General features: G+C 40.1%; 2 long non-coding RNA genes across 4 annotated transcripts in view; both read left to right on the forward strand.

Annotated features, from left to right (window-relative positions):
- Nucleotides 1-33214: 33214 nt before the first annotated feature.
- LOC112654566 (uncharacterized) lies at nt 33215-45239 on the forward strand. Of its 3 annotated transcripts, none has more exons than XR_004805268.2 (5): nt 33215-33688; nt 34662-34783; nt 36800-36849; nt 37252-37379; nt 44950-45239. It is a non-coding gene; the product is annotated as an uncharacterized LOC112654566 (long non-coding RNA). The 3 variants fall into 3 exon arrangements; XR_004805270.1 differs by having other exon boundaries at nt 37323-37379; XR_003133112.2 differs by lacking the exon at nt 37252-37379.
- A 24708-nt stretch (nt 45240-69947) lies between these two features.
- LOC112654565 (uncharacterized) overlaps nt 69948-72089 on the forward strand; it is a 5910-nt gene continuing 3768 nt past the window's right edge. The window contains exon 1 of the long non-coding RNA XR_003133111.2: nt 69948-70060. This is a non-coding gene — a long non-coding RNA (uncharacterized LOC112654565). The remainder of the gene's footprint in view (nt 70061-72089) is intronic.

Below are 72089 nucleotides of genomic sequence, written 5' to 3' on the forward strand. Positions count from 1 at the left end.
GCCTCTTAAAATTGGTCAGACTTAGCTGATAATTTTTTGTTCTCTTTATTGGTAATTTGGGTGTTTTTGTTTTTGTTTTGTTTTGTTTTGTTTCCTGTATCCCAGACTCTTCTGTTGCTGTGGAATTTAATCTATTAGATAAGAGTAAATGACTTAAACATTAATCATATTTGCAAAAAAGCACAGAAAGATGTAAAGGCTGTACGCAACAGAGAATTATACCCCAGGGTAGAAATTGACTAGGCGAATTAGGATAGAACTCTATGAAAGTTTAGATATTTTCCTTGAATTCCCAACTGGAGATTGCTACTCTTTGTGTTGCTGTTCATTAGTCACTTAAGCCTTAGTCATGTCGATTCGATTAAGACGACCGCACTCTTGGGGCATGGAAGAAAATGATGAGTGCGCATATACTTGTTAGGAAAAGGAGCACTGGGCTGGATGGTAGCTGAAATATCTGGGCTCCAGTCCCAGCGCCTCCCTGTGGGACCTTGGACAAGCATCTTCACCTCTCTGGTCTCTCACCTAAGGTGCACAGGAGAATTTGAACTAGGACAGAAGTCCAAATTGTGCTCCACTACTGGGGGGAGGGGTGGTGGTGGTGAAAGCAAAGCCTACCTCGGAGTGCCCACACTCTCTTTTCTATTCCCTGGAAGGTTCACCACCCCTGGTTCCACCCCACCACACTCCCACCCAGATCTGCACATGGATCATTTCTTCCTGTCACTTTAGCTCTCTGCTATGATGTATTCCCTTAAAAGTCCATTCCAGAGAGTTCTCTCTAATGCTTCGTGTCTCAGTTATTCCTCATCCCTTACCCTGCTTTAATTTTCTTCTTGGGATGTTTCACGACTTACAAATACATACATTTTCATGCATTTCCTTTTTTTGTTAGCTGCCTCCTTCCCTAGGATATAAGCATTATGAGAGCAGGGATCTTGTCCATTTTATGTGTGCTTGAAACAGTAGTAAGGATTGAATAAATATTTAGTAAAGAACGAATGGGTGAATGAGTTCCCACTTGGCACAGGAAGCCATATGCTGGAAGGGAGGAGCAATTGGCACTGCCAGTTTTGCCACAATCCCCACCACTCCCACTGCGTGCCGGTGCTGAGCCCAGTTTGTTATTAGGGCTGTTTTTCTTATATCCCACTTTTCCCATTGATGTTCCTGTTTGTTCCATGTAAGGTATTTCCATTTATGACATGAGGCTCCTGAGCTAAGATGTGTTGGGCCAAAAAAAAAAAAAAAAATCTACTGCTAAAAATATTCGAAAACTCCTAGACAAGAGGACCTTTCAAATCCCTTCCAGCACTAACAGCCAGTGAATTCATCCTTCACAGCCATTCAGATCTGTAAGCATGAAATACAAGACATGTATATTCAACTTTCCTTCATCGCCTCCTTTAAACGCTTCTTTTTTTCTTTTTTGAGGCAATCCCCGGAGGAGCACACCACGTGAGCCCATTAGGAGAACAGTTCACTCCCACCTGCCACCGCCAGCCAGCCAACGATCTCAGCTTCCCCACTCTACTCCTGATCCTGTCGAGTCATCCCATCCCTGAGTGGCAGGATGGGCAAGGACAGCTGGGGGGCTCCACATGCATTTGGAGGAAGGGAACATGTGAGGTGGGTTGCTCCATTCTTCTACTCCTTTTACGGAAAGAGACAGCTGCAATCTTGTGTAAGAAGTAAACATAAGCCAACAGGGCCCAGGGCCACTGGGCAGCCAGCAGTGAGATGTATTTTTCCCCACTGAGGGCACCATCCCAGTACCCAAGCTCAGTCCCCGCCCCAGGCACAGACCAAAGCAAGGACTTTGCACACCCAGTTCACTTGGCCAAGCCCTGTCCAAGATGTGCCACTCAATACCGAATGAAATGAATGTGATTCACGTTCCCCGGCTGGGTCAGCAGTCCATCACTGCTCATCTCACACAGTGGGGTCCTGTCCCGGCCACCTCTGTGTGCACTGCTCAAAAATGCAGTGTTTATCTTGGAGAGGCAGCATCTTTAGGTTCAGGAGTCTGCATCTGTGCAGAACTGGCTCACGGAGAAGTAGATCTCCCCGTATAGGAAAGTCAGGGTGTGTTTAGAGGTGCTCTCCGATTCAGCTGTGGCTGGCTCATTCCCTTTGTGCCCCCTTCCCTTTTGTTTGCTTATACAAGAAAACAGTATATTCATTTCTTCCTTTTTCCCACCACCATCCCTCTTAATGGCCAGGCCCATCTGTCCATCTGTCTGAAACCATTCTTGGTTGCACAGTTTTGAATCCAGGTGACAATCAAAATGAAGAAATGATTCTCCCTCCATATTTTCTCTGAAGGGATGAAAATGATTAAAACAACAACAACAACAACAACACCCTTTGTTTGTGTGTTTGCTGCATGTTCTCCGGTTGACATACCACAGTCAGTAAACTGCCAGGAATAAAGCCTGAAAGCAGATGCTGTGCTGCTGTGACCTAAAGGTGCACTGTTTCCTAAATATGCTGGGACTGAAGACATTCTTTATTTTTAAAAAGGGGTGTGGGGTGTGGGATGACACTCTGGATTTTTGCATAGTTCTATTTTCAACCTTTTCTTCTCAATTTAAAACTAAGATTCTTTGTCTTCATGTGTGTCCTTTAAGACAACTTGGTTGGCAAGTAAAATGCACTGAGAAATGAAAAAACAACAACAACCATCACAACAACTCCTCTGTGCCCTGACCGTCATGAATTCAGGCACTCAGGATAGCTACACACCTATGAGTTTGAATCAAAGACGTTCACAGATGCAGTAAGGATAAAGAAGGAATTTGCCTACAGGAATCTTTTATCCTGTGGGGCTTCGTGTCACCCGGTGGTGTTGCTGGTTTTTTTACAAAGCCATTGCCCTTCTAAGAAGTATTGATTTAGTCTGGTTACACATGTCAAGTGAGAGGACATGATCAATGAGTCACTTCTTCAAAACATTTATCTCGGCCATGGAATCTGCCAATTTTTATAATCTCCAAGATGCAGATCCAGGAGTGGGGGAAGAAGTGAATATTTGAAAGGTTTCCCTCATCTTTTTTTTTTTCTTCCTCTCATGTCCATAAATGAAAACCCAGGTTAAAGGATATCATTTCCTAGGTCTCTTTCTCTACCTCTCCACATTATCATCACTTTTTGTTGTTGCTGCTGTGTGTGACCTGAAGGAGCATGAGATGACTTTCCTCAAATATCTGGGTTTTAAATTTAGTTCCTATCTCCTAAGCAAAGCCAATAATGACTCACTGCCCTGTGGTCTGTGGAAATGTTATCAGCAAAGGCATCCACCTCAGAAGAAAACCATCTGAGACGAACTCCTGTGGGCCTATGTTTCCAACCATCTCCTGGACTCTGGGAGCATTTCCTGAGCCAGAGATCTCTTTAGGTGCATCTGGATGGCTCAGTTAAGCATCTGCCTTTGGCTCAGGCCATGATCTTGGCATCCTGGGATCGAGCCCCACGACAGGCTTCCCTGCTCAGCGGGGAGTCTGCTTCTTCCTCTGCCCCTCCCCATCCCATGCTCTCTCTCTCTCTCTCTCTCTCTCTCTCCCTCCCTCTTAAATAAATAAAATCTTGGGGGGGAAAATGTCTCTTTAGAATCACTTACTGTGAGACTACTTTGTGACATTTAGGAAGGGCTGAAGTCTTTAACACCAGATAGATTGGGAGGCAAAGCGCTTTGAATCAATAATTTCCATGATCTCTGAAATTCAGTAAACGGTGTTTCTTAAATTAATGGAAGTCCATATATGACAGGCTCAACAGGGCATCAACTCAAGGGGAATTTATGGATAAAGTTCCAAAGGTACTCACTACAAGACAGCTTCACTTAGGGGATCCCCCAGTTGGTTTCTGCCATAGAATTTTTCTGAGGCCGGGGTGTCTGCAAAGACATTGCTTCTAAGAATCTTTGAATTACAAGGAAAGCCAGCTGGCCATTTGCTAAGTTGACCCTCGGAACCAGAAACTGTGCTTATCTGTGGCATCTCTAGTACTCACAAGTATGCCAGCGAGGAAATAGGCACAACGTTTATTTTTCAGGTCGGGAACCTGAGCCATTAGAATGGAAGGTAGCACGCCCTAGACCACACAATTTGTTAAGTATTGTTTTTTTTTTTTTCTTTTTTCATAAAAATGGCATAGATGATTTAAGAGAACCACCTTTCCAAAGAAGCCATATAGACGCAGAGTGCCAATTTCTTCCATAGTTTAATGCATTCCTGGTATTGGGGGATTTTGGAGAGCTAAATGAATTCCTTGCTATGTCCTATGCCACTATTTATGTGTTCTTATGAGGGTCATTCATTTTATATACTGAATGCTTACTTGAAAGGCTCATTGCCTTATTCCATGTGCTAATTTGTAGGGAGAAGTTTATGTATTTGGGGAATTTAATTCATTCTGTGTTTTATCCAGGAAATGAGAGCCAGATGTCTTTGGACATTTGTTATTTGCTTTAAATAAAAGCTTGGGGTAAAACAAGAGAGATATATTGATCGGCCATTGCATCTTCCTTGGAAGAAAGTGAACGTTTTCATATCCTACATCTCACCATACCTTAAACCGTTAGGACAGACTCTAATAAAAAGAAAACATTTGAAATTTCCTGTTATTTGTGGATGGCAGGGTTGGGAAGGTGCATTCGATCAGATTCACAGAGCTCTCAATTAATCTAAACTCCAAGCAAAGGGCCTCTGGAGTGTCAGGGACCTTGAGCAGAAGCACTTTCTAGGAGAGTTCATGGCCAGGTTCACAGAGAGGTCACGGTCCTCCTGCACTCTCGAGGCCGGATCCTCGGATTGCATTTCAGGCAGCGACACTCCACTAGTAAGAGGAGCTCACTGAGCCCTGTCCACGTGTGTCTGCTGGCTCGCCCGCCTGTCTGGCATCTCTGCCTCTCCTCTTGCACACTCCCCTGCTCGACCTTCCAAAGCGAATGAGCTGTCCTTCCAAATATCACCCTAACTCATGCAACAGCTGGAGGCAAGAAAGAGCAAAATAGACTGAGCTCATGAAAAGGGTATAAGCAGTGAGTTTTCTTTCTTTCTCTCTCTCGTTTTTCATCATGAAAGATGTTTGGAAAATCCATCTTAAAAACTATTCTTTTTAAAAATTTCATTCATAAGGATTGTTGAAGAATTTCTCAGAGAGTCTCAGTTTAGCAGGCCTTTTGGAAAGGATGCATAGCTAGTTTGCTGTTTCTCCTTTTCCCTGTCCCTGAGCTTGGGGGAGGATTAGAGAGATCTGGCAAAAAAAAGAAGGCTACTACCTACTACCCCGCTTTTCCTTAGCAAGTCCAAGGAGCTGCACCACCATGCTCTGTGAATTTCTCTGGAAGCATGGACAGCTACCATATTTGTGAGAACTGGCCCATGCTCTGAAGAAAGAGGCCTGCTCCCTTTATTTGCCCTTGCATCCGGCTTCACTCTGATCTGGAGTCAAAGAAATGATCTGTTGTACACTTAGGGAAGCACCTCAAGATCTCTTTGGCTCTGTTACAGTTAGGGACATTCCTCACCTTCTTCACATAGTTTTATTATGGCTTAGGGGACTTGGAATGAACTCAGATAAATGACTGAGACATGGTGACTTCATGCAGAACAACTTATTGCACAGTAATATCAATTTCTACCCCCCCCCCTTTTTTTTTTTTTGGTAGTTCAATCAGGGGAATCCCAAATGCCTAGTGTATGTAAGATGGTGTCAACAAGGTACATGACAAACTCTGGTCCTGACAGAGAGTTGTTTAATGAATTTAAGTCAACTTGGGGAGAAGTGGCTAATATGTGGTCCTCTGTCCCACATGGAGTAAAGACCACAAAACTGGGAAGGACAGGTAACACACTGGGTGACAGGATCAGGGTTCAATAATATCTTAGGAGCCTGGCATGGGGGCCAAACCCAATATGTTAACATTGGACAATATATACTAATTATGAAATTCTGCATTTAAATTTTAAAAAATGTAATATCAGCCTTGGGGTAGGATCAGCAAAGTTTAATACTGGTTAAAAATATTTTGGAGGGGTGCATTGGTGGTGCAGTTGGTTAAGCATCCAACTCTTGGTTTCTGCTTAGGTTGTGATCTCAAGGTCATGAGAGAGAGCCCCACGTTGGCCTCTGCACTCGGAGCGAGTCTGCTTGAGATTCTCTCTCTCTCTACCTCTGCTCCTCTCACTCATGCTCTCCCTGTCTCTCTCTCTCTCTCTAAGCCGAATAAATAAATTAAAAAAAATATTTTGGAGGGATGCCTGGGTGGCTCAGTGGTTGAACGTCTTTCTTTGGCTTAGGTTGTGATGCTGGGGTCCCGGGACTGAGTCCTGCATTGGCTCCCAGTGGGGAGCCTGTTTCTCCTTCTGCTATGTCTCTGCCTCTGTGTGTCTGTCATGAATAAATAAATAAAGTCTTTTAAAAATGTTCTGGAGATTTTTATTGTACATGCCTAATTATGATATGACCTTCAAAATATCCCAAATAATCTTAATCCGAATTAATAAAAATAACATCTATCATTTATTGAGTACCTAATATGTCTAAGATAATAAAGTTATAATGATAGGATAACTGTTCCTTTTTGGTCCAGAGGAGAAAATGGAGAAGGTTAAGTAACAAGCACTAGGCCAAAACAGCAGAGCCAAGACTTCAATTATGATTGAATGCTAGTAATGAAAACAAATCTCCAATAAACAAGACATTGGTTATTGAAATCACATATAAAGAATGTTATTCATCTTAAGGAACAGAATTAAATAAAAACTAGAGGGTGTCCAGAGGAAGATGACCATTATACTAAAAAAAAGTCTGGAAGCCATGCAATAAAAAAAAGCAATGGTAAATATTTAACATGGAAAATTAAAGATTTGGAGGGATTTGGGAGATATTTTTGGATACTGGAGACCTAGGATCAACTGGAAGCTACAGGCAAACAGATTTTAACCGCCCCCCCCTGCCCCAAATTTCCAGTCATGAAAGTTTCATTACAAACAAGGGAAGAGAAAGCTCCAAAATGAATTGAGCTCATTCATTCACTGGAGATACTCAAACATATCTACTCAGCCATCTACTAAGATTGTTTCTGAGTGAAATTCTGCCTTTGGAGACATTTGGCCTACTTGAGGGATTCTTAATTTGAGACCCACAGGTGAGCATCATGAAGTCTTTGAATGCCTGGAAATCACATGCAAAATTGTATGTACACACACACACACACACACACACACACACACACCCCTATGCATATATATTTTCCCCTCCTGGGATGTGGTACTTATATTTCTTGAGATCCTCAAAGCAATTTTATAAAACCTGTGAACCAGTAAATGGAATCCCTTCCAATTCTACAATTCTCTAATTCTGTTTTGTAAAACTAGTCTTCACCATCATAGAGGTGCACCCAGCAGAATTGTGTGATTGATTTAATGTTCGAGACAAAAGAGAATGAACAATTGAGGAAAAGTACAGCATTTTGAACCTAGTAACTGAGAAGCTGTTGATACCACTGACAGATAAAGAAAATGAAGGAGAAGCAAGCAGTCCATTATCAGTAGAAGATAATTAAGTAGAAATAAATGGACAAGCTGAAGCCTGTCTAAGATTCCAGTACTGAGTGTTCTGAGTATGTAATCCAAATATTCTTTTACATCATGGCAGAAAAATGCTGAAATCTAGAGATGTATAAATAGAGAAAAAGCCACTTGAAATTTAGAACCATGAAATGTTGTAACTCTAACTGGTCTACAGATCACTTACTTCAACCCCCTAATGTTACAATTGAAGAAACCACATCTCAGAAAAAAAGCTAAGAGATATTGCTCTCTACTCTGGTACTTTGGTTGCCAACCCAAGTCTCTGCCTACAAGTTTAAGGGAAAAAAGTCCAGATTTCTAAAACATTCACATTTGGAAGAAAGATACCACTTAAATTTTCCAGGGAGGGGGAAAAAAAGCTAGTCTTAAGTATATATAATACACAAAGATCCACTTTGTTATGGTATAAGGCCAGACCATAACAGTGCCCCTTAAGAGTTTTAAGTATGAATTCCACTCTTCAGCATGTTCTGGGGTGTTTTCACAGTATTTTTGACCTTGGTCTTCATAGTCTGATTTACCTCAGGAGAATTACACAGATTCTTCAACTATAAAGAACAAAGGAGTGCATGACTGTGTTATTTAGTATTGGTGAATTAGCCCCACAAATCTTTGGGTTTCCTTTTACATGTTGTCTTGCCAAGTTCTAAGATCAGAGTGAGACTAGCCCTAGAAGTGCTCATGCATAAGATGATCTTTCATACCATCTCTGTCCATTGGATGGAAAGATTCTTTCTAAGCCACATGAGGTTCTCCCAAGTCCAGTTCTGAGTCAGCAGGTCTTTAATAGATGTACAAACTTTTCCATGGCTTCTTTTTTTTTTTTTCCCCCTCTGACAAGGTCAAGGTAGGGTTGAAGCAAGAAAAATTTGGAACTAGCCCCATTTGGGACTTATTTCCTGAGAAAACAAACTGTTTTTCATAATCCGAAAGTTTATGGAATTTTGACATGCAAGTTATATGTGTGTGTGTGTGTGTGTGTGTGTGTGTGTGTGTTCATTTTTTGAGGAACTCACATTAAATAAAATTTTGCTTGGGGAGTTGCTAGAATGACTCAGGTGTCAGCTGCTATAACTTCAACTTTAAATATTAAACCCAAACACAGGCTCCATGTTCCAATTCATACTGAAGCTTTATAATATATGGCCTTGGAGTATAGGGATAATGATCTCTTGGGAGAGGCAAGATCCAATTAAAATTCAGTTTGCTGTCTTTAGGAAAGACATAAGCTGTTATATATCCTTTGAGAGGGTCTTAGGAAATACACACCTGAGCTTTAAATGGCTACTCATTTGACTGTGAAGTTGAATTTCAATTCATCTGGGAGTCAGAGCCTAAGAAAGAATTCAAATAACAACACTCTGATATTTCCTGGTGTGTTACCAGGGAGAAAAGAGCTCCTAGAAAATGAATGCCTTACACATTTGCAGATATTACCAACCACTTATAAAAACAAGACTATTGTTATGCGTAAAAGTCATTCCTTTTAGGGGAAACCTAAGAGTGAATTGAAATGTGGCTGACATTTCTACCACAAGACAAAATGCTTTTTTTTTTTTTTTAAATATCATGTTTAAGTTCTCTTAGTTAAACAAAGAAAAAGGAAAGAAAAAAATCTATAACCCAGTATTCATAAGCAATTTCAGACACTTCGCCCATAAAATAACTCACTGGAAGACATTATTACACTTCTAAACACAAAAGCTATTAGCAGGCTTTTCTAATTCTCTCTCAGTTCAGTAAGGGGATTATTGACTATATATATATATTTTTAAGACAAAAATACATTGTAGATTGAACAGAAAATATACAAATGATTTCGATTTCATTCATTAGTTGACTGCTAAGACGAAACACTCCAACAATGGACAAGAGCTTCCCCACCCCCACTTCACTCCTTGGTTCTTTTGCTTCTTTCCTTTTTTCAAGGGTCTAATATATTTTTTTAAATACAAAAAAGAAAAGCCACGATATTGCCTCAGAGCTACCCCATCTCACTGCCCCACTTCAAATTCTGTTTGACTGTAACTGTTTCTATTTGAAACCACAGATTGATGAAGTAAGATTGATGGATTATCATATATCTATATTAAGTACTAAATGGCATTGTACCAGAGGTGTTTTAGTTATACAGCCTATTTATTTCTTCAACAAATTGGCTGAATAGCAGTATTAGTTAAAGCAATGCAAGTTGATGTAATAAATAAGCCCCTAAATTTCAGGGCCAAATTTTAATATCATCAAGGTTTAATTTTCATTGGCAGAAACAATGCCTTGGGAGTGATTCGTATGACTCAGGGAGTCAGAATCCCTCATCCTGTGTCTCCACCATCTTCTGGAGCCTCAGAGCCTTCTCTACTTACCCAAGATAAGGAAAAAGAAGCTTGAGAGACTCCCCTTTATAAACCACCTTCTGTTCACATGCTATTGGAGTGAACGAATCACATAGCCACACCTAATGCAAGATGATTGAGAAACGAATTTCACAATGGGCCAGCCACTTTCCTGTGACAACTTCACACTCTGGAAGAGGCTAGCCACAGTACCTTGGATAAGATTCTGTGCTGGGCATTGTGGAACGTTTTGAACTAAATGAAACTGGCCTCTTGGCTTCCAGTAGCCTGCACTTGAGCAAATTTTTCCAAGTGTCCTATTTCCTTATCATTAATAATAGTTAATATGTAGCAGAAGCTTGATGTCAAGCTCATTACGGATCCAGAGGGTATGTACGTGGTATTTCAGGACCCTAACCCTGCTGTATAAATGTCCATACCCATGTTCCTACCTTCTACATTCTTCTGATCAAAGATTGCACAAAGCAGAACCCACACCAGACAATGAAATAATGTGTATTATACTAAACAGAACCCCAGCACTGATTGCTGGGGTAGTAGCTGGTCATAAATGAGGGCCTGATTCCAGCTCATAAGAAGCTGGATTCCAAAACACAATCACCTATTAAAAAAAAGATTTTGTAAAATATACAGTGCCAATTTGACAGCTTTTCCTCTCCCCAAAAACGAAGAAAAGATTTCTCTAATTCTTGTTTCCTATTGTAATTCTCCCATGTTTTAGGGGCAGGGTTTAAAAAAAAAAAAAAAAGAAGAAGAAGAATTCCACATATAGAACACTCCTTGACTTGGAGCAGAAAAGAAGTGTATTCTAGCAAAGGATATAGTTCACATGCATAAATAACTTGTATACATACAAGGTAAAGTTGGGGATAAATCACCTCTAAAATGTGTAGATGACATTCTATCAGGGGGGAAAGATTACGAGCAGTTTTGCAAAGGCAGTGAACTTTCAGCTAGGGCTTTTAGCAACATGTAAAATTAATTGAATTGACCAAGTGTAGACAAAATAGGAAATTGCCATTTGGAAGCATATGATCTACTCAGTTAGTCAACCAACAAATACGTTGAGTGCCTCTCTGTAAGGTGGGGTATAAAGTACAGAGGGAAGAGGGGGGCTGTAAAATATGCAAGACCGCTTCTACCCTCATTGAGGTCTGAGCTAAGAGCAAGAACGGAAGAGAAAGGACAACTGGCATGTATGGAGCACCCACGTGTGCCTGGCAATGTGCTAAGTGCATCAGCTGTATTATCTCATTTGGCATTAATGCACACAGAGCACTTAGCCAGGTGCCTGGCACAGAGAGATTGTGCAATAGTGATAGTTGTGCTTTAAATGCCAATTTTATGTGGGGGTTATTATTATCTCTGCTTTCAAAATAAGGAACGTAAGGCATCGTGAGCCTAGGGGATCTATTCAAAGCCCCTTAGCTGGAGAAATCAGACACACACAGATGGAAAGCTCAATAATAATGAGAATATTCTTGAAAAAGGGTGGCCTGAGCACCCACCCTGCCACCTCTTCTCCTACCCCCTCATTCTAATTCAAATCAACTTCCAACTTAAGCGGAGCATCTTTGGGGTAGGGTGCTAGATGGAGCGTAGAGGATGCATACCAGACCTCCCACCTCTGGGGGTCCAGCTGCAGAAAGCTGGTGGTGAGCTGATTTCCATGCACCAGTAATGATGAACTAGGGGAAAGAGTCAGAGTGCCAAGCTTCCTGGAGAGAGTATAGTCTGGGAGGGGGGATCTGTGAACCCTTAAGGGGCAGTGCTCCATCTTGGGGGATGATCTTGGGACCCCCTGCTGGTATCGTTGGCTTTGAAGGAGTTTGGACAGACCTAGACAGACAGGCTCTGGTGCTCTCTGCCTTTGAGGCTGGCCAGCCACCTTGCAACTTTGTGGGGAAATGGTTTCCTTTCGGCGATTTGCCAGTTAGGGACCCACACTGCTGGATCTCCCTCCATTCCTGTGACTCAGGGTTCCGCAATGCTAATCCAGGCAATCAGAACCAGAGGTCAACATTGAAAATAATGAACACCCCAAGGGGACTCAGGAGTCAGATGGAGGAATAATGATCCACATACCAAGAAGGATATTCTTCTGCTAAAATAGAACAGCCAGAGGAGACAACCACTTTAAAAAAGAGTAAAAAGCTCACTTACAGAGATGAAAAAGAGCATTAAAACAACTTTCTATATGGGGCACCTGGGTGGCTCAGTGGTTGAGCATCCGCCTTGGCTCAGGTCATGATCCTGGGATCATGGGATCCAGTCCTGCATCAGGCTCCCTGCAGAGAGCCTGCTTCTCCCTCTGCCTATGTCTCTGCCTCTCCCTCTCTGTGTCTCTCATGAATAAATAAATAAAATCTTAAAAAAAAACTTTCCATAGTTTTTATATTTTACAAATGTAATTCAGTTAAGGCAAGGGTGATCCCAGATAAGGAAGTCTCAATAACAGCTGAAACTGGATCTGCCAAATGCCAAATGAGTAGTTTTGTTTCTCACAATTAGCTATCATTAGACTCCCTCCCGGGATGCCCGTTAAAGACACAGATTTTCAACTTAGCCCCAAGTTTGAAACCCCAGATGCCTGTTAAAGACACAGATTTTCAACTTAGCCCCAAGTTTGAAAACCCAGAAGTAGAACCAAAGAAGTGGCATTTCTGTTTGAAGTGGGCAGTGGTTTTGCTTGATGGGCACTGGTTACAGGGAACTGTTGAGCAGGGAGGCAGATGTTAAATGAGGTATTTCACTGAGTCTGCAGGGGCTGTGAAGGGTGGGTCGCATGAAGAAATGATGGCTGACAAATAGGAAATGAAAATTGATGAATGTTTTGTTTGCATGACATCAACTTTTCATGGGGGGTAGTCACACACACGTCACAATTGTAGATCTAAAATCAAGTCTAAAACTGCCATATGTTTAAATCTAGCCTTAAGTAACGTAAAACAGATCAGATAAATAAGAAGTTGAAGTCCTGCACTTTTGCAAAATTTAAAAAACCTGGGTTCATCTAGTTCACATTTTCCTCACTCTGTGTGTGGGTGGGTGTGTTTAATAACATAAATATCCAAGTTAAATTCTGCAGTCTTACTTTTTTAACCATTGACAATGACAGTGGTTCATTTGTCTCCCAATGTTCCATTTCAAGAGAGATGGATCACCGTTTTGGCAAGGTCTGAAGGAACAACAATGGGAGTAAATGGAGTGTTTGGAAGACAAATGTGTGGTGGTGTGTCCAATTTGATAGAATCACCCTTGCATATTTTTCTCCTACATTTCCTGAACTACTCCTGCTAAGGGAGACCACTAAGAAGCCAAATACTCCTTGGCTTTGTTTCCTTTTGAAAGGCTGCTTCCAGAGCCACTGATGTAAAATAACAGGAATCAAAGGATTCATGGATCAAGAAAGATGGTTTCCAATAACTTCCAGCAGGTTGTTCCCATGGAGCTGATTTTTTTTTCCCAGGAGGTGTGATGGATTGGAACTAATGCACTCAAAAAATTTCACCACCACTTATTTACTAAAAGCAGCCAAGCTCCACAAGGCTTGACCTTGCTGCCGTTGTGAGACTCACAGCGTGACTGCTTCTCCAAGAGAAACAAGCCCAACACTTCCCTGCATCAGAACCACAGAACACTAGTCTCAAGAAATACTCTGCAACAAATTGAAAAGCATTCTGTCATCAAATTTTGGACAAGAGGCACACACACGCTGTCACCTCTCAGAGGCCCACGGGACATGTTAGCATATGTGAGCTTCTGAGGGCCTCACGGTGGAAAACAAAACAAAACAAAGCAAAAAACATGTTTAACTCTCTTTAACTTAGAACTTCCAAAACTTATTTAACTGCTTATTTTAGTTTGCTACGGCTGCCTTGGAAAGTCCCACAAAGTATGGTTTAAAAAACAAAATTTATTGCCTCACAGTTCTGGAGGCCAAAAAGTCTAAGAAGAAGGTGTTATTTAGTTTCCTCTGAGGACTGTGAGGAAGGTTCTCTTCCAAGCTCTTTCCTTGGCTTGTAGATGGCTGTCTTCATGTTCATGAGGCATTCTGCCTTTGTATCCGTATCCAAATTTCCCCTGCTCATAAGAATCCCAGTCATATTGGATCCTAGGGCCTATCCTAACTTGATTACCTCTGTAAAGACCCCATCTCCACCTAAGGTCACATTCTGAGGTGCTGGGAGTCAGGACTCGTGAATGAACATGGGAGGGGTGAGGACACTATTTATTCAACACTAAACCCCTTTTGCAAATGTCATCTATTAAAAGCATGCAGCACACATTTGGGGAAATGTAGCCATGGCCTCACCGATACCGTACTTGGCTTCAGTATTTCCCAAGTACCAATTGCAGAATAAACACAGAATCACTGGGGGGCGGGGGAGGGTAAAAATTCTAGATTCTTGGGTCTCACTTCCAGAGATTGAAATATACTAGATCTAGAGAAGAACTCAGGCACTTGGAACTGGGAAACCTGCCCAGCATCAGGCATATAACCAGCTTGGAGTTCTACCACCATTTAGCACTCCCTCTTTATTTTTAGACTTGATTTGGGCCAGAAATCCCGGAATAGCTGTGTAAGGATTGTGCTTTCTTTGAAAACAGTGTGAATATAGAATTGTTTCCTCATCTCTGTTTTTATCACATCTTGTATCTGCCTCCATCCTGATACAAACTATGCAATGTGCATAGAATCCCTGCCTTATTCACCTTTTTACTCTCCCTTCTTCCAGGGAGTTGACACATAATGATCACTCAGTGAGCACTTATTTTTTTAATAATAAGTGCTTATTTATTTATTCATGAGAGACACACACACACACACAGAAGCAGAGACATAGGCAGAGGGAGAAGCAGGCTTCCTGCAGGGAGCCCAATATGGGACTCAATCCTGGAACTCTGGGATCACGCCCTGAGCTGAAGGCAGATGCTCAACCACTGAGCCACCCTCGCATCCCTCAGTAAGCTCTTGTTGAATGAATCAGTACCTGAAGCATTGCCCATGAATATATACAACTATTTTATTATTAAGAAAATTCTCAAGGTTGACATATCTTTAATCTTGGGAGACTTTATGTACTAGAGATTTTAAAACATAACCTAGGTAAACCTTTCTTACCGCCCCCTTTTTACTCCACCCCCAAACAGACTGGAGTCTTTTGTTTTCAGGACACTTCCCACTGTTTTGTTTGCAGGACACTTTTGTTTTCAGGATACTTCATACTCTTCCTAACCTGAAGGATTTTTGTACATGCTGTTGGGATTCTTCTCTTGGTTCTCTTCCTCCACACTACCCCAATTACCACCACTATTTCCAAACTAATGTTTGTTCTCTCTTTCCAATCTGGAGTGGTGGCCCTTTTAAATATTTCCATACAATGCTTTGGTTTTCCTTGGAGACATGGATCATACTTGTAAAAATTAGTTCAAAGGATACTCTCTATGCCAGACTCAAAGCTACATGTGAGTAGGCTTCATGTTCATTGTATTCACTTTTTTTTTTTTTTTTGATAGTCACAGAGAGAGAGAGAGAGGCAGAGACACAGGCAGAGGGAGAAGCAGGCTCCATGCACCGGGAGCCCGACGTGGGATTCGATCCCGGGTCTCCAGGATCGCGCTCTGGGCCAAAGGCAGGCGCTAAACCGCTGCGCCACCCAGGGATCCCCATTGTATTCACTTTTGAAACTACAGAAACTTGCACAAAGTAGGGATTCAAATATTGATTGAGTGATGCTGTACTTTATGGTGGTGACATGCTTTGCTCTACCATGAAACTGGGAGCTTCTCTAGAACAGGGACTAAGTTTAATTCATTTTTCTATTTTTGGCACCTGGCATAGTGCCTGGAAGACATAATGTTTTCATTAAATTTCCTTAAAATTGTTAAGGCTTTTGTTTATTTGTCTCTTTGTTTGTTTTTGTCTAGATGAAGGCCTGGGAGAGAAAATTTAGGACAAGGGTAGATGTTGGTGAAAATATAAAAATAGAGTTGTTCTTTCTTGTCATTAAAGCTCAAACTTAAAATATTTTTAAAATAAAAATAAACCAGAATACTAGGGAATATTGAGGGAATATTTACTGGAATCAAGGCACCCCAGACAGCTGATATGCTTCTAAGAAAACAAAAGGTAACAGTAAATAAAATAATAGTTTAAAATTCAATTTTCAGATTGCCAAAATCATTTCAAAAATAGCCCTCGGCAGTCATCTCCTTATGGAGAAATTGGATTGTTTGTCAGCTGGTGATTTCACCAGTTCATTATTTCTAGAGGCAGAGGAGACATGCACAGCCATGGCACACAGGGACTGCAGTCATGACCAGCCTTCAAGTCACTTGAGTGATGGGAGCTGTATGTGGTATATACCACTCTTCCTGAAGATGCAGCTCAGCTTCCTAACACTTGTGTTCTGTGCTTGCAGTGACAACCTGCAGTGGTTAAGTTCTTTCTTCCCACAATACTGAAAATTAGCTTCCTGGTAACTCACTCTTCTTCTTTCTAAGCAACTGTGGCAAATAAGGATAATAAATCCCTATTTCCTAGGGAAGGTAGAACTGTGTCTTTTCTTTCTTTCTTTCTTTCTTTCTTTCTTTCTTTCTTTCTTTCTTTCTTTCTCTTAGATCTTCAGTGTAGAGAGATGGTCATGAGGGAGAAGAGGAGAAATCTTTCATTGGAACAAATGGCCTTCTTAGAAGGAAAGAGATTGGAATTCCATTTGTCTTCTTATGAAATGGACTTTCAACATCTTTAATGGATTGGGACAAGAGCAACTGAGGTCTCTTTGCAGTAAGATGAACAAAGAAAGGGGCTTTCTGTTAGAGACATGAAGTCTGACCTTCAGGGTTGAGGGTTCTAGAGTGGTACAGAGTGGCTCTCAGTATAGATATGATAGCACTAGGAAAATGGCCATTTGTGAGTCTAAGATCACCCTCACCTGAATAAGCACCAAGGCCCAGACCACCACCACAGCAATAGATATATGTTTACTGGTTTTCCACTGAGATGTTGTGAAACCCACAGCACATCTCTGCTGGGTCAGAGTCCCCCACTCTCTGCTACCTTGGGTCTCTAAGCAACACTGGCTTACCCCTTTGTTCTAGATTGGTCCCTGGGATTCTGGGCCAACACAAGGTGAAGAGGAAAGCCCCAAAGGAAAGAAAAGTGAAGGTTTTAGCAATCATTTTAAATGTTTTTTGTTTTTTTAATATTAGCTTTTTTTAATTTATTTAATACTCCAAGCTGATGAATGGACTGTTTTGGCCACAGTGGCAAAGAATGAATTATTGGCATTGTAATACTTTCTTATTGCTGCCTTAACAAATTACCACAAACATAGTGACTGAGGACAACACAAATTCATTATTTTACAGTTCTGGAGGTCAGAAGCCCAAAATGAATCTTACTAGGCTAAAATTAAGGTGGTGTTGGGGCTGCATTATTTCTGGAGACTCTAAGGGAGAATCTGTTTTGTTGCTTTTTTCAGCTTTTAGAAACTGTCTACATTCTTTGCCTGCTGGCCCCTTTCTCCACCTTTAAAACCAGTAGAACAGCATCTCTGAAATCTCCCTCTTTCTTTCTCCTTGTTTACAGAGATACATTTTCTTCTCTTTTTAATCTGATCTAAATGCCTCCCTCTTAAGGACCCTTGTGATTACATTGGGCCCACACAGAAAATCAAGATAGTCTCCCCATCTCAATATCTGTACCTTAATCACATCTGTAAAGTCCCTTTTGCTGTGTAAGGGAACATATTTACAGATTCCAGGGGTTAGGTAGGATGTAGGCATCTTGGGGGGGGGGGTGTGGACATTATTCAGTATACTGTATATACCCTTCATATCTTAGGAATGAATGATTGGTTTTAATAGGACACTCATTGGTAAGACAAGGAAAAGGGAACAAGACTTAAGCATGAAGTATCATAAGTGCAAGGGATAAGACCTGGTGGCTTTGGATTCTGGTTTGGATAGATGGCATGGGTATAAGTGCCATTAAGGGTAATCAGAAATCCATGAGAAGGCTTCAGGAAAAAAAACATATGATTTTAGATATTTTCAGTTTGAGATATAGCATAGCATAAATTAATCCAATACCAGATATAAATCATTGTGATATATGGTCATGTGTTATATTTTATAAGGATTTGGTGTATATACTGTTATATATTAGAAGCTAATATAGTTCGAACAAAGATCTCTCATGCTGGCATTTAAGATACTGCAAAGTAGATTACTTACCTGTCAATTTACTTCTCCACTCTGTTTTGATCCCACACCAACCAAGATGCAGAAGTAACTGTTTGCCCATTTCTATGAGAAACAGACACAACAGACCTACTGTGATCTTTGTAGTTTTCCCTGAAAATCTGTGAGAGTATGAGAAGTTGTCCAACTACATGCATAGAACTCTTCCAAGGCCCTCTCCTTTTTGCAAACTCTCTTATTTGAAGGCATGGTTCAGTCAACACTCCAACTCTGGAGATTTGCTGCAGAACGGTTATACTCTAAAGGCACTGACAGACACAAGTGTCAGGTCCACTTGCACACTCCTTGTGAGTTCTGGGAGTCTACCGGGAACTATAGACTTGATGGAACAAGAAACCAGTTAGCAAATATGAAGCATTTCTGAGAAAATGTCTCGATGGATCTCAAAAGTAAGGGACCTGCATCTCTAAGACTTTATAATTTGTGGAGGGGGGTTCTATTTTCATGTTAGATACCCACTTTTGAAACTGAGTTTAAATTCATAATTTTATAGTCTCTAAAATGGACCTTCAGATTCTATAAACTTTCGGTTTACAACAAAACCTATCTATTTTGCCTAGACAGATTTATAAAAGCAGCAAACAAGGATGCCTCTCATACAGGACTTTTCATACAGGACTCCTACGTAATATTTTTTTGCATATAATTACATATAATTAATTTTCCTGCACCTGTACCATATTGACCAAAGTCATCCATGTCCAATTCATGTTTATGTCCCTGGTGCTCAGAAAGTTACCAGGGGTTCAGTCAGAATTTTATAAAACTGTATTGATGTATTAGATAAATGAGTAGATTCAAATTAGTTCTTACACACGATTTGATCTAATGGATAAATTAGGGACTGGCATCAGCATTAACTGTGTACTTGGATTCACCATAATATTCACAGAAGAAATGGTATTCAAGGAGCATTGCCAAGGTTGAAAAACAAGAGTTCTCAGCAAACCCACATCTGTCCTTGCTCTATGCTGTGAGACACTTATGGAAGGTTCTCAACATTTGGTTGCCTGACTGCTCTGCCAGTGACCAGAAGGAACAACTAAAGATGGAAGTTTGTTTCTGACCACAGTTCAAGCCGGGGTCTCTAGTCCAGCTTTATCAATAAATATCAAGATATATCAATAGCTAATATTTTGATCTTGCATCTGCCTTCTGTATGCGTCTATTTTTCATAGCTTGTAGTAGGGAGGGCCATGTTTAACAATTGCTTCTGAAACACTGGATGCTGTGCTCTGGTGTTTGCTTTGTTAGGTCAGGAAATTCCTGCTCTGAGAGTCCTAAAGATTTGTCCAGATTTGAACAGATTTCAGTGGAGGTGGGAAACTCCAAGGCGAAGTGGTAGTTTCTGACTAGCAGCAGAATGAACAAGAAGGCAAAAAAAAAAAAAAAAAAAGTCTCCAAAATTCAGGCCAAAGAAAATAAAGAAAAGGATGGAGGAGCAGCCCAGAGGGGTTAGGCAATGGAAAAGTCAAGAAGAATTAGTGGGAGGACAGAACAGAACTGAGGGCCTGGAGGATCATGGAAGAAAGAATGAAAAAAAGCAGATACAAGATTTTAGCACCCTGAGGAATGGCCAGGCTCCCCAGGGTAAGGAGAGAGGGAAGAGGGACTTAGGAAGTCAAATCAAAGAAAAGGGTAGAAAAATAAGGAGGGTTTGAAGGATTGTTCACCTCCTGGAATGGGGACACACATGTATTTATTATGTTAATGTTTGCTCTTAATGTTTTTCATCTAGTTCCTTTACAATTTTAGTTAGGACTTCTTTAAATAACTCTAAAACAGGATCATTAGCTGTGAGTTGGTACAAATCAAACACAAAACCATTGCAAACAAGTGGGAGTTATAACCCTAATCAGAAAGGCCTGTGTTGTGTTTCTAAAGCCTGTCCTGAGGGACTATGAGAAGTGTGTAATGATAATGTTTCCATAAGAGCCAGATTTAATACAATCACCACTCAGATCAAATGTGGGGGGAATTTTTTTAAAAAAAAAAAGGCTGTTTTCAAATCCAAGTGCCTCTTTGAAATTTAAAATCATATTCTTTCTTTCTTTTTTTTTTTTTTAAAGGATTTATTTATTTGAGGAGAGAGAATCTCAAGCAGGTTCCCTGCTGAGTGCAGAGCTGGCCCAGAGCTTGGATCTCATGACCCTGAGATCATGACCTGAGCCTAAATCAAGAGTTGTAAGCTTAACTGATTGAGCCAACCAGGTGCCCTTAAAATCATATACTAAGATGATGGTTCATATACATTTCAAAGCAAGGGAATGAACTAAAAACACCAGCATAAGGAAGATTTAAAATGAAGCAGAGTAGGAAAAAAAAAGACAAGCCAAGGTCTGGTTACATCTTCTTAAAAACCACATCAGTGCTCATAAACATATCAGATCTGCACCCAATGGTTACAGGCCCTGGAGACACTTTAAACAAACCACCTAGGAAAATGCCATATTCAATTAAGTGTTCAGGAATATCGTAGACCTCCGGTTTAGCCAGGTATTGAAAGTCTTCAAACTCTACCCTCAGTAGTCACCAAAATGGTGTCCGTCCTAGAAAACCCATTGCCATTCACAATGGCCAATGGTTTTGGTAGTTTCTGTGATGACAAACATTCCCTTCAACAGCAACGCCTTCCTTTGTTGGATATTTGTTTGAAATCCTGCAGTTGGGAGATGTTTATGTTCACATGAAAATAAATGTAAGCAAAGCATCTTATGGTAAACATCTCTCCAGAAAAAACAAATTCCATCGTTTTTACACATAGGAGAAAACAACAAAATGAAGTTACTGCTTTTGGCTTCTTTCGTTGTAAGATTATCAGGAAGTTCTTTGACGCTGCCCTAAGAAATCACTTAATTTGGATTATTTCAGGGTATATCGCTTTTATAAAACTGGTTTGGGCAGTTGCATCTTTAATGAGGCTGATTAGATAAGAGGAACAGATCCTCTCGAGATTGAAAGCTGTCTCAACAAATGTGGACAGTGTATTCATTTAATTTGTTTTAACCAGTAGATTTATTCACGCCCTGCCTTCTTCCAGAAAGGATTTAGGGCCACTTACCTAGTGTGAAGGTCTGAAGGTATAGGTACTCATGAATGCCTCAGATTAATATCTAGAGCATATAACGTGTCCAGATAGTTTTCAATTATCAATGTGTTAATCTGAGCTTGGAAAGAGCTTTTAAACTGCAGTGAAACATCAACTAGCTTCGAACCTGCATTTTTAGTAAGCTATTTTGTCATTTGGAAGCCTGTACAATGAGCCTATTATTCCTTTAAAAAAAAGAGAGAGAGAAAGAAAGAAAAGCAACCTTCTGGTGTTGCTTTTGTCCATCTTATCTTATCATTCAGCAGCCTATTCAGGATCATATGTGGGAAACCATGTGTGTAAGATTGAGCCCTATACCCACTGCAGGAACTTCTTGGAAAAACATCCTTCTTAAGTGGGTGGCTATGTAAAAAAAACAAAAGAGAAATTCTACTTTTGTGATGAAGCTGGGGGCTTTTTATTCAGTATGCTTCAAATCTCATGTTTAAAATTAAGAACATTCAAAGCAGACCATCTATGTAGATATTTTCATACCCCATTTTTATGACAAATGCCTACTTAGCTTAGATTATTAGCAAATTCTTACAGTAAGAGGGATAGAGTACCATCTTTAAAATCATCTGCTATGCCTCAATATTCCTTTGTTTTTGAAATGAGTTTAAAGGGTGACAAAGACATCAATTTGCTATTAATGTATGCCAATATTACATGAACATTACGGGGATAAGAATATTCACAGAGTTCCCTGATCATATAAATATGCATGATTTGAGGGCCCATGACAGAAATGAAAATAAATCTTTATTGAATCCTAATCTCAAGACAAAAACAGATTCATTCTGAAATCCTGCTAACTGGAATAACCCCAGTTTATACCCAGATTTTATCTCGGAGTTACAGTGGGGCCAAAGGTCTCACAATTGAAGAATATTCATCATGTAGCATGTCTGTTGACAGGAGTTTAAGAGCATTTAGAGGTGTGACAATTGTTCAGATGCTACTGGTCATTTAGAAGCCTCACTGGATTTTTCATTAAATTTGGTGACCACTGATTAACTAAGAGCTCATTCAACTGCAACCATTCATTTTCCCTTGAACAATCTCACAGCCATCACTTCAATGAAAAAAAAAAAAAAGATAAGTAATGATCTCAATAGTAGGTGAATACCTATTGCAAATGCAGTAATTTCTACAGGGTTTATTTCTATTCTATATCATAAAGTTTGGCTGTGGCCCAGGGTTACTAAGGAGTAAGGTGGGGGGGGTGAGGTATGAGAGGGGGCTGTTGGAAAGCCAGTAGTGAACTCCATCCTCTAAGCTACTCAAACACATTAATGTACTCATCCCCATGCATGGAACATACTGCATCCATTTACCATATGCAGCTCAAAGCCTAGAATCTGTGTGCTTTCCTCTCTATTAGGGTCAGACGTGGCTGCTATAAGATGAGAAGACAAGTTATTATTCCCATGAAACCAAATATAAAATGGTCATAAACGGAATAGGCTAACTGAATAACAACAACAACAACAACAACAACAATAATAATAAAACTGTTTTGGGAGAAAGGAAAAGGAAACACATAGCAGTTACAGTTCCCTAGCAATGATCAAATGCTGCAGTGCAGAAACAGCATAGCCATGACAAGACCATGGCAATGGTGAGCAAGGTTAATTGCTGACCGCACTGACAGCCCCTGGTTCTAATCCCTGGGAGGGTTTCCCTTGTCTTTTGTCCCTTGTGGCCTTGACACTGGTCACTCCAGGAAATTCTTCTTTGTGTATCATCTTTTGTGGCCACAGCCAAGGTAGACATTGTGGAATATTTCTTTCCTTGGTGTCTTAGCTTGGGGTACAATAACAAAATACCATGGACTGGGTGGTTTGAACAACAGGCATTTACTTCTTGGGACACCTGGGTGGCTCCTGCCTTTGGCTCAGGGCGTGATCTCAGGGCCCCAGGATTGAATCCCACATCAGGCTCCCCATGGGGAGCCTGCCTCTCCTTCTACCTATGTCTCTGCCTTTCTCTGTGTGTCTCTCATGAATAAATAAATAATAATCTTAAAAAACAAAACAAAACAAAACAGGCATTTACTTCTCACATTTCTGGGGGCTGGTAAGTCCAAGATGGCCAGTTTCTGGTAAGGGCCCTTTCTAGCTTAGAGATAGCCTCATTTTAGCTGTGTTCTTATATAGTAGGGGTGGGGGTAGAGACGGGTAAGAGGATAGGGAGAGAAAGGGAGCTCTGGTCTTTTCCTTTTCTTATAAGAACACTGATCCACCATGAGGGCTCTACCCTAAGGACCTCAACAAAATCTAATCTCCACCCAAAGGCCCCATCACCAATCACATTGGATGTTAGGGCTTCAACATGTGAATTTTGAAGGAACAAACATTCAGTCCACAACACTTGGGGTTGGCTAGCTTCAGCGGCCCACTTCTAGGTGGTACAGGTTAGGGGCCTGGAAGTTTATTTAGGGATTTTTATAGCACAAGCTACTTTTCAGATAGGCTTGGGGTTTCTTTGGCTGTGTATTTCTCTCAAAAACTTAAAGAGATTTTCCATCTATTTGCTGTCAATAAGTTTCTGTGCAGGTAACCACAGTCAAATATTTTATCTAAAAATAGTTTTTAAGTTGGAAGACTTGCTTTCACCTACAAGATTCTGTGTCCTGTCATTTCAAAATCTTCCAAAGATGGGCAGGTATTTTGAACAAGGTCTCAGGTAGGAAGATCACAATCTACATCCCATCTTGGGAGTAGCCCACCACCTGTGCAGTGTGGCCATCTCCTGCTAAGGAGGCTACTATCTAAACTGCTTTAGACTGGGGAGAGGGGGAAAAAAAAAGACTGGGGAGAGGGGAGAAATCATTGACTTCCAACTCAACAAAACTGCAAAGGTACTAGATTTTACAAGACCTAAATCACAGACTTCAGGCGGGGAACACCTACCTGAGCAATGCAGCACTTCTTTTTAACTCTTGTGCAGACTGGTTAACTCCAGCCTGAGGTCATCTCTTGCTCATAGAGCAGGGAACACACACTGTTACATTGAATTTCACCAGTTATCAGTCCTCAGGTGGCATATTTCCTTTCAGGGAAGGCAGGAAATCAAATGTGTCACTTGCAATTCAGTCCAATGAGCTTCCCTTTTGCATTTTCCTTCAGGGCAACCCCTGTGGCTATAGCAGTCCACTCCCAGCTGCCAGCAGCCCAGAGTGTGCACAGTCATTTGGAAATAGACTCGGGATTTTCTTCTTCTCCACCAACCAACTTGTCATAGAGAGTATCTGATGAGTCCTGGGGAGTGGGTTAAGGTAGAGTTGTTGGAAAAGGAAGAGTAGGAACCCTGGGAGTGTGAGTCACCTGTTCATTCACTTACCCAAGTGGGGGAGCCTTTAAGCTCTCCTTAAACCGATTACCAAGTCAACTCACTGATGGAATGCTAAATGGTCTGCTCAGCTTTATGGCCCAGACCTGTGCTCTCCAATATGGCAGTCACTAGCCATGTGGCTACTGAGCATCTGAATGTGGTTTCTCTGAATTGAACTGTGATAGAAGTATGAAATGCACATCATATTTTGAAAACTTAGGCCAAAAAAAGTAAAATATTGCAATAATTTTTTATTGATTACTTTTACTTAGGAAATTTGATGAAGCCATGAATTCAATCTACACTGCAATTCAGCAACCCACCAGATCAGCCTCTGCTAGAAATAAGAAATTGTTCAAAGGTGATCATTGAAATGCTATGGTTTATTAACCATGACTTGAGTAGAGAATTTAAAGGTTTGCACCTGATTATTTTTTAAAAAACAATTTAGTTCAATTACAAGAAGTCAGCACACCAGCTTTCTATTCTTGGTTATAAAATATCCATAAATAGAATAAGTGCTAGAATCTTATCACTTAGAGGCTCTGCTGGTGACAACGTTAGCTTTGTGAAAACAGAAAGCATTGAAATGGCAGTGAAAAACAAATACTTCATCTAGATCCTTGATCAGCTCTAAAGTAACATTCCTAGGAATGACGTCATTCTCATTAAGTGCCAAGATTTTAGCAGCTTCAGTTATCTGGGGTCATACCCTTTTCTTTCTTTCATTCTTTTTTTTTTTTTTTTACCCTCCCTACATAAATATCTATACATAGTCAAATGTAATTTTGAAAATTCAAGTCATTACCAGAGGACCTAAGATTATAATGGTATCCTTCTTTATTTAGAAAGGATGGCATTGTTTTTGGCTTTGATGTTACATTTATATATAAATGGTGCACAAATGTACTATACACATGCATACATGTACTATAGCTGATATCACCATATCTCAATCTGGTTGTGTCTTCTGCCTTGCAAGGCTATCATGTCATTTTGTGCATTTCCTGGAGCCAAAGGTATGTGCTTATATGAGGAAATGGAAGAAAAAACCAAAACTACTCCTATTTAACTCTTACTCAAAACAACTGGACTGAGTAAGCCAAATGAAATGTAAATCACACACACTAAGTGCACACATTTTTCTTCACTCTTCATATAGGAAGAGAGTCATAATTAAAAATAGGATATCAGTTGAATTACTATCACTGTAATTCTTGAAGAAAATATCAGAAATGTAGAGCCGAGAAAAGATAAATTTTCCATTTTATTCATCATCAGAAAAATCACTTTTGTGGAACAGAAAAGTCAGTGGTTTTAAAGCTTTACCTAACATCCTGTCACCTGGGGTATATGTGGGGAGCAGTGGCAGGTAGGGTGGGGAAGACTTGTTAAAACACAATCTGCTGAGCCTTAACCCCACCCAGAGTCTCTGAGTTAGGGTCGAAGGTAAGTCTGAGGTAGGGTCAAAGAATTTGCATTACCATAGGTTTACAGGTAATGCAAATTCTTACAGCATTACAGGTAATGCTGCTATTTTTGGCCCAGGGAACCTTACTTTGAGAACCACACCCTTAAAGTATCATTGGAGAGAAGAATGTGAATGCTTTATCTGATCAGTTCAACACCTGGAGCTGAAAGGAAAATGGAGAAGGGGGATCAATCTGTAACCAATTTGAGATCCAGAGTCCTAACCCAACCACCTCCTAGTACACCTCCTTTGGAGGTGTTGGCAATGTGGAGATATAGTAGATAGTATTTCAAACAATTATAAGTGTGGCTTCTTCATCACTCTTTTAGAAGAAGTAGGCTTGAAATAAGATTATCCTCATCAATCTTCATTGATAAAGAGCCAGTAAATAATACATGGTTTTATTTTAATTCTCATATTGACAAGAATCTTTCTCTTTCCCAATAATGGAATCTAAGAATAATAAAATTATTATTCTGGTGATGGCACAGATTAGACTGAGTCATGAGGCTAAGGTGAAGTCAAGCTGGACAATTTCTTGCCCAGAAAAAAGGAATTTCTGAGTCACAAGAAAGAATATGACAGTGATTCAGTTGTAGTTTCTGAGGGCTTACCATGTTCCCCACAATTAAAAGGATTTCTGCATCTCAGACAGGGCCTTCTATGTATCAGAGCCTTAATAAACACTGCATGAAGATATGAATGAATAAATAAATGAATGAATGAATGAAAAGAATTTATGACACAGCATTCACTATTTGATGTCACACAAGCCCAATGATCTTGATGAGTTAAAGTCCAATGCCTCACCTCAACTTCTGTGCTTTACATCAGCATCAGAATTCATGAAAAAGGCACATATCATGGCATCTGCCCAACTTAGAAAAGTTCTTCCAGTGGCCATCTCTGATTCTTTGGTGAGTTTCAATCTCTATGTCACAGAGTGGGCAAGGCCAATCAGAACATCCATTTTTTTCTGGCCATGGTGATAGATCCAAGTAGGTGGTCAGATGACCCAATCAGGGCCAGTAAAACTCTTCCCCTGGGATGTTTGAGTTGAAATTCCAAAAGAGAAATTGCTTGTCCTTTCTGGTCATGCTGCTTGTGGGATGTTACCTGGGCAGATGACAACTGGGCGAGTACATAAGTAAGCCAGGAGTTGAAAGGAGAGAGAAAGGCGAGGCAAGAGATAAAAGGTAAAAATTTATGAGTGTGATTAGGGACTCATTCCCAAATGTATGTGTTTTTCTTGCTGGGTTCACATCTGGACTAAAATTTCCAACCACCCTTACAATTTAATTTAATCATACAACTGAATTCTAGCCAGTACATATGAATGAGCATGATGGATGCCATAGAAGGCAAAATCCACAGAAATCTCTTGTGCCTGATCATTCATACTTTTTCATCTTTTCTCAGCTTGTTACAAACAAATGCGATAACCTTGGAAGCTATACGTTGAAGACAGTAGAACCACAAAAGGAAGGAGGCCACTTTGAAGAATGTTGTCAACTGATCAAGAAATCCAGTTTGGACTTCCTGTTAGCTACAAATAAGTGTCATTATGCTTAATCAGAGCATATTTCAGAATTTGTTACAGTGGCCAGTATTATCTTAACTAGTAAAGGAATTAGTTAATGTATAAATGTCATTTAAAACATGAGGCTATAAGACATTTTATAGGGACTAGGTTTAGATAGAGAATACAGGTAATTTGGGGGTGCCTAAGTGGCACAGCTGATTGAATGCTGACCCTTGGTTTCAGCTCAGGTCATGGGTTGTGGGATCAAGCCCCACTTTGGGTTCTGTGCACTCAGTGCAGAGTCTGCTTGAATTTCTCTCTCCCTAACCTCTGCCCCTATATCACATATTCTCTTTCTTTCTCAAATAAATAAATCTTAAAAAAAAAAAAAGTAATTTGGCGAAGACTAATCCCTGAGGTCCTTCAACATTTAAAAATCAGGAAAAAGGAAAATTAGCAAAGAAGTCTTAGAAGAACCATGTAGGTGAGTAGGAGAAAAATCAAGGGGGTTATGTTGTTCTAGAATTAATGTGAAGAAAATGTTCAAGAGGATATAACATATGTACTATACTCAGTCCCTGGGACCCTTTATTTCTACATCTCCTCTTTCAATCCTATGAGATACTTCAGTGTTCTTCAAATACATGTCTTATTTTTAAAAGTAATTTGAGTTCACTCCCTGTCAACCAAGAGTCCTTGACTGTGGTAGACACCCTCTAAGATAGCCCCTGCTAATTCCTGTCTACTGGTATTCATGCCGATATATTATCTCTTGCCTTCTAGTATGGCCTGGATTTACTGGTTCACTTCTAATGAATGGGTTACAAAAAAAATTGTGGCTTTGATCTTAGGTGTCGTCTCTCATGCTCTCTCTTGGGTCAATGACCCTGGAGAACACCACTGTTAACGTTATGAGGCATCCCTGTATAGAATCTCATGTGATGAGGGATCTAGGTCTGCCAACACCACATGAGTGAACTTGGAAGTGGATCCTCCCTTCCCAGTTGGGCCTTTAGATGAGACCTCAGTCCCAGTCATCAACTTGAGTGAAACCTTGAGCCCCAATCACCAGCTAAGGCATCTCCAGGTCCTTAACCTACAAAAACTGTAAGATAAATATTATTTCAGCCATTAAGTTTTTGTGATCATTTGTTATGCAGCCATAGATAATAACACACTGACTACTATACTTGAGAAGTACAGAGTTAATTATTCTTATTAAATATGCCTAAATAATAAACACCGTAAGAATATTCTTTTTCTTATTTATGCCCCATATAAAATTATTTTACAGATAATTAATCCAAGCCTTCTAAAAACAAGGTAACCTGTCCAAATATTTGTGGCTGGCAAGGGGCAAACTGCGAAGCCAAACCAATTTCATCTCTAAGTACAAGATGTGTTTGTGGAATTTGTGAGTAGTTAAGGGTTCATATGTAGAAGTAATAGGAGAAATATCTGCAAAGGTAGGTTGGAATCAGATTGAGGAAGTTCACTTTGAATATTAGCCTAAGGAGTTTTTATTAAATCTTAGATAGTAGGGATAAAGGCTTTCTTAGAAAAGGGATGATATGATGGAGCGTTGTTTTGGAAGATTTGTTTGAAATCTGCTTAAGTGGGAAGACACTGAAAGAAGAGGGACTTGTAAAGAGCTGGTTTAAGGTACATGGAAATAAAGGGATGAGGACAAGCCTCCAAAAGAAGAATCAATAGGACTTGGAGACTAATTTAACATAGCCTGGGGGGACTGAAGTAATAAAGAAGAATCCTAATGATATAGAGAATGGTCCTACCTAAACAGAATCAGGGAAATCAAAAGAAGGACTGAACTGGGGGATAGTGGGTAAGAGAAAGGGGAAGATAAATCTCAACCGCATGGTTCCATTAGAGGTAATAGCATTGAATGGGAATGTGTAGCTAGGAATCAGGAGGAGTCTTGCCAGTCCACACAGAGACAATTAAAACCTTGAGAGCCCATGAGTTCGCAAAGAGAGAAAAGGACAAGCAGGGTAACAGACACTGGGTTTTCAACTTCTATTCCCCACTTTGACCTTCTTAACCAAATTTTCATTCAGTTATCTCCCTACCTGCCCTCAGCCATGAGCTTCACTAGAAGTCGTTTTCAGATCAAAGAAGGTGGATCCTGAATAGTCTAAGCCAATGCTGGTCACTTCCATCTCCTTAGGCATGTCCATGGGACACAGATCTAGCCAACAAGATGTAAGAAGTTCTCCAGGAAGCTCCTAAGGAGGCCTGAGAGAAGACGGCCTCCTGTGTTTCTCTGGAAGTTGTTCTAGCTTGGTCTTGACATGAAACCTGGGATAGCTCTGACATCTTGTGGGATGTCAGGCTACAACTGGGCACAGGGATCGCATCCTGTGATACAACCAGAAACCAATCTCCAGGAAATTATTCAGATTCAGAGAACTGGAGGAGGAAGCAAGCCCAGTGAAACACAAGAAGGGTTATTCAGATGCTAGGAAGACCAAGAAAACCAAGTTAGGCTCTCAAGTCAAGGTCCTGGGGAACTGAAAAAAAAAGCCAGGGATTCTGATGGGGTTTATGCTGCTGAGGAGAAACTTTCCAGTGAGGGGGGAGAGAGAGAGAGAGAGAGAGAGAGAGAGAGAGAGAGAGAGAGAGAGAGAGAAAGCACTAGACCTGAGAGGGGTACATGGAGAGACCACCATCCTTCCAGACCAGCATATTCAAAGAGCTGCACTTGACAGGATTCCTGAGGAGATTCTAGGGTTGGCAAAAGGTTGCTTCTGAGCTATTATTAAACACATTCTCTTCTGAACAAGTCAACATTCATCGCGTCCGGGCTGTTGACTCAAAAACCAGCCTCAGTGCGCCTATTACTCAGATTCACCCTGTTAGTGTGAAAAGATGGGTTGAAATGGACTTTGCTGCTTGGAATTAAGTGTGATCACACTGGGCAGCCTGGGGGAAGCGCTCAGTTAGGGAAGGCCGGGAGCACGCGGGCTGGGGCGAGCACTATGAACAGGGGATGGGGGTTTCTTTCTCGAATGTTCTTTTGCTTCCACCATCCGCGTTGCTCTCTTTCAGCGTGCTCTCACTCACTTGCCCCCTTCCCGTTGGAGAGACTTCAGAAGACGCAAATAAAATGACCAAGGCTGGCTTGGGCAGTGGCTCCTCCAAAGGGAAAGGAAGTGTTTGGTGGTAAAGTGGGGGGGTGGGGCAGGGCCGTGCTTTCTGGGGTTCACCTGCGGTGGGGGGGGTGCTCACCCCTCTGGGCTGCTCTTCCGAATCCGGGCCTGGGCAGGTGGCAGCGGAGGGCAGGGGTCCCGAGAGTGCATGAAGCAGGTGCATGAAGCTTGGACTGGCTTCAAGATGCACATGCTTGGCCCGCATTGGGTTGATGTGTTAAAAATATACTTCACCGCCTTTAGTTTAGCAAAACGAAATCCCTCCTCAGCCCCCGTGGAGGCAGGGCGATTGGGTTTCAGGGTGAGGTGCTAGCGAGGGTTTTGGGGGGCATGCATGTGCGAGCTGCTCCCCTTCATTTTATTTCCAGCCCCTAGGCTGGTTTTACACTTTGGTTTTGTGTGTGTGTATATATGTGTGCCTAAGGGAATCAGGATTAGTGGGTCTTTTGTTAGGAAGGGGAGAGAGAAGTGATTCGCTTGAGCTTCGCACACATGGGCAGCCTCACAGGCAAAGCTCACAGCTTTGATTTGCTTCTCATTCGCTGACTTTAAAAAAAAAGAAGGGTCCATTGCCTCAGGCTGCTCTGTTGGAGGCTTGTATGGCAAGGATTGGGGTGACTGCTGTCTCCAGAATCCAGTTCTCAGCCAGGAAGCCAGGGTTTCATTTGAGCTCCATAAAGATTAAATGTTCCCAACCGGGGAAGAAGAGTTGGGAACGTTCTTTTTTCTATGTTGAAAGAAAAGGCCTTGTTATCACATGGCAAAAGGCATTACTGGGTGGTCCTTGTCTGAGAGCTGAACAGAGCCTACGGATTCCTACGGGAGTCTATGAAACTGATTTTTACCTACTTGGAAATGCCCGGCTGCTACCACCGGCCACAGCCCTCCTCATCGGCCAGCTTGTCCAGGTGGAGTGACCTGCCCGAATGATCCCAGTGAGTCTCCTCGCTGAGCAAATCACCCAGCCTCTTCAAATGGAATTGCTAAACACACACATGCACGCACACGCTCACACACACAGCACGTAACTTTTTTTTTTTTTTTTTTAAGACCAGGAACAAAATTACTAAGCAAAATTTCCCAATGAACACTTCTCTTTTATTTTTAAGGACAGAGAAAGACCAAGTGAAAAAGGAGCCTCCTCTCATCCTCCTCTCCCTCCCCCTCACAGTCCAGAATCCAAACACTATTCTGAGGATGGAGCAGAGGTGGAAAAGGTCAAGAAAATTAGGCCTTGTCTATTTACTGGCTCTGTTAGGAGCTATTGTTGCTCAGCAGCTCTTCTGAAGCTGGGCTTGAGCGAAGACTCAGGGATGGAGTGTGAGTAACATCTAATATTTCTTCACCTCAGAAATGATGTGCTTTGTTTCTCAAAAAGAGCAGAGATCCTGTTTCTGGGTAGCAGCTATCAGAAACTGGTTTTAACCAAGCACAGTTGGAGTGTGTGTGTGTGTGTGTGTGTGTGTGTGTGTGTGTGTGTGTCTCAGTGGAAGGGGGAAGAAGAGAAGGGAAAGAGAATAAAGTCAAATCCATTCAACCTTTGATTCTGTATTTTTTTTAATATAGAAAAAACTGAAAATCTTGAGCCAAATGAAAAGCAGTAAAGTGGTTGAGAAAGATTTTATGACTAAGAGAGGATTGCAATGGAAAATATGTAAAAAGAGAAGTTAAACCAGCTGGCTTATTTAATTTTGGCTTTCCCCCCTTTCTACTTTTTTTTTTCTTCTTCTTCTTCGGCTTAAACTGGGGAAAAATGTACTGTGTAAATATTCAGTGTTTTTCCTCGTATTTAGTCCTAACAAAATTCTTCACAGGGCTTAGTTTAATGGATCTCTGGGGACTGGGCGTGAACATGACATTTCACCCCTGGGTCAGAGACCACTTCCTGCTCCAACTTATAAGTAAAAGTTCTCACTGTCCCATGGGTCTCCTCTGCTCAGGAATGGGGCTGGGAGTCGGGGCTTGGAGGGTCAGGAGAGGGGGATGGGAGGGAAGCTTAATGACAAGTATTTCTGACATTATTTTATTGTAAGAACACTTCTCTTCCCATTCTGATGTCCTAGCCAGGAGCTAAATTTCAAAACTCTGTTCCAAAGTACATATTAATATATTTCCAGTTTATTAATTTATTCATGTATTCAGTAGACACCCTTTAAACACTGTCTGTGTACTGAGCATTGTGTTAAGTCCTGGAGAATTAAAGATAACTAAACTATATTCCCTGCCTTGTATGTCCTCAAATATATAGAAGAAACAGGTACCCAGACTGACAATCATAGCAATTACAGAGAGTTTTAAGTGACAGCACCACAGGGAAAAAAGAACACTGCCCAGGGAGGGCATCGAAGGCATTTAGGAAGTGGTGATGTCAGAAATGAGTTCTGTGAGCTAAGTAGGTGCATAACCAGGAGACGGAGGAGAGGAGGAACAGCATTACGGGCAAAGGGAACAGCCACGGAAAAAGCTTTGTCCTCCTCCTGGGGACCTGGACAAGTCTGCGATGTCTTATTCTGATTGGGGTTCTGAGAACCCAGGAGGAAAAACTGAGTGGGATGGGATAGAACTGGCTTATGGGTTCAGAGTTTGACACCAAGGAACCCCCAAAGGCAGCATTCAGGGAGAAAGGCAGAATTAAACCTAGTGGAAAAAATACCCACATAGTGTCCTTTAGGCAAAACCCAGCGGTGGAGAAGCAGGAGCTGGAGGCAGCCCAGGGTTGAGGCCTGAGTAGGAGGCAGAGGCTGGAGAGAAACCTTTGCACAGAGCTCTAGGGGATTTTTAGAGGCAGCCTGATGGCGCATCTGGGGTGGGGGAGAGCAGTGTTAAAGGCATAGACCGTGTTCAGGGCGTCGTGGAAACAAAAGGTCCTTGGCAGGAAATTAAGGTCAGTCGTTGCTACCACAATGCCCAGCAACTGACAAGAATGGTAGAAAAGGGAGAGTCAGGGGCTCGATGATGAGGAGCTTTGCAAAATGTGCTCGGAGGACTGAACCAGCCTCCCAGCTGGGCCCTCCCCCCAGGCTGGCACTAGCACCCCTGGCAGTTACCAGTGTGTCCTGAGATGGTGCACAAGCAACGCTTTAAAGGTTTTCAGAAGCTTTATGTTTATTGTATACAAATCAGAAAAAAATCCACAATTATTCAGATACAACAACTGCTTACGACGAGGCCTAACATAGTACCAGGATGAGCTGGTCTGTAGAAAAATACTAATACTAATACTAATACATACAAAAAACTAATACTAATACACGCAAAAAAACACAAAAGTTGAGAAGGAAGGTGGTCTATAAATGATTGAAGTTTGAAAATGTTGGCGATAGGCAACGAGGAACCCCTGATGAGTTCTAGGCACGGGGCTATGTTCTAGAACGCCATTCTTGGGGCAGGAGGAGGTGTGGAGCGGGGACTTGGGTGAGAACTTGAATTATTTGTTAAGGGAGAATTGCATTTACCTTCCAGAACTAATGGAAACTCTGTACACTTTTCATGTTCGTGTATCTATCTATGTAAAGTCTACTTTAAACCCTAAAGTACTTAGACAATTCTTCAAGGACCTTCTTTTAGTAATTTGAAATACCTATGATTTTATTTTAAGCTTGAACAACTCCGAATATATTTAAGTGAATAATTTTGGTAGAAATGTGCAGTGGTCAAAGCGACTTCTATGGTGTAATGAGACACTAATTGTGTCTATTAAATGTTAGTAAGTCCGTGTCCTTGTAATTATTTAATTTTATTTACATAGACCCTGGTGCCTTATTTTTTAAAATATGTCTGGTGCAGTGTGTATTAATCATTTTTTAATTTCTTATTTTTTGTGATGCTTTGACATTTGGGGACCTTGTGGACTGAAGAGGAACTACTCCTCCGGATTCGCTAATTCCTGGAGATACTAAACACTTTGCCTGCAAGCACAGCTCTCTTATGCAAACCGACCAATCATGAGTCCATACTGTCAACCACCTCCTTTTATCAGGTACTGTGGTCTGGGACATGATCCTGTGCTCTTAGTCACCCCAAGGCCAGTTATTAGACAACTAGAGACCAGCCCTATAGCCTGTCAAAATTATTCAAACTAATCCTAAACCTGCTCAGGAGCTCATTTCATCTCATTCACCTGCCCTGCCCATTTCTTTCTGTGAAAACCAAAATAAACCCAGTTGCTCATGCTTTCCCCTCCTTCCTTCTACCCACCCCCCCAACCAACTCTGGTAGGTCTCCGTGTGGCTCCACATGGCTTAACATGTCTTTATCTTCTTGTGAATTGTAAACAAAAAGCTTTTTTCAGAAACACTTATCTCTGTGTCTGTTATCTTACCAAACTTGATCAAAACAAAATCCCAGGTACATTTTAAAATATATTAAAGAAACTCAATAAACAAATATTTGTGAAATGAATGAATGAGTGAATATCTCTACCCACTAAAAACATGCCTCTTTTACTTTATTAAAACTGTTCTCATGTGGCTAAAGCCATTTACATTAGCTATCTATGACAGCTAAGACCTAGGTTACCAGAAATTGGAATTTAGAGTAATTTACATATTGCAAAAAAAGACATGAAGTAACTATGGACAGTGTTGTTTCTTTATTCCAGGAAGAACTCTAAAGAGGACTTTTTTCCAGCCAACACACCCATATTACGGTGTCTTTCCTGTGTGAGATGTTATTTTTTTTTATGCCAGAGTGGATTAACTGCTGTAACAAATAACCTTAAATCTCTATTGCATAAGACAATACAAATTTATTTCTTAATCACAAAAATCCAATGCAGGTGTTCAGAGTTGGACAGCCCTCCTGGCTGACTCTGTGACTCAGCAGTCAAAGATTCTTCCATCTTGTGATGCTGTCAGTTTCAAAACGTGACCTCCATGGTTACTAGAGAAGGTGGAGAAATAATGGGAAAGGTATGTCAGATACATACCCAACTTCACACACAAGTGTCATGTAAAATGTCTACATACATCCTATCAGTCAGAAGTGGTCACATCCCTCCCTCCCCACTGAGGGATCCCAGGGAACAGGGGTACACAGTCTCTGGCTAGGCAGCCACTTCCCAGCAGCCCCTCTGTCCTGGAGAATCAAACCTTTGCTGGCCAACTAACCTTTCCCACCAATTCAAGACATATTTCCCAGGATAGTGTAACTATGCGTTGGTCAAGTGGTAAGGTGAATCAGTATTTCTTAATCATTTGGGGGTCACGAATTTGATAAAATTGATAGACCTTCTCCCTAGAAAAACATGTAAGAATAACATACCTAATTTTTATGGAATTTCGGAAGCTCTGTGAATGCCCTGAAGCCCCTCCACTGAAATCCTAGAGGGTCATAGGCCTACACTTGTGGTATAGTTGAGATTATTCAGCTCAGAGGTATATTTTGAACAGTGTTGTAAATCATGAACCATGAGCTAACTTAAATTAGATTTTAGTTCTGCTAAATTGGGGTCTAATTTTTTTTTATTAATTTTATCCCCATGGGGAGCCTGATGTGAAACTCAATCCCAGGACCCCGGGATCACACCCTGAGCCCAATGCAGATGCTCAACCACTGAGGTGTCCCAGAGTCTAATTTTTTTAAAAAAATATTTATTGGAACTAAAAATCCAGAATGTCAGTAGTATGCCATTCAATTTTTAGGGGCTAGTTTTGCACTGAGCAGAAATTTCTATCGCTGTTACTGCAAAAGATTTCATCCACTCATCTGCCACTCTCCAATCTACTTCACATGCCAACCAGAGTGACACCTAAAAACTCAGATTTTGGTATGTCCTTTCTAAAGACCTTTCAGTGAATAAAGACTAAAAAGACATAAAAGACACTGAGTAAACTGGCCCCACTTGCTTCACATTGTGTGCTTTTTTGCTTTTTATACTCCCTCACAACTGGTTTTTCTTCCCTTCCTCCCACCTCAGGGCCTTTGCACATGCCTTTGCAGCTTCTTTGAATTTTTTGTCTTCATTTTATATAGTTAACTGCTACTTTTCTTCCAGATCTCAGCTCAATTGTAATTGCCTCAGAGAAGACTTCATAAAGACACCAAGTAAGTTAGTCCTCTATATATATTCTTAAATTATGCTTTTACTGTTTTGCTCCTAATGTTTATCACAGTTTATAATTACGTTTTTGTGGTTATTTGATTTGTCTGGGTCATTCCCACTAAAACGTAAGATTCACAAGGGCAAAAACTGAGCATCTGGTATCACAATTCAATACCTGACTTAGTGGATGGACTAGAATGGGCATTCAATATTTGTTGGATAGATGGATGGATGAATAGTGCCTGCTTTGCTCTGTATCTTGAAAAAGAAAAAAATAAGTGATAAAGGATCTTGGAACCAAATTATTTTCTCATTCTGAGAAATGAACATAATATCCAAGTTAGGATTTGCTGTGATTTTTTAGGAACTTTACAGTTAAGCAATGACATTTATTGTGCTCTTAGATACCTTCTAATCCAATAAGAGAAGCAAGCAGTAAGACATATTTTCATAATTATTTTATATTGCCACAAAGAAAACAGCTCACTGATGGATTAAGGACAGTGGAAGGGGACTCTCCTTAAGAAAGCTGGTGAGTAGGAGACTTCTGGGCTAATTTAGGAAAGCTTTCTGGGGCACCTCGTCCTATGGTCATAGTTTAAAGGTCTCTTATGATAGCTATTTTTTGAAATACATTTGGCACCCTGGGTGCCAACAAAAGATTTTCCCCACAAGTCTTGCTCAGACTCTAAACAGTTTTGTCTCACACTCCTTCTGATAGATTTTATTATTTTGCAAAATAGTCACTGTGTCTGCTTTGGGACAATTTTACATTCCTATTAGATTTGGCCATGTGATTTCCTCTGGCAAGTGACATGGCAGTGAGAGTGACAGGTGTAGAAGCATTGAGAGCCATGTGAGGTTCCAATACATTTTCCCTCTGACACAAGGCTCATCATATCCTCAGTTGGGAATTTTCTAGCAACACAGATGCCAAAGTGAAGAGGAGGAGGGATGGAGCCATAGGTGACCTTAACCAACATGGAACATGAGCGAAATATTAGTTTTTATTCTTGTAAGGAACTGAAATTTGAGGGTCATTTATTATCGTGGCGTAACCCAGCAAGAGATGATGGATACGCTTTCCTCCACAAAAATTATATATCATTTGACTCAAATTTGGAGCTTTTTGACTAATGAAAAAAATGGTCATTCCCACTTGGGTGAGTCATCCATCAGCATTATCCAAGCGCATGGCTTCAGGAAGGCACAAATACAGTCATGAGGAAGTGGAATTCTCAACCAGTAAAGCCAGTGGACTAACTTTTGTACTCACAGACTTCAAAGATATGGAAGCCACCTTGCCTCATAGCTCTGCTGGAACTGCCAAGAGGATGCCATCGTAGAGATGGAGGAAAATTTGCAATAAGAGATTACTATTAAAAAAATATATTACTATCAACCAAACAGAGATTTCCTTTCTTGCTTAAGAAAATCAGTGGGGGTATGAGCAGCCTGGGTGGCTCAGCGGTTTAGCGCCGCCTTCAGCCTAGGACCTGAGCCGGGAGACCCGGTATAGAATCCCACATCAGGCTTCCTGCGTGGAGCCTGCTTCTCCCTCTGCCTGTGTCTCTGCCTCTCTCTCTCTCTCTCTCTCTCTCTGTGTGTGTCTCTGATGAATAAATAAATAAAATCTTAAAAAAAAAAAGAAAGAAAGTCAGTGAGGGTAAAAAGAGATTTATCTGCTGATTTATACCAAAGCAAGAGTAGTCAGAGCTCATTGTAACATCTTTTTTTAATAGAGAAGTATAAAAGAAATTCATTCAAGACAAAAAGAGTTTGTACAAATTGGCTAAGTTCTTGCATAATATTCCTTCTTCTTCCCCTTCCTCCCATTCCTGTTCCATTTTCCCTTCTCTGTCTTTCTTCCTTGTCTTTACCCCAAATCTACTCTTGGCCATCTTTGGAAGATGCAAGGAAACTAAATATAAATAGATATATAAAGATGTTCACTATTGGAAGCAAAAAATAAATATACTCTTCTAAGAGTTTAGTCCACAACTCTAAAATATTAAAAGAACTTGTTTAACCCTAAACCTCTAAAGTTTGAAAAACCTTCCAAAAACTACTTGATATTTGAAGGGGTTTGACACTTTCTTTTAAGTATACTAAAGTGTATTCCCATTTCCCTTGGCTTGTCCAACCATGAACAGCTTCTTGAGTAAGTGCTAGGATCATAAATCCTGTCTTGATGTAGAACTTGTACTTTTAAAGTAAGGATCATCTTACTGAAGAGCCTTTTTGCCATGAGCTTTCTAGCTCAAGGTCAGTTCCCCTAAATACGCACGCATGCACACGCACACACTCACACACATACACCAGTATTTCTGAATTTCAACTGTGGTGCACATTACCAATTATGACTCCCTATTGTCAAGCAATATTGCCCTTCCTCTAAATGTGCTGAGTTTTTAAAATATTCAATAGAAGGTGCACAAAGCTGAACTTACCATTAAATCACTCAAGTCACTTTCTGGAAGCTGAGCAGGGATACGCAATTTAGATGCCTCAGTGTTCAGTCCCTGAAACATATTTTAAACCAGGAGTAGGAGCAGTTCAATTTATGTGCCATGGTGTTTGAATTTGCAAAGGTTTTCTGGTAATCTGAGGAGTATATTGAGTTACTGTCAGCAAATATTTTGCTTTATTTTTGTAGCCTTGTGATACAGTGAAAAGAGCTCTGGATGCCGAGTTAGGAACTGAGGGACTTCTAAAAGGGCTTTATATACAATATTTTTGTGACCCAACAAAAAATGTAAACGGTTTACAATTTCGTGACCATGAAAATGATGAACTGCTCTTTGTTCTGAATTGCTCTAGTTCAATGTAGAATAGTTATAATCAGATTGATCTGCATGAGAATTCAATGCTAATTATGTATACATACGGAAGAGAGTTGATTTTCCATAATGACTCTATGGTTTAAAACCATCAAAAGAAAGGGAGTATTGCAAAATTCACCACTCCAAAAATACTACAGTCCATCAATTAAGCAATACATGAAGCATGTAATGATGATAATTTCTGGGTATGTCAACCAAGAAACAGGCAAGCTAGTTGTTAACTTGCCTCACCATAAGAATGATGATTGTGTTAGTGCTTGGGTAGGTCATTCCCTACTCCAGCTCAAACTTTGAAGGAAGACAAAATGGATTTGCTGATCTGGCTCCTTTCTTTAAAATGCCAGAGCCAAGTAAGCCCGTGTCTTCGGATATCTGTGCCATCAAAACCACAAAATATCCAATTTGTGACTATAGAGAAACCAAGTTATAGAAGGTGAGAACCTGAAAGGGAACTTTTAGACATCTTGTTCATTCCATTCATTTTAACCCTGCCATTATGAAGGCCAAGAGAGACAGGCTAACTTGTCCAACACAATCACAAATCTAGTGATAATGAACATAGAGAAAAGACTTTGCCCAAATCTGTAAACTTTTAGCCCAGGGCTTTCTTCTCTGCCATGTCACTGGGAAACCAACACTGGTTCCCAAAACTGAACCTAAGAGTAACAAGCATGAAATATGAAGCTTTCTATTAGGATTCAGAACTAGAGAATATCCCTTTGGAATTTTTAAACCTGGCAATAATAAAAATGAAGTCCTACTAAGGAAGTTTCAAGTATGTTCATTTTCCCCTCAATGCTATAAAAGAAATAAAACACCTGCTAGTCATATATCAAGTTCCCAAAAGAAGTCCATAAATTTTCTGCTGAGAGTAACCTTGCATTACTCTAACCTATTTTGAATATTCCTTAAAGATGAAGAATTATATATGAGGTACAAAAGATGAAGACATGGCTTTACAGTAAAATTATCTCTAAACCAGAAATGCTGACCAAATCTTACTTTTCTTCTTGTCAGATAATGCTGAAACATTAATTTTTCTATTATTAAATTTATATGATACTGCAATCATTACTCAAATACATATATACATATATGTATGTTTTATACGTATGTATCATGCGACCGTAAAATATGAAACTGAGTCTTGTAAACACCCTCAAGTGAATTCAAACGTATAAAAGACTGTTGTCAGATCAAGCAGACTTCTGTTACTCAGATCCAGACACCACAAACTCAAGGCTGCCACACATCTGTGCAATTTTTGTTGTCGTAGTATTTGTTTTTTGTTTTGTTTTTTTTTTTTGTTTTTGGAATTACCTTCACAGCAATGACTTTACACAATTAAATTTAATCTTACTATTATAACCACACCCTGGGTTTCACCACAGCCTTATCACTTTTTTTTTTTTTTTTTTTTTAAATCCCCCACGTTTCTTCAGACTCAGCTCCTGGTTATTTCCTCCTATTAAAAAATAAATATAATTTGTTTTTCAAGGGCAATGGTCTGTTACCAATCAATATCACTTGCAAAGAATATTAATCAGATTCTTTAAAATATTTAAAGAAAATTGGATTAGCCATGGCAAGAACATTGGAATAAGCTCATGACCTTCCAATTTCTACTACAAGAGGAGACTGATTTCATCAATATGAACACAATCTGGTACACTACTTGAACATTGGTTTTTTTGACTTGAATAACCAACATTATATAGTTTACACTTCCATAGGTATCTCTCTAAATTTTTTCTGTAAGGTGATTTGAAGCCAAAGCTGAAATTGTTCCTGCCATATATTTTAGACTATTACTTCTGTTGTTCCTTGTGCAAAAGGGGCAGAAACATTTGAGCTGTAATGATTTTCAGCTGCTCTTTTCAAGCCACAATGCCTACAAATCTCAATTTATTAATGCTTGAAATATAAAATTTCAATCATGTACCGTGTGTGTGTGTGCACACATGCACCTCTGTGTATGTGAATGTATATATCTGAGGATAGTGGAGAGGGGAAATTATTTGTGTCTAATTATTCTCAGTAAAAAAGTTTTTTCAACCTACTCCATGACAACCATTCCAGCTAATCTGTGCTGCAGCCCTTTGAGGCACTTGGAAGAGAGCAGAAGACCCCTCATTTCTACTTTCTCATTGTCCTAGAGCCTTCTTACCTCTTCCAGGGAGCCCGGACTGTAGAGGTTAGAACTTCCTCAATGAGTAGGTTGCCTTTTCCACCTGGAGCTATGGCTGCTGCCAGGAGAGAAAAACTGTGGGCATCAAATGAGAAAGGATGATGTCCTCTTTCTCTTATAACTACACCCTGAAAAATCTGGAAAAAGAAAAGGGGCACAGAAAAGTGAACTCATTGTTAGTGGGCAATAGAATGTAGGAAAGGTTATTGGGTGGGGATGTGGAGTCAGGCTAGCTAAGATTGAATTGTGGCTCTAAGCTTACTTTGTGGACCTAGACAAGATCCATAAATTCTCTATGCCTCAGTTTCCTCATCTATAAAATGGAAACCATACTCCCTTACATTACAGAGTTGTTGGAACATTGCTTGGCACATGATGAACATTCAATCAATATTAACTAAAATTATTACTATGACAATCACCTATTGACAGCTGCTGCATTTCTGAAAGCCCAGTAACGTAAAACACACATCCCTTAATTCTTCCCATGAATTTCAACTTTCCAAAGTGAAATAAAATCTCAGCTACCTACTTAATGGTGATGTTTCCTTTCTTGGTTAGCACAATCATTAGTTTACAGTACATATATCATTCTAACTCTTTATACTGGTAAATTTTACATTCTTCCCTGCACATACAAATTCCTTGAATATATAAAAGGAATATATGGCAAATATGAAAATGAATTTATAGGCTGCACTCACCCCTACTACATCTGCATTCTAGTCATTCTTCAGTGTCAACCAATATAATTCACATCCTTGGGGAAAAGGCAGAACAGAAGCTTGTCATGACAACTTCTTCCACCCAACTTCTAAGCATAGTTACTGAGCCAAATATACCCATGCTCCATGGCAGTAAGAAGGCTTGTACACTCTGCCAAGGAAGCTACAGTCATGACAGCAAGGGTGAAGCGCTGGCGACCTTCCTGGAGACCCCGAGGGAGAGCAGTCCTGGGTACTTCCGGAGCTGTCAGGGATAAAATCGAGGGCCTATTTAAGGAACTGCGGCTTCAGTGGAGATGCCTCATCCTTTTGTAAATGAAAGGGCAATGTTTTCTTCCAACCTCCTCCGTGGATTTCTTTAAGCTGTCTCAGCTCAAGAGCCTGAACCTAACTCCAGATATTTTTCATTTGTGCCATAAACCACTATAGGGACAACAGGACTTCAGGCCTAGAAATGAATGCTAAATGGCAGTATCTCCACATTATCTACTGCCCTGGAAAGTCCACTTTGAAATCAGATTTTTAAAGGAAGTGCAATTTTGAAAGGAACCCACAATCCTTTTTTTTTCCTCTATTTTTCTTTCTTTCTCCTTTCTTTCTTTCTTCTTTTTTTCCTTCTTTCTTTCCTTTCTTTCTTTCTTCTTTCTTTTCTTTCTTTCTTTTCTTCTTTCTTCTTTCTTTCTTTCTTTCTTTCTTTCTTTCTTTCTTTTTCTTTCTTTCTTTCTTCTTTCTTTCTTTCTTTCTTTCTTTCTTTCTTTCTTTCTTTCTCATCACCAGGAAATAGCTTGTCTATAATCCCTACTTTAAAAAAAAGTCTCATGGGCTAATCTCCTTTAGGCAGGTATCATTACTGGTATTTCAAGTCCATAAGCAATTCAACTGCAATAAATAAACTGAAGTGATGATGATAATAATATTATGACCACACATCATTGCATTATCAATGCCTTTCATTCATGCAGTACTTTATAAAGTGCTTTCTTATATGAAGATCTCTGCCTTCCCACTCCTACCACTATTTCCCACCAACTCTGATAAGGAAGCACTCTCTGTAACTATGAGAAATATCCAGTGGGATTATTTGGAAAGACATAATTGCAGCTACTGAGAAAGAGACTCAATGTAATTAAGATTAAATTAGGATAAAATTGTTTTCAGAGATTGATAATTGTACCCTGGGCTTTAAAATAACTAAACTTAATGCCTGTAACCTCTCCCAGACCAAGGACAGGTAAATTCCCATATATCTGTCACCGTGTGCTAGTGTATCTTGGAGTGTGGCCAATCACAGTTTTGTGAAGATTTTTCCTACATTGGCACACAATTATATTTATCTAAGATGGTTTATGCATTTGCAAATGATAGCACTTACAAGCACTGCAAGCTTCTACTGAGAAAATTAACTTGTATGCCATCACTGAAAATGCTGTTTCCTCCCTCTGGGAAGTGTCATTTTGATTGCTTTCTCATCTAAACTGCTCTATCCCCTCATTGCCTTCTTTTAATGTAACCCAAACTAGACTACTAGTGCTCCCCAATAGCAATAATTCCCTCTTCTTTCCAGGCACGGAGTTGGAATACATTTTTCAGCCTTCTTTTGTCACCCTAGGGCAGTGCCTGTGACTAAGATCTTGACAACAGAACATAGATGAAAGAGATGGGTGCCATTTCCAGTCCCAAGATATCAGAACCTTCCATTCATGATTCTTGCTTTCTTTCCCTGACTAAATGGAGAAGACTCTGAGGACCTATAGTAGGCTGGTGAAGCCATTAGATGGAAAGACTGGTGTCCCTGAATGATGATATAGAGCCATCCTACATTGAACCACATAAACTACAAAGAAATAAATTTTTGTTGTGTCAAGACACTGAGATTTGGCAGTGGGGGCAAGGGAGGGTATGTTACAGAGGCTAGCATTATTTATCAAATACTGTTTTCTCACTTGCTTCTCTCTTCCATAATCATCTCACATTTTCTTTCTTTTATTTATTCTGCAAAGAATTATTGTGTGCCGAATATATAGGCTCGGAAAAGAGTACATCACACAGTAACTATGTTCAAAGTAGCCCAGAGGAACAATTAATCACTTTACAATTTAATAAGCATAATTATTTAGGTCTACTAATAATCTAGAAGACATGTCAGAAAACTACTATCTGTTTTGGTAAATTAAATTTTGTGGGAACACAGCCATGTTTATTCCTTTATACCCTATTTATGTAGTGACCTTACAACTTGCAAGAAGGTAAGAATGACCAAGAAGCTTTCATGCTACACTGGCTGCATTGAATATTAATGACAGAGACTGGTCCACAAAAATTAAATTATTTTCTGGTTCTTTACAGAAAAAGTTTACTGACTCCTGCTCTAAAGGATTTTGTAAAGGATTCTCAAAGAGGACAACACACAGCCAGATGTTATTCAACAATGAAGCCCAGAAGGAGGGACTAGAATCTGATAGAGCCCTAGATAAAAAATAAATCACTCAGCCTGATGGTGCTCTCCTTGTCTGGACTTCCAAATTAGAGTGAGAAAGAAACAGTGGAGGAGAGACTGAAAAAAAAAAAAGAACATAATGACATAGTCTCTCACATTCTCATAATGCTCAAATTCCAGGGATCCTTCAGATTTTGATTCAAAGGTAAAACTATAGACGGATCTTCTCCAGCTCAAATAGTGACAAGGTCAAAAAGTCTGTGAAGGAAATTGGGAATATGGTTAATCAGAGTTGATTTCAATCTAGCAAAAGCTGCAATCTAGCACCAGCTCAACACCCCCTTAAAAGACAGATGAATTATTAGTTCTCCATTCTAACCAAAATACAGAAGAAGGAACGTACGCTTTCTGGATTTTGAACAAAATAAAAATAATGTACTTCTATACACGATATCCAGAAAACAAATTTAAAATTTACAAGACTTGCAAAAACAAAACAAAACAAAACAAAACAGGAAAATGTGATCATATTGAAGAGAAAATATAGTCTAAAGAATAAGACCAGCAAATGATCAAACTGTTGGAATTACCAGAAAAGGATTTGAAAATAACTAATGTAAGTATATAAAAGAATTTACAGGAAAAGATAGATGTAATGGATGAAGAAATGGAATTTTCTAGGACAGAAATAGAAACAGTAAAAAAGAACCAAATGAAAAAAATTATAGAACTAAAAACACAATATCTAAAATTCTTTAAAAATGGGCTTAACAGCAATATATTAATCACGAATGCCTATTGTTCAAATTTCCTGCCATGGGGAGCAAAATTGACTAAGAGCCTAGCTACTGTTTTTCTGGATCTATCATGCGATTCATACCAAAGCCATGCTCCCAATAGGCTGCTCCCAGCCAATGGCATGACAGGTGTATTAATGTACATCCTTTTCTGTAAATTGTTGGACTTCTCCAATGGGTGACTTTAGGTCGAGTGATTCCCATCAGCCTGGAAAAACTTGTGTACTTCTGTTGCAAAAGTCTAAATTTCCTGTATAATCCTTCTTCCTTTCACATCTCCTCTTCTCCACAGGCATCAAATTTTGATCATGGTCTGAAGGTTCTCTCTGCTGCTCCTACTCCCTCATTTTTTATCATTCACAGACATTTCCCCAATACATCTTTGGAAGTCTAATCCTATCTTTGCATCTACTTCTTAGTGTATCCAAACTAACACAAGAGGATTGTATACTTTAGAAGAAAGCATTAGTAAAATTAAAGATAAATTGGTAGAGATTTTCCAATCTGAGTCTCAGGGAGGAAAAAGATTGAGAGAAAAAAGAACAGAGAGTATCCTAAGAGATAAAGTCAAACGGTCTTTACTAGACATGCAATTGAAATCTCAGAGGGAGACAAAAGAGAATATGTTTGAAAAACTAATGGCTGAGTAATTTTCAAATTTGATTAGAAATATCCACTCCAGGATCCCAGAAACTCAATGAATCTCAAGCAGAAAAAACACAAACCAAACAATACTGGGGTGGGGGACATCATGGCCAAATTGCTGAAAATCAAGAATAAAGAGAAACTCTTATATGCAACAAGTGAAGAGGAAACATTGCACAGAGAAACGACGACTTTTCATCAAAGGCTGAGTAGACCAGTGGCAATGGAACAACATCTTTGAGGTGTTGAGAAACAGGATTGTTGGTCTGAAGTTTTGTAACCTCCAACAATACCCTGTAATTGTGGGGAGGATATAGAGATGTTTTCAGATTGTCAAAATTGAGAGAGATTATTGCCAACAGATTCACACTTCAGAAGATGCCAAAGGAGGTTGCTTAGGTTGAGGGAGGAACTTTAGGGGAGGATAGAAGCCCAGTTCTACAGGAAACACTGAAGTGCACCAGATATAATAAATATGGAAAGGGGTTTTTTTTTTAACCCCTTTTTAAAATTTATTTGGTAGAAAGTTGACCATTTAAAGCAAAAATGATGGCAGTATGTTATAAGGTTTGTAACATGTGTAGAAGTAAAAATACATGAGGATCATGGCACCCAAGGCTAGAGAGGGTAGATGGAGGTATATTGCTGTGGGAGGTGTACTAACATAGGTACATTGTATGTAGGCAACATAAATATTGTTGCTTTATATACTAAGTGGTGTCATGTTATTTCAAACTAGACCGTGTTGAGGTATGGATGTATGTGTATCATGGTCCCACCAAAAGCACTAGAAAAATAAAACAAAGGTATAAAATTTAAAACAACAGAAACAAAAACCAATAATGACTACAATCTTCTGACCATGATCTGCAATAAGAAATGTTATATATCTATCACTACTAGTACACAAATTTTCCACAATACTCACACAGCAAACATACGTACACCAGAAAAAAAAATTATTCAAAGCAATGCTTATAATTACTAAGTGCAATTAATATTTTTTACTTTTTCATTTTTTGTAACATCCATTATTATCCATTGAATCCATTTTACTACCAAATTCTTACAGTGGATCACAACTTGAAACTGGAAAAACGCTGTTCTATAACATCTACTATCCAGCAAACCATTTACTTAAGAATTTTTTCATTTCCTTTTAATTAATGTTCATTAAAAAATTGCATGAAGAGTTCAAGTTATTCCCATTTTAGAAATAAGGAAACAGAAGCGGAGAAGTTACTTAACATTCCCAGGATTATAAGGCTAGTAAGTGAAAAGGGAATAGCTCAATATAGATATAAATATAATATAACTGCTATGCTTTTAATCACTACATCATACTGCCTCCATCTTGGCCACTGTAGCTGGGGACTTGGGGGCCATTGATGGGTGCATGTAACTGGATGCATTTTTCTTGAGTAAAAGACTAGTTTTCATCTGTAAACTAAATACAAAAAACAAAAACCCACAAAAACAAAAAAAACCTGAAACCTTTAGTATGAAAGTCTTACCCAGCCCTAATTTACAGTTTGTTTTTTTCATACGAGATAACTAAGATCTGTTCACATTATTTGAGCAGATGCTTTGAAAGGCTCCAGTCACTCAACCACGATAAAGCTCTAACCTTCAAGGCTTCATATCCTATACTTTTCTTTGTATATGCTATTGGTGAGTGGGTGGCAACAGAAATCTACAAAACATGCAAATGAGAAACTTTAATCTACCGAGTCTATTTTTCAGTTCTGAGATTCTAAAAACCTATAATTCTAATCAAGGACCCAGCCACCTGCCATTCTATAACTAAGCCACAAGATAGGCGGTTGTTTAAATTGCTCAGAAAGTTATACAAAGACAGAGGTTCCTTTGTTTCTTTGTTAGCCTGCCCTGAAGTTTTGCAAGGCTTGATGTTAATTAAAGTCTCTTGGCGCAATTTAACCATATTTCTCTTCGTTTATTGTCTATCATATAGATAGAGTAACCTAGCTTTCCTTAGGATAATCATTTTTTTCAAATACTCGTATAATTGAAAATAACTATTCACTATTTAGCTTTTTCCTCTCTAGACTAAATAAATACGATCCCCTTAATCTTCCCCAGTCGGTTTGATTTTCTCTGTAATCATTTTGGTAGTGCCTCTTAGTTTCTTCATATGCATTTTAAAGGGTGGAACCCCACATTGATTGCATTACGCTAATAAGGGCCTGACCAATGCCAAGTATGGCTGGAGGATCTGCCCTTCTTGCCTGCTGTGCTCTTGCTAAAAGAGAGTTGAGTATTTTATCAGCATTTCTGAAACATTGTTGCCAGTTCTCTGGATGTCATCAGCTGAAGTTGAATCTCACTCACACAGACTGCCTTGAGCCAATGGGACCAGTGCTTTGCATTTTCTGTCTTGAAATATCTGCTAATATCTTTTATGACATTGGAATTTCTTCTTTCATTACTTGAATTTTCTTCTTCCTGTCTTTTTTATTTATTTATTTATTTTTATTTTTTTTCTTCCTGTCTTTTGTTAACATGTTTTTTTTTTTTTTTAATTTATTTATGATAGTCATACAGAGAGAGAGAGAGAGGCAGAGACACAGGCAGAGGGAGAATCAGGCTTCATGCACCGGGAGCCCGACGTGGGATTCGATCCTGGGCCTCCAGGATCGCGCCCTGGGCCAAAGGCAGGCGCCAAACTGCTGCGCCACCCAGGGATCCCCTTCCTGTCTTTTTTAAATGCTTTTCTCTATTGTGACATTATTGTTTTTATCAATTTCAAGAATTTACATTAAGGATTTCAACCCTTGTGTTTGTCTATGTATTTTTTTTTAGGTTTGTATTTAATTGAATACTTTGCCAGTATTTTCTTTGTCGTTTCTTCCATTGTTTTTATGGAAAGTTCTTTTCCAAGATCAATCAATTATCTATATTTGTTTTAACTGTTTTAAGATTTTACACTTTCTTACCAATCAACTTTTTACTCAGACAGCATTAATTTTGCTGTTTATCCTAGGGTAAGATATGGTAAAAATGCCATATGTGCGTGTGAGAGTTTGCCAACTTTTCCAATTCATTCATTTTCCATTGGTTTGTGGTACTTTCTTTATAACATGTGAAATTCTTGTATAATGACATGTTTCATTATTATCTGTTTATATATTACAAAGCATCAATATGCTTACATATAAAATGCTTTTGAGAAATAAACCACCTACAGAAAATTGAGAAAGAACACTCATGAAAGGAGAAATAAAATTTCTTACAAACATATGAAAAACATTGATCTTTATAGCTAAAGAAGTAAAAAATAAAATCATATACAACTTCTATTACATCAGAAAAGATTGTTTTTAATTATTATAACGTTATGGCTATTGAGATGTTTTGAAATACATGTTTTCAAACACTCCTGCTAGGATTCTTTTTCCTGATATTTTCTTTTGATAATTTTCAAATTTTCAGAAAATCTAAATGTATAGTATCATGAACATCCATACACCTCTCAACTGTATTCAGTAGTTGCTAACATTTGCCACATTGAATTCCTCCCTCTCTTTCTTTCTCCATATGTGATGATCACCAGGCAAGCTGTAATGTCTATTTCCATTAAGTATCCAAAGCTCATTCTTATATTTATTGCTTTATTGGAGGCAAAGAACTAGGATCTCTCCCTGGAACTTCTGCAAAATCATGATTTAGTAAAGGCTGGGGGGAGGGAGACCTCGGAGGAGGCACTGGTGGTAGAGGAGTTCTGTATATGTCTGTTTATGTATATACATAAATTAAATTATATATATATAATTCTTGCTGAACTATTTGAAAGCTGGTTACAAACATCATATGACTTCAGGTTCAAGATTTTAACTTACAGCTGGAGGTGTTTCAAACATGAACAATATCTCACAAAAGCAATTTGAAAAGATTCATCAAAGCCTTTCAGACATAAAATCGGCATAATAATTTCACATCTAAGCATTTGTTCAAAAATATTTTATTTTCATTCCTCAATCTGAACCTCCTTTTTTATTACATCCATTATAACATTAGTTCTTATTTATCATTCAATAGAAAACTACTCAGATTACTATAAAAGAGATATATAAAATCAATTCTAGCTTTTGACACTAATGGAATACATGTATGTGATAGCTTTTTTCCAGAAATGTGTTCTTTCATATATTCACTTATCCCACTAATATGTACTAAGCACTTTACAATACCAAAATAGATAGGATGTGGGCTTACTCTCAAAGAGTTTATTATTATGAGTGGCTTTTTAGGCCATGCCTAATAATTTAGACTTAGCTTAAAAGAGGAAAGTATTAAGGGATTTTAGATATAGGTATAATCTGATTTGCACTTCAGAATAGTTCTAAATACAATTTTAATGTTGAATCAGATGGGGAAAATATTTGTTAAGGAAAACAGTTGGGAGGCTATGATAGTAGCCCAGGTAGGTGAAATGAGAACAGGGAAGTAAGTAGACTGATTCAGGACAAATTAACTGGAAAGACGAAATAGTTTTGTTTTTTTTTTTTTTAAGATTTGATTTTTTATTTGAGAGACAGAAAGCAAGAGAGCCTGTAGTCAAGCCGGGGAAGGACAGAGAGAGAGGGTCAGGTAGGAGAGAAGCAGACTCTCAGCTGAGCACACAGGCTACTGCAAGGCTGGATCTCAGGACCCTGAGATCATGACCTGAAATAATGACCTGAGCTGAAGTCAAGAGTTGGGTGTTCAACCAACTGAGCCACCTAGGCACCCCAGGTTTGTTGAACATTTGAGTTACATGAAAAGTAGAATTGAAGTTTCCCTTCCAGGTTTCTTAATTTGGGGTAGTTGTTGATCCATGGCTAGAGAGGCAGGAATGTAAAGTCAGGGGAAAGGATAGGGAGTACAATCATGGATTCAGTTTGGTACCTGCAAGATGCTCTGTAGCCTGGAGAATACATCAGCCTTCCTCTGGAGATATGATAAGAGCTATGGAATTAGATAAAAACTATGAATGTGGAAGACATCAGTGAATTGTCAGGAGTTAATGTTGTGGGAATAAATGAGATCATCCAAGAAGAGCATAGAAATTTAAGAAGAAAATTGAAGCTGGATTTCCAGGAAACATTTTAAAAGTAAACAAGGTGGGGGGGGAGGGAAGGAAAATATAGACAATAATTTGAATAATCTAGGGAAGGAAGATCTTCCTAAAAGCAAAATAGGATACTCAGAAATCACAAAAGACAACTGACTTAAGTCCATGAATTTTAATTTTTTTTATGACAAATGATGCCATTGAACAAAGTTAAAAGGTAAGCAACTGAAGAGGAGTACAATATGCCACCCCAAAATATGCCACTTTGGCATAAGGATTATTTGGAGCTGAAGGCAATTGAGATAGAACAGATATAAGAAAAGCTCTCTGTTCTACCTCTATTTGTATAAAAACAAGACATAAATTTATAAAGCTACCCCACCTCCAGGAAGGACAGAAGTGAATTCCTGGAGATACCCCAGAACCTTATCAGCCTAGAGACAAAACCAGAGAAATCTAGATAACAAACTTTACTGACCAGCCTGTATCTTTCACTAGCTCCCCCAGTATTTATCATCCAACAGTTACCCCTGCAAAGTCCTTTTCCTTTGTCTCATCTCTTCTGGAACAATGTATTGTTTTTTGTTAAGGTGCTATGTAAGGCCAAGTTCTTACCACCTGTTTGAGTTATTCATCCCTGAGTTCTCCCATGTGTATGTGCAACACACATGTTCATAAACATCTATTTGTTTTTCTCTTATTAACCTACCTTTTGTTGGTTTAATTTATAGGGCCTCAGGCAATGGACCTAAGATGGGTAGACAGAAACAAGTTTTCCTCCTCTATACCATACACTGTAATGCCCATGATAAAAAGCTCCTATAAAAACATAAGCAGAGAGCTAATGCCAAAAAGGAAAAATGGATAAACATATAAACAAACATTATGTACCAGAAAGAAAAATTCAAAAGACAATAAACGAATGGAAACATATACAACCTAACAAATAGTTGGAGAAATGCCAATTAAAATAATGGTGATGGGATAAGCACTGTGTGTTATACTGTATGTTGGCAAATTGAATTTAAATTTAAAAAATGTAGAAATAAAATAAAATAATGGTAAGATTCCATTTTTCACCCACCAAACTGGAAAAAAATTAAGGTATGTGTTCAATTTCAGCAAAGAAGTAAGAAAAGGAATGTGTCCACTCAGCATGTGGCTGATGGAGTTGTCAATGACCATCTCATTTTGGGAAACTAGCAACATATATTAAAATGTAAAGCACATGATGAAGCAATGTCAATTTCATCCTTGAAAGAAACAAAAACACCAACATTTTATATGTGTATGTATATGTTTGTAACTGTACATTTATTTAAAATATGTATCTGGGGATCCCTGGGTGGCGCAGCAGTTTGGCGCCTGCCTTTGGCCCAGGGCGCGATCCTGGAGACCCGGGATCGAATCCCACGTCAGGCTCCCGGTGCATGGAGCCTGCTTCTCCCTCTGACTGTGTCTCTGCCTCTCTCTCTCTCTCTCTGTGACTATCATAAATAAAAATTAAAAAAAATAAAATAAAATATGTATCTGTAAGAATATCTATTGTAACATTTTTAAGTAATTGCAAAAATGGATTGTTCAAAAATAGAGAAATAGTTGAATTAACTATGAACCATTTATACTACAGAATATCATGCTACTATAAATATAATTGGTGGGATCTGTATTAGCTGGCCAGAATAGATGTCCTGATGAATTAATAAGTGAAAAATAGCAAGTGTCAAATTTATGTGTATAGGTTGATTCCATCAGCACACAGCCTCCCCATATACGAGAACACGCATTTAGGTTTATCTGTCTAAGCACTCAGAAAAGAAATATGAGGAGAGGCACACATCAAACTACTAGCATTTGTTTTTCAGAGGAGTCAAAATGGGTTGGATGGAATAGGGAAGAGTCTCACCTTCTTCCCTATAAACCTTTGGATGGTTTCAAACCTTCCTTAGATTAGTAATGTTTTAAACTAAACTAAAAAATGCAAGAACAAAATACAAAACAGTGACTCGAGAACCTCCAAGAAGTTAACAGACAGCAGCCCTTTTTCATTTTTGTATATTTTACATTAACACATAAGTATAAAATATAAGAACATTATTCAAGCCAAAGCACACATCTCCTCTCACGACTTAACAAAAAAATTATTGTCGTATCAGGGGTCTTAATTTGCACCTAAGTAGTTCTTGACAGCAGAGGATTCAGACATGCTGGGGCATGCGTAGAGTCATAGCCCATGGGGGTTGATTTCCATGAGGAACTTCAAGAACTCCTCAGAAAATGTCACTTAAACAAGTGAGAGTCGGACACACACTTTTGGTCAAACAGTGCAGGGAGGAGTTTGATGATTTGGATGGAGCACGTTGTATGGGAAGAAAGATGAACATAACATCCTTACTATGTAATGTTTTCTGACACAGTTGAGAAGACAAGATTATACAATATGGGGACCAGAGTGGGAGACGTGGCACTGAAGTGGGTGCGCACATGGTGGGACTTGGGGGCCATTAGCAGGAAGCACCTGCAGTACCAGCAACAGCCGCAGTCACATTTGTGGACACAGTAGCATCACTGTGACACTGGAAGCCTTATCAGGTGTCCACGGGGTCTGCACTCACCACAGCAGGATTTGGAGCAGAGGAAGCTGTGCCTGAATAACTTGCCATCGGAGGCAGCAGGGAGGACCCTTCCTGTCCTGCTTTATTCACTTATTGTGGAGTCTAGAGTCTTCTTCATGATCATCTTAGATGGATAAACAGTATTTCATCAATATATGTAGTTTATAAAGCTTTTTTATTTTTTCTTTTTTTACTTTCTTTCTAGTATTATAGAAGTTTATACATATAGCCTTGTTTTGATGTTCAATCATTTTCCCAGAATAAATTTCCCAGGGCACACTAATGGATTCCAAAGACTTGGACAGTGGCAAAGGCATAATGATACACCGCCTTCTTGTTTTCCCAAAATATTGAACTAATTTAGCCTCCCATCAGCAATGTTTGAGTTATTCAGCTTTGGGCACAAATGGGACACTCAGGCACTGTGGTTTATATTTAAGAAAGTTTCATTGGGTATCTCCTATGTAAACAAAACCCCAAATTCTCAGCAGGGAGCTTAGATTTCATGGAAGGAAGCTGGTGTGCTAGGCCTGAAGTCCTTTCCAGTATTCCTTCAGCTTCATGTTCTTGGTTACATGAATGTTCCTTGGTTCCATCGCATGTTCCTTGGCTGCCTGTCATTGCAGTTGTGCAAACCCCTGATTTGTGTCATTTTTTTCCGTGTTTTACATGACTTCTTAATGTGAAGTCTCATAAGTTGCCCGGCAGCTTCTATTCCCTCCAACTTCCCATGTGGTCTCCCGAGTCCTGGGATGATTGTCTTTAGAAACCACCGCCCTGTCACCACCACATAAAAAATTTACTCACAGCTAAGAAAAATGCACCTGCCACGGGATCCTGTTTCTCCTGCTTGCAGACCGTCCACGTTCCAGTGGGTCTTTAGGAGACCCCGTCGTCTTCTTGGCCTGGGCAAGCCAATTTCTCTCCTTGGCACTGAGCTTATTTTCTCGGACAGCTCTCCCAGTACTTGGCATGTCCAAAGCTGCATGCTCTCTGTTTTCCCTTCCTTCTCCCTTCTGACTAAAGGACCGTGGTGGAAGACAAAATGCCTGGGTGACCACATCTTGCCCTCCCCTCGGACCATTCCAGATCGTCAGTCCTCAGAGCCTTGCAGACCGAGGCAAGCATCAGGTCCATCCCCTTTTTCGTGCATGGGCCACGTGCAATGGGGAGATCCCAGGCGGGTCCCCACCACACCGGCCATGCACCCTCCTGGCAGCGAGTCTTCTTCTGCTGCCACAGCCCCCACAGGGAGAAAAATTGGTCTACTGCTTTCATTTCTCCTTTGAGGGTTTTCAGTACAGATGATAGCCTCTGCTTGTCATGTTTGATGTGATCCTTTCTCTTCTGCTGACCTAAGTCATTTTGTTCTTGTTGTTGTACATGTGTTTACAATTCTTTATGTAGCCAAATCTGTCAGTCTTTTCCTTTGTGATTTCTTCTGTCACTTCAAAGTGGAAAAAAAAAATAATGATGGCTTCTTCAGGTATCTGACAGGCAATAACTTCCATTTTCTGCTAAATTTTCCATTATCTATCATGTTAGCCATTTAAAATGTATTTTGACAAGGAGGTATGACATTGGGGTACTAAATTGACTTTTTTTCCCCAAAAAGTGTTAGTTAAATATCCTAAATAATGAGTATTCAATAATTCTTCACTGTTCTTTTGAGATGTCTCTTGTTACCTATTACAGCCTATTACACTGTATGCTCATTTCCGAACTATGCTGTTCCATTTATCTACATGCTTATTCAAGGAAGACCTAGCTCCACTTTGCAAATGCTCCATTTTGCAAAATGCTAGTTAATGTTCTTAGCTGAGTGTGGTGTTGTGAAGTGCATGGGCACTGGAGACAGACGGCCTAGATTTGAACCACGGCTCAGCAATTTTTCAGTTCTCGTGTGAATGTGGCCAAGTTATCTAATCTCCCTTGGCCTCAGTTTCCTTATTTGTAAAATGAGGGCACTAAAGACAGGTATCTGTTTTCTGTGATGAGTTATTAAGTGAATTGTTCACTGTATGTGAAGCCTTTGGCATAGTACCTGGTGTATAGTAAGTGCTGAATAAATAGGATCTGTTTCTGTACATGCAAATTATACTCATTAAATTAAAAAAAATCCAATCAAGATTTTTGAGTTGGCTTATGTTCAAGCTGTAAACTGATTGAAAGAAATAGAAGTCTCTCTGATTTATCATTACTTTCAAGGAAAACGTCATGCCTTTCCATTCATCATCTTTAACATTCAGTGAAGTCTTACACTTTTGTTTATATTAAACAAGATGTGTAACTCTATTATAAGAATATTCTTAAATCATTTAGACATCATGTCATTATTCTGATGTGAGGTAAAAAGCTCCTAGTAATTCATAGATATTTGTTTTACATTCATCTTTTTGCTTTATTGAGGCCTATATGTTTTTTAGACTTTTCCTTTTAGTTAGAAGAAGACAATCACAATATCTAAAAATGACATTTTAATTTTGTTTGCAAATATTAATTCTTCTAGTTTTTAAAATATCTCCTTGCAGTGACCAGAACTTCAAAAACAATATTGAATACACATGAGAGTGGTCATTTTATTTTCTTACTGATTTAAAAAAAAAAAAGTTTCTAACAGGAGAAAGGACAATTTGGAATAAGACTTGACATTTGCTTTGTATCGATGGTATTTCTTATTAGCTTGAAACAGAACAAATCCCACAATTTTTCTGCACCTCAGTTTCTTTATCAATAAGACAAAGATGTGAACATTTATCTCTCAGCATCGTAGGAATAACTGAGACATCATATGTAAAGTGCCCGGAACTCATGACACCCACTACATTTTAATTCCATCCAGAGTACATTATTTTTCTATTAAGAAAATCTATTTTTCTATTCCTAAATTTCCAATGTTTCTATTATAAATGGATATTCAGATGGATAGTTCTTAAATGTACTGACTTTGTGATTAAAATCCAGCTTGAAAACCATTACAGTTTTATGTCTCCTGGCATTTATGACTTATTTCCAAACCCTAAAAATACACTTGTTTCATAATTATGCAATAAATATCTGCTGACAATTTTATTGAATGAATGAGCTTAGTTAATTGAAAGAAAAAAAATCCTAAAATTTGTTTGCAGGTAATTCATAAGCAGCAGTTCACAGCTGAATACCCTTTTCTTTGTCAAGTCTGGAAAAAAGGAACTTGAAAACTTAACAAATATACATATCTATCTATCTATATATATATATTTGTATATATATGTATACACTATATATGTATTATTCAGAGACAAAGCTTTTCTAAGAGGAAGAAAAGTTTTGTTTACTAAGGAAAAATAAGGAGATTTTTTTTAAAAATTGTTTTATTTGTATTAATGTTCTTGAAAACATTAGTGAATTTTGTTAATCAGGTACTACTAACACAGAGAAAGAAGTAAATCAGTCTTTATGCTTATATTTAATTTACATTACGCTTGCTCATGGCTAGCATTTACACTTTTCGCCTCGAATTTCATCATATCACATTTTGCCTGAAATAGCTAGTGTTCCAGTTACTTTTCTCTTAATGACCTATATATGATATTGGCCAACATGTTAAGACCCAGTGCGGGGGAAAGTGAGAGAGAGACCGGAGAAATAATATAGATTACCAAATTTAGAATCTGTGTATTTCCTTAGTAACAGTAGGTGTATTTCCTTAGTAACAGTAGGATGCTGCATAGTATTTCAGAGAGTTAGTTTTTCCTTTGACTACTCGTCATGGAGAGCTGTCCATGTGCCAAGCAGTTTCTGTGCACTTACTCCTTGAATCCTTACCATCACTATGAGATATAAGCACTGCTCCCTTCATCTCCCGTGGACTGAGGCTCAGAGAGGTGAAGGCACTAGCCTGAGGTCACACCCCTGCTTCATACCAATGGGGGCGAGAGTTGAAGCCAGATCTAGAGACTTTGGGGCAATACTCATACCCCTGTGCTATGCAACCTCTGCAGGAGGGACTGCATCTGGGTGTAGGTTGTACCCTTGTCTGGAAACAAACACAGTCACAGACTTATTGGTGGCAGCAAAGCAAGCTCTGGACACTAAGCTACTTCTCTGTCTCCCTCACACACAGATGGACCGATTTGAAATGTTTACCCTCTATCAGGTAAATACAAATTCCAAGGTGGTGGCTTGCTCTGGGAGGAGAGGCAAGAGGGTCTGTTAGAGCCAAGGGAGGAACACACAGGGAGATACAAGTTATTGATACTCTTCTGGTCCTTAGGTTGTATGGTGGTTTCATGGGTCATCATTATATTATTATTCTCTAGGGTGTATCAAATTTTATATAAATATGTAATTTTAAACTACTAAACAGAGCAAAAAAAATCTCTAAGCACAGTTCAAAGGTAAAGAATATGAACAATGAACAATTCCTATTCTCTCTCTTTTTTTAAATGTTTTTTATTTTACTTTATTTTATTTTTTTATTTTTTAAGATTTTATTTATTCATTCATGAGAGACAGAGAGAGAGAGAGAGAGAGAGGCAGAGACACAGGCAGAGGGAGAAGCAGGCTCCATGCAGGGAGCCTGACGTGGGACTTGATCCCGGGGCTCCAGGATCAGGCCCTGGGCTGAAGGCAGCGCTAAACTATTGAGCCACCTGGGCTGCCCCTATTCTCTCTCTCTATAGTGACCAAAAGTACCCAAACCAGGCCAAGCTCCTGATTCTTTTCTCCTGACAATCGCAGCCTCCTGTTAGGAAGACCTGGGGGTTGCCAGACCAGAATTTGGGGAATTATTTATGCTGGAAAATAACACAAAATGTTTTTCTTTAAGAACTAGTCCTCGTGGGATGCCTGGGTGGCTCAGCAGTTGAGCATCTGCCTTTGGCTCAGGTCATGATCCTGGGGGTCCTGGGATCCAGTCCCACCTGGGGATCCCCGTGGGGAGCCTGCTTCTCCCTCTGCCTGTGTCTCTGCCTCTCTCTCTGTGTTTCACATGAATAAATAAAATCTAAAAAAAAAAAAAAAGAACTAGTCCTCTTTTAATCAAAGCATCACGAGGCCAAGGAAAAAATAATTCGAGAAAGCAGGCTGCTTCATTGTCAACAATTCATAAATACTTCACTGAAGGGCAAGGACCACACTTTATTCCCCTTGCCTCATCCCCAAGCACCCAGAGCAAGGCCTTGCACTTAGTAGGAGGACAATTGATGTTGCCGAATCAATGTATGAATGGATGAGTCAAGTTTCACCATTTCCATGGAAATTTTAAATGTCACTCTTCTCAAAATCTGATCATGCTGCTCAACCTACTAAAAATTTCATAATGAACCGCCCACAAACACAATCTTGTATGAATATCCCCTGTGTTCCCCAAATCCTTTGTGACCTATAGACACAATTGCTGAACATGAGTCATGCTTCTACCACTGCTCCCACACAACTGGTATTTTTAATGCCCCAGCATTTCCTGAAGTCGAAGCCTCAGGAAATGGTTTGTACAATAATGACCTCACCCTCCCCATGTTCCCCTTCCCCTACCACAGAATCCCAGAATAACTGAACAGGTGTCCAAATACCTAGAATTACCCAAGAAACTTTACAACCTATCTTCTGTTTCTTCTCGAAGTCACGAGGATAACCTCTTACCCTTTGGAGTTTGAAAGGAATGTGCCCATGAACTAGCCATGCCCATGTTTGTGCTTTATTTATATCTAGATATGGGTTATTCCTAAAACTGGCAAGTTTCCCTACACACCAGGACTCAATCATTATAACGTAGTGGTGAAAGTTACGGGCTCCAGGGTCCAGCAGCCCTGAAGATCAAATTTTGATTCTGACAATAACTATGTGTTTTTGGGAAACTCAGCCTTTCAGAGCATTAATATCTGTAAAATGGAAATAATAGAGGAAACAGTGTCTTGGAATGTTGTGAACATCAAATAGCATGACCCTTGGAAACCGCTCATCTCTGGTCTGACACACAGTTCAACACTCGGTCCTTGTTAATGGTTGTTATTGTGTCATGTCTTCCCAGACCTCAGGCCCAGGGGATCTGTCTCAGACACCATTTATGACTTTGTGCTCATTGTGCCCACTCAGGGCCTTTGGGTGTCCAGATGCCTTCAGAAGCTTACCTGGCTCCACTCATTCTTGAGAGCACTGCCAGGCTGCTCTCTGAGGATCAGAAGACAAAGGGAGACCACAGGTGAGAAGGGAGCTGATCAAACCACCTGGTCTCACCCACCCAGGTTCAAAGCAAACAAAGTTGCCACATGAGAGTGGGAGGGGAAATGTTTACACAGGGAGGCTCCTTTGAACTCTCCCAGTAAAAGTCCACACTTCTTTGGTAAAGAGTATGTTTGTCTTACAATTTTTCTTTAAAGGGAAACCCGACAGTAAAGATGATATGGAAAATAAAAGGCAACCTGATGATGAGAACCAGACTCCTGCTATTGACACCAGCCCATCTGAGAAGCTTCCCAAGGGACTTTTCTAGGCTGTCCAAACAGCACAGGACAGAGTAACTTCAGGAGGATGCCCCCGGGGTGCAGTCAACTGAAATTGCCCTGGAAATCCGATTGGAACAGCTCAGCCGCCAGGGGAGGGAGAGGGCGGGATGCACAGGACGCCAAGCCACCAAGCGTGCAGCCCTGCAGAGGAGCACACACAAAGCGGCCCTAGAGGACTTGTCCTAGGGGTGCAGTTAGGAAGAAAAGGACCCCACTGGTACCGCCAGGAAACAGTGGCAGTCAGGGCAGGCCGGCCCTGGCAACCAGCACCAAACTGGCTCAGGCTGAGCAAAACCTTTCTGTGCACATGGCATGAAAGCAGACTCCTCAGAGGCTCAGACTCCATGGAGTTAAGGACCAACAACAAAAAGACATTAACCTCTCTTCTAAATGATATTTCACGGCCATCAAACAGTCATGACAGGCCCATCAAAGGAGCAGCCCATCTATGTAGGCTGGTGGGAGGTGCTCCCAGCAATTCAGACACACTGGCAGTCCCAGGGAGGGGAACACAGCCCCTGGGGTCTCTGTATTTACCAAGGGCAGAGTTTCGCATAACAAATGTTCCATGCATAATCTTTACTTGGCAGAATTTTTTTCTGGAGCCAATAAGGGGTCCTCTGTCCTAACTGAGGTCCTAATTATTGGGAAAACAAAATGGCTAATACTTCTAGAAATCAGCAGGTAGGATTAGTATGATGGACAAGGAGCCCTCCAATTTACACTCAGAGATCGGCTCTGTGTGACCCTGAGTGTGTGATACTCTTTAGTTTCCTCACCTATAAACATTTTCTTTAGGGACAGCTTGTGGGTTCTTTGGAATACTCCCACCCTAAGTTATTTATTTTTTCCTTCTAAAATTTTTACTTGAGGCTTAGCACACATGCCATAAAGTGTACCAAGAGATATAATATTCTTACTTTGAATTTTATACCTTTCAGGGAATGGAAAGGTGATGTGAGAAGATGTTGATTCTCTCCTTGTATCAGAGTCAAAGGCCATTTTATAGAAGGACAGCTAGGTAATCAAAGGCACAGAGAATGTGTCAGTTAGATCACTGAGATTAGAACCTCCAAGTCCTTTCATCAAAATAAAAAGCTTCTGCACAGCTAAGGAAACAATCGACAGAACTAAAAGATAACCTTCAGAATGGAAGAAGATATTTGCAAACATCATATCTGGTAAAGGGTCAGTATCCAAAATGTGTAAAAAGCTTATAAAACTCAACACCCCCCCCAAAAAAAAATAATCCAGTTAAAAAATGGGCAGACATGAGCAGACATTTCTCCAAAGAAGACATACAGATGGTGAATAGACACATGAGAAGATGCTCATCACTCATCATTGGTGAAATGTAAATCAAAACCACAATGAGATATCACCTTACACCAGTCAGAATGGTTAAAATTAACAAGTCAGGAAACAAAAGATGTTGGTGAGGAGATGGAGAAAGGGAACCCCTCTTACAGTGTTGGTGGGAATGTAGGCTGGTGCAGCCACTCTGGAAACAGTATGGAGGTTCCTCAAGAAATTAAAAATAGAGCTACCCTATGACCCAACAATTGCACTACTAGGTATTTATAGAAAGGATACAAAAATACTAATCTGAAGGGATACATGCACCCCAATGTTTATAGCAATATCATAAACAATAGCCAAGTTATGGAAAGAACCCAGATGTCCGTTGACTGATAATGGGTAAAGAAGATGTGTTACACACACACACACACACATACACACACAGTGGAATATTACTCAGCCATCAAAAAGAGTGAAATCTTGCCATTTGCAATAACATGGATGGATTCCACTCATATGTGGAATTTAAGAAACAAAACAGATGAACTTAGCAGGGGGATAAAAAAGAGAAACCTGAAAAACAGAAAACAGACTTAACTATAGAGAACACACTAAGGGTTGCTGGCAGGGGAATGGGTTAAATAGATGAGGCGATTAAGGAAAGCACTTGTGATGAGCACCGAATGTTGTATGTAATGATGAATTACTAAATCCTACACCTGAAATTAATATTACACTGTATGGAATTTAAATAAAAACTTGGAAGAAAAAATATCTTGAAAGCTTGCTATCCTACCTAAAATTGGAAATTTACATTATTAAGAAATTAACAACAGGAAAATTACTCAGAAAAGAAATCATCTCTTAATGGCTACTTGAAAAACAGTTCAGCATTAAAAAATAATCATGCCAATAAATACATCTTTGTAACATCATCTAACCAAAAATATTACATTGTGTAGTGTATTTAATCGATCATCTTTTTAAAATTAATTTTTATTTTTGATTTGAATAACTATCACTTGAGTTCAATTTCTCTTCTATTATCTTCACAAGAGGGGGACGAGAGCTTGTCTCTATATTCAGCCTAATAACTGTTCATATATATTTATGTGTCATGAATGAAGTCCTCTTAAATCAACTTCTCTGTAGTAAGCAATGCTTGTTCTTTAAGTCTCACAATTCTCTTCTGAGTCCATTTCTGTTTAAAGTCTCTTTAACTTTCCTCATTAAAATATTAGACTGAAAAGAAAAAGAACTCTTAAGTCCTGGTTCATAATGGCCAGTCCAATGTTTAGTCTCAGAGCATCCTGTGGTGCTTTCACAAGGCTCTCCATGGTGGGGACAGTCTTGCTTAAATTAGAGATAAGAGAGGAAGGAAGCATTAGTTTTAAAAGAGATTTTTTTAGGTCACAAGCAAATGCCTTAAAAAGGTAAACACCAACATGTCTGGGAAATTATGATTTCCTTTGACCTACAAAATCTACCATAATTCAATAGCTATTATTATTGGGTGCTTATTGTATGCTAAGCACACACAGAGTTTAACATGGATTATCTCACCTAATCCTCAAAATAACCAGAGATAGATGCTCATATTACCTAATTTTACAGAAAAGGAACCTGAGGTTCAGGGAGATTAAGCTACTTTCCTTCAGTCATGGATGGAGAGTGACAAAGCTGGGATTTGGATCCAAGCCCACAGATTTTACCATGACATTATTTGGTTTTCCACAAGCCACTTTCCCACCTTATGCTACAACCAAAGCATTGCCACGCCCCAGGAAACTGCACTAGCCCAGCCAGATTGCGTGCTTTTCTTCTGTCTCTGTTGGTTTGGCCTCTAGCTTGGCATGTCTTACCCTCCACTCTGCTATCTAAATCAATCCTTCAAGACTTAATCAAATATCACCTTGTCCCAACCATCCTCTCCTCTGAAGCCATGTAAAAAGTTGCCATTCTATTCATCTGGCATCTTTGTCATTTTTCAAAAACATACACATTGTTCTTTCTCCTCCAATCATTGTCAACTAGTAGCAGACAGGAACCTTTTCTTTTCTTCTTTTCTTTTCTTTTCTTTTCTTTTCTTTTCTTTTTTCTTTTCTTTTCTTTTCTTTTCTTTTCCTTTTTTTCTTTCTTCTTTCTTTCTTTCTTTCTTTCTTTCTTTCTTTCTTTCTTTCTTTCTTTCTTTTTCTTTCTTTCATCTCCCAAATTATCAATCATGGTACAAAAGTTTTAAATCAAATACTGTGGTTCTGCACCATGGATATGAAAATTATGTGACATTAGAGCCATATCTTGTATCTGTTGGCTAAATTCTCCTCTTCATTTATTTCCCAAGCATCTGGCCCACTTTTCCCAAGAATAAATCATCTTTAAAAGTTCTTTCCCTCATAAGACCATAATATTCCATCTGGCACTTTTTCCATGCTGAGACATTATGTGTGTGAAAAACATATTTTGACAAAGCAAGGGACATAGGATAACAGCCCACTGCACTTTGCAGCCAGGATGGCACTGCTTGCAGGCTAACCAGCAACCTGCCTGGTAAATGAGCAACTTTTCCCAGGCTGCACTCAACCTGGTATGTGGACAACTTAGGGAGGCTTTAATTGCATTCATAAAGTAATACCCCCCTATTCCCTTTGGATTGCTTGCTTATAGTCTGAAATTGCTGAACAGGTTCTGCAGGTTTTTCTTGCTCATTTGCTGAGCTTGAATCAAGAAGGGAGAGTCCCAGGTTCACCCAACTGCAAACAGTCCCTCCCAAGGTCAAACTGGAGAGTCTGCATAATAGTTGGGGGGCAGAGGGAGGAAGGTTTCTAGATGTAACATCTGAGGGGAACATACTGAATATGTACTGTCCTACATGCCTGGACAGAAGAAAAAGTGAAGATAGAACAATGTCGTGGAGAAGAGCAGTCAAATTGATTTCTTACAGTTACCGAAACATGAGGGCAACTTCTTCAAAATAACTAGACTTCTGACCTTCGCTTTATCCACTGCCACAACCCTAAAACATTCTCTATCATTATGCAAACATCATTTGAAGTTACAAGAGCACAAGCACAGCCTAGTAAGCTAGATATTAACAACAGATAGCTAAGAGGGTCAATGAGCCAGCCAGAGTTGCCTTGAAATAAACACCTGGGACTGAGCTCCAAATTCAGGACTCTGATATATTTGATTCACTCACATATACTGGGCACAACTTTGCCCCAGGCCCGTGGACAACACTGGAAGACTTCAGACTCTAGTCTCTAGGAGCCTGCAGTGTGGGTTACAGGGATAAACATTGACACAGCCACAATAACACAACTAAGGCCAGGCAAACACAGAAGGCGAGCAGGAGAAAAACTTCTTTCCAGTGCCTTAATTTTAAAAAACACAATTCACCCACTGTGGGTCTTTGTTTGGGTGTGTTTGGGGGTTTTTAGGTCTAAGTACCTAAACTTCAGGCCCATTATTGCCTTTGCCTAGCCATGGGATATGAGTCCAAGTATATCACCAATTGGAACTTGGTTTCCTCATCTGCAAAATTAGAATGCTGGTGTAGACCAGGGTTTAGTAAATAACAGCCCAAGGGTCAAATCCAGCTCCAACCTGTTTTGTTAATAACACTTATTGGAACACACCGCACCCGTTCATTTACATATTGTCTATGGCTGGTTTCATTCTACAGCGGCGGAGTAGTTGTGACATAAGGTTCACAAAGCCTAAAATATTTGCTCCCTAGCCCTTCACAGAAAGGCTAGCTGACCCCTGGCATAGACCATCTCTGAGACCTCTTCTAGAAGTTCACAACATTGTATGTAGACAGATGAAGGCACTCTGAAAGCTGAAAATAACCACAAAATATAAGGAATTATCAAAAAAGTGTGTGCTGGTTCCAGAAAGATAGTAATTCCACATGTTTATTCTCATCAACAGCAAACATTTATTTCAGTGGGTCTCAACTCTGGATTCATATTAGAATCAACTGGAGAGATTATTATTTATTTGTTTTGTAATGTCAATGGCCAAGACTCAGTGTCTAGAGTTTCCAATTTAGCTGGCATGGAGTAAGGACCTGGTACCAGCATTTTTTTTTTTAAGTTTTGTTTGTTTATTTGAGGGAGTGGGTAGGGAGATGGAGAGAATCTCAAGAAGACTCTGCTGAGCACAGAACCAAACATGGAACTTGATCTCCCGACCCATGAAATCATGACCTGAGCCAAAACCCTGAATCAGACACTTAACCAACTGAGCCATCCAGGTGCCCCCCAGTGTCAGCATTTCTTAAAAGCTCTCCAAAAAATTCTAATATGTGCTCAAGATTAAAAAAAAACAAAACAAAACACTGATTTATCAAAGGTTGGCACACAGTACTATGATTTATTTTAGGAATATAAGAAGTCACAGTTCTTCAAGTAATTTTCAATCAGGTTGTATGAGTTTGACCTATAAAACAATTAATAAAAGACCTGTAACATTGCTATGTATCAAGCAAGCAGTGGGACGTGAGTGGTCCCCAAACTTAGATCTGCAGACTTTTGCAGAGTTGATCTGCATGAGAACTGTCACAAGTACTTGTTAAATATATAGATTTGGGGGCCCCAGGCCCAGAGATTCAGATTTGATATATCTGGGGAAAGATCTAGGCACCAGTATTTTAAAAGCTATAGTGGTGCTTCCAACAAGTAGCTAGGTTTGGGAATCACACTCTAGAAAAACTGTGATGTAGAAATTCAGAATGAGATACAGAGATCCTAAAGCTTGGCCCCAGATCATTTTCTCTTTGACTTTCCAAAGCTAACCCAAGCACCTGGAACTTAGTAGGTATTTGGTGAATGTTTAATTAATAAAAATTAATGTAGGGAGTGACCAGTGAGTGTTTTGGTGGACGGAGACACCAGACACAGGGATTTAAGTTTGACTTTGAAAGAGACAAGACTCATGTATAATATACATATTTAACAACCATCAACTACAAACTTCCCCACCTACCCCACTCTTGTATTCACTACCAACCTGACCAAAAGATCATTACTTTGGAATCATCAAGCCACTGAAGCTCTCTTATTCAGTCTGAAGTTTACATGATTGCTTAAAGCATTTTTTTCCCTGGGAATAGATCTCTTATGCCAACTGGGCAGGGTTACTGCCCCATAAACCTACCTTCTGTCACTAGCTTTGACTGTTGACACTGGCAATAAATAGACAGGGTTGAGCAAAGGGTATTTTTGCAGTCTGTAGGGAAAAGAATGGAACATAAATAAACACTGTATCTCATTACAAAGTCCTGAATGTGCAAAACATATTGGTCCAAATATCATGATTAGATAAGCACCTGCCACACCCATTAAATTCAAAGGGAAATTGAAGCCAAATTTGGGCCCATATGCTCCTTATCCTGACATTTAAGCAAGTCAGATGACCTCCGTTTTCACATTAAGTTAATTTCTGAAACAACCTACATGATTGTTACTGCTCCAGACTATTAACAATTCCCCCCGGTTGGCCTCCCCCAAACATGCTGTGAAATACTCTCCACCTAGAATTTCTAGGGTTTCAGATGAACCTTTGGCCACACCCTGAACATGTTCTTTTCAAATGAGCCAGTGACAGCCTCACCCTCTCCCACAGAAGAGAATAAGGTATGATGTTGATGCACAAAGATGCATATATTTTGTGTGAGAGCAAATAATTACTAACATGGCCAGAATAAAAACTGAGGCTGACACTGAAGGATTGAGGTAATGGGCAAGGAATCCCTAAAGAGAAGAGCTCTGAAGGTCTCTCTGTCTCAATGCATGATATTCCATTGGCAAACTGCTCCTACATGCTACAGCATCACATGCAGTTCTAAGCATCAGCAGTTTGAGGTGGGAGGTTATTTGCATCCTGAGGAAAAGCCATATTCAGAATTTTTTTTTTTGTGCCAACATGAGGTTACTATGACAAAGCAGATCCTAAAGTAATGATTCATTCAATGAGAAGGCATAGATGTAGGGAATGGTTGGCCACATGGAATGGGGTCAAAGGCCTAGGAAGACCTCTCTGTTCAAATATGTCTGGTGATTAAGTGTTAAGGGCCCTGGAATGCCATCATGAGAACCCAGTCCTTTATGCCCTTACTGTCACAGAGGCATGTGCCACAGAAAGGACATTAGGCTGGAGGACAGATGTAGGCAAAGGGACACTCAGATGAAGAAGGAATCACAGAGGGCCCGGAAGATCTCTCCAGCAAGCCATAGTTCAACTGGTAAAGAAAATGAAAGTAAGTCACCTCCTGTCCAAAATGATTTGATTTCTCCCTTTCCTCCCAGCACCTTCTGAATCTGTGGACATGGAGCCATGGGGTGGAGAGCTGGCTGTGCAGTGGCTACAAGGTCCATCAATTCCTAAAAGCAGCAGAAGGCAGCTTGAACCCCCAGGAGAAGCATGGGTGGAACAGAGGTAGCAACTCCACTGGAAAGGATTAGAAATATTTGGGATTTTTTGGTTTTGTTTGTTTGTTGCCATTTTCCAAGACTGAGCATATCATGTAAAGCCATGGGGGACCACAGAGAGAACTACAATTGGCCTGCTCACTGAAGTCCAGGACAGTAGGAAATCAAGAAGCCTGAATCAAAGTACCCACTCCACATGACCAGGTGGGTGGGTGAGTGGTTATTCAGAAGCAAAGGTAGAAAAGTTGTGTCTGTCCAATTCTGCTGTCCATATAATTAAAGATCTCCAGTTTATGAAAGCTCTAAATAATATTCTGCTGTGGGAAAGTTTCTCCCCCGGTTCACATATACCCAGGAGAGCTGTTACTCAGCAGGAGATGATAAAATTTTTTGTTTGTTTGCTTGTTTTTTTGTTTTTTTGTTTTTGAAAACTTTTAGAAGTTTTATTTTTTATTTTTTTAATAAATTAATTTTTTATTGGTGTTCAATTTACCAACATACAGAATAACACCCAGTGCTCATCCCGTCAAGTGTCCCCCTCAGTGCCCGTCACCCATTCACCCCCACCCCCTGCCCTCCTCCCCTCCCACCACCCCTAGTTCATTTCCCAGAGTTAGGAGTCTTTATGTTCTGTCTCCCTTTCTGATATTTCCCACACATTTCTTCTCCCTTCCCTTATATTCCCTCTCACTATTATTTATATTCCCCAAATGAATGAGAACATATAATGTTTGTCCTTCTCCGATTGACTTACTTCACTCAGCATAATACCCTCCAGTTCCATCCACGTTGAAGCAAATGGTGGGTATTTGTCCTTTCTAATGGCTGAGGAATATTCCATTGTATACATAGACCACAGCTTCTTTATCCATTCATCTTTCGATGAAGAGATGATAAAATTATTTGCCTGGAGGAACACGGGGCACATTGCATAGACCACCGGTTATCGTGTATGTTCAACATTGACCTTTATTCCGTCAGATATCTGTAAGATAGGCAATACTTCAATTCGTTAACATTTTACTATGAGGGAGATTCTTTCTAGTGACAGACTGGGCCCAGGGTGGAGGTTACATGTTTTAGGGGAAGTGACATGGGATACCAATAAAGGAAAAGTCAGGGAGAAGGGAAGCTCTGTCTATAAGGCCAGTCTGTGATGAAGTAGAACTTCGGAGCATTTGTCACGAATGCTCCAGATATTCACTGCGCACCAGCAACCAGACCATGCACCCGGCCCTTAGGAGGATGTGACGATCCATTACAGCACCGATGCCACCCTGGACTATCTCAAAACACAGTGGAATGAATGGCATCAATACACAACGAAATTAGAAAATGTCACAAGTTGACACAAGGACCCATAACATGGGCAGATTCTCAGACCCCACAAAGAACTTCCAAAATCATAATACGCTTTTTACCAAAATTCCCTAAGTGATTGGTTTGCACACTTGAGAAACACAGCTCCCAACAAAAGCAGGTAGGACCTCCAAAGAAGGGACTCTCACTCATTGCAGAAACCACGTTGGGGGAGGGGGGCTCCTGTTACATCACAAGGGAGCTTCGAACCTCACGGAGTTTCACTAAGAGCTGTCACTACCAGATAAGTGAGAGCAGAGGAAAAGGAACAGCAGGAGCCAATGTTCAGAAGAGAAAGACTCCATAGTTCTTCAGGTTGTTGGGGGGTGGCAGAGACAAGTTTTTGAAAACATTTAAGATACTGGCATGATGGTTATAGGGAAAAAATTCTGGAGATACAGGTGTGGGCTGACTGCAGAGTTCCATAATAACCCTAATTTTTATTTCATTAAACCCAGAGGGGTGCAAGCAGAGGAGGCCAGGGAAGATTAAGATGGCAGTAAAGATTAACTTCTCCTCAGTAGAGTGGCTGGAAGGTCAGGGCCACCCCCAGTCCCCTCAATCTCTGTCAGAATCCAAGGGAGGCTCACATGTTATCCTTACACATATGATCTTGACCAAAGAGGAGACTCAGGAGGCCAGAGGCACTAGGGGTCCCGGCAGAGCTCCAACCCTGGTGAGGAATGAGAGTGCACCTCACAAGCCACGTGGAAACTCATCAACGCGTACAGAGAACTGATGCAAACATCCGTGGGACCTCAGGTTGGAGGACCCATGTTCTGGGCCTTACCTGGCTGTATAGACCAGCAGCTCAGGGTGTGAGCCACTGTCTGTGTTCTGAGGCACAGATCCCAGGCACCTGTCTTCATGGGCACCTGCATGCTCCCTGCCCCAGGACTCTCTCGCCAGCCCTCTGTGGTGACCGCACCCCATTCCGTCACTAAAAGCCAACCTATGGTAGCACTTGTGATGTACCAGGCACAGATCTGAGTGCTTTGGGCACTAAGTCGTTAGCACCTACAACCACCCTGGGACTTAAGGAACAGCTGCTGCCACAAGTGCACAGCTGAGAAAACTGAGCTACAGTGAGATCTCATGCTTGACTAAGGTCACTCTGCTTGTAAAAGGTGAGGCTGGCATGTCCCTCTATGCAGGTGACTCCAAAGGCCACGCTCCTGAGCAGACGTTTCTCCAGGAGGCTTCCCCATCAGCTCCCTGGGAGGCTGGCAGAGATAGCTGCAGAAAACCACCCCTCGACTCATGAGCAGGGACCCACTCTCTGCCACGTGACCTGCCCGCTTACTGGGTGCCTCACGCCCATGAGGCCATGAGCCACACATCACGACTAGAGTTTTCGAGGCTACCTCTAGATCAGGACATCCTCTCGGGCCTCATGATGTTTCAGGTTTCTGCCAGGAAACTGGAGAGTGTATTCTAGGAAGTATTTGAAGTTGTACAAAAATTTTCTGGATCCAGGGTGATAGATGTGCCAGTGAAGGAAGGTTCTCAGAGGTGGGGAAACCAGGTAGGCTTGCACAGGACAACCAGAGGGGCCCGAAGGCACACTGACAGCCCGAAGGTTACACTTGGACCTTGGATGTGGGAATGTGTCTGTTTTGCCACTTTCAGGCAGGGAGAAGAAAACAGGGTGGCAAGAAGAGGCGGGAGGAGAGCAGGGGGGAGGCAAAGTCAATTCATTCATTTATTTGTCCATCCTTTCCTTCTACAGATATTTATGGAGCACCTGCTATGGGATACCTTCTGTGTTAAATGCTGGATCTCTGGCCCCAGGGAGCTTATGGGCTAGTCGGGGAGCCAGAAAATGAGCAAAGCAACAGGGCTCTTTCTTCCCTTTTACATATTACAGTGTAGGAAAGAACCTTCCAGTAGGGTTTCAGGAAAGCCTGTTTCAGAGGTGGCAACTTTCAAAGAGAGACCTGCAAAACGGGAAAGAATCTGTTGTGCAAACATAGGGGCAGAGGATGAAGGAGGAAGCTGCAGGGAGAGACTATTGATTCTCCAGGGACGGCAGTAAGAGTAAGAAGGGGAAGGAGGCAGCAGTGGCTCGTTGCCTGGACGACCTCCGATTGAGCAGAGCCTGCGGCCAGAGTGGGCATGCAGGGGGGCGTTGGCGGGGGGGAGGTAGGCACAGTAGGTGGGCAATTGGTGTCAGCCGAGCAGGGGAAGATGAGCTGGGTTGTGCTAATTCAGGCCATCAGTATAGACGACGTTCAGTTTCCATTCAGGCCAGCCTGGGGACATGCCTTCCCGAAACGCCAGAATCAGGACGGTGGACTGATTCACCTCCAGTTGGCCCCCCACCAAATTCCCCACAGTCACTATT

Source organism: Canis lupus, chromosome 15, assembly GCF_003254725.2.
Source record: "Canis lupus dingo isolate Sandy chromosome 15, ASM325472v2, whole genome shotgun sequence".
NCBI classification, from domain to species: Eukaryota; Metazoa; Chordata; class Mammalia; order Carnivora; family Canidae; genus Canis; species Canis lupus.